This window comes from Thermobia domestica, chromosome 8, assembly GCF_964235325.1.
Source record: "Thermobia domestica chromosome 8, izTheDome1.hap1.1, whole genome shotgun sequence".
Lineage (NCBI taxonomy): Eukaryota > Metazoa > Arthropoda > Insecta > Zygentoma > Lepismatidae > Thermobia > Thermobia domestica.
Window position 1 is genome coordinate 237434229 of NC_137461.1, and position 72089 is coordinate 237506317.

Below are 72089 nucleotides of genomic sequence, written 5' to 3' on the forward strand. Positions count from 1 at the left end.
AATTTATCTTGACGAATAGGACAAATATGAAGTAATATTTTTGCACTAAGAACTCCGTCTGGGATTCATCTCATTTTGGGGAAATGATGCTGTAGACGGTAGTAGGAATTTCGTCCAAGTGTACGGGATTTTTCAGTGCCTGGCGATTATACCACCTGCCTTCTTTTATAGTTAATTCGGTTGCAATACTCCCGGCAAATGCTTCGGACTCAACTGGAGGATCACTTTAGCTGTAAATCTCCGTATAAATGTACGATCCAGAATTGTCCCTTACTGTACATACATCCCCTTCTTTTTTCTACTCTTTGTTCTTTTTTCATTTTACATTTTCCTCTAAAATTTTGCCCTGTTCAACTTGGCTTTCGGCCCTCTTTCACTGTCTGAACTTCTTTCCCGATGCCTTTTTCCTTACTTTGACCTTTTTCCCGATTTTGTCCTTTCTTCCCAATTGTGTCCTATATTTTTTTAATTTTGTTTCTGAATCATAAATCCTCCGTGTGAGGTACACATTTGACCATTTTTCACTCGTAGCATACAAGATTAGTTAGCTGGTGCACCTACCAATTTGACTGATAATAGTCATAAGACAAAGACAAAGACAAAGGATGGCAGCTGCTATGTGATCTGTGGTTGCATCTAAACAGGTCTAACCTCTAAACGGGGTTCCATGATCAAGCATAACACGGATGTCAGCGAAATGTGAGCTAATTGTGTGAAATGAAATGTATTTTATTTGGAAATAACAATCCTCCCTCACATGCACTCATTGTGCCCATAAAAATAGTATTTTTTACGATAGATTTACCAAAAGTGGATTTAGTATGGTTAGTGGTTTTACCTAAGAGGGTTAAGAATAGTCCCTTGCAAAAATTGTACCGTAATTTTTCGGTTATAATGAGAGAGTGCAGATGAAATGTATCGTGTAGAACAGTATATTTCTGTGGCGGCGAATGTTTTCACAATGTAGGAAAACAGTGTTCTAATTTCCAAAGTAGAAATAAAACTCTGAACTGCTGAACAAGACTGCACTCTTCATAAAAAATAAATACTTTACATGTTACGGCCGTGTCCAAAAGATACAAGTGTGCATTCTAAGTACACTTATTTCCGGACCTGACGTCACCTAGTGTGCATCAAAAAGTCCAAGTTCACAAGTCTGCGAGTGCATAGTGCATAGTTTGCGAGGATGTACACTACGTAACGTCAGCACACTTGCGTGGGAGATCTTAAGATGACAAAACCAGAGCACCACACAATACGACGTCACTAAATGCGATAGTAAGTTGAGCAGTGTTTGCAACTGATTTGGTGTCAACTTATTAATATTATACTAGAGTAACAGACCGGTAAAGAAAATATGTTTGAAAATGATTATCTGTTAATGTAGTAATATACTTAAAGATATATTTGTATATTTGTATGAAAACATAGCATTTCCACACGCGATATTTGATGATGTGCTCCGCGAAAGATTTGTTGCCACAAAAAATTTGGAGATCCAGAATATATAATTGACATAAAAATTAATGATAGGTCGACATCATATTAATATGTGACAGACCCTTATCCATGGGGTCTAGGGGGGCGGGCCCCTCTAAATTTTTAGGGTACTGGTCCTCTAAAATTTTCACAGTACGCTTGCAAATGAACTATAACATGGTGCAAAATTTCAAAGTCAGACGCACTCGCCAATCCAAAAATAATGGTCGCCAGTATCTCTCACGTACAAATTGAGATGTCCCCCCCCAAAAAAAAAAAAACAGTCTTTGTTTTGACAAAGAAAGACAACACATTCCATGTTTTCTCTCACTCAGTGACAATTATTTTCTTACGAAACAGAAAATGCGCTGCTCTGTGAGTTAGGCAGAAACCATTCCTACTGAAAACTGGTCGCCAGCTCTAAATTTCTAGTCGCCAATTTCTAGTCGAAAATTTGTACGCTGAGCTATAATATGATGATTAACTATAATACGTTTGGATGGGACTCCCTCCCAAACTTCTACCGGGCTTCCCCTAGATTTTTGGGCTGGCTACCAGCCTAGTATGTGATAAGTGACAGGGCCGTAACTTGAGGAGAGAGAGGGCAAATGCTTCCCCAAGAAAGCTCCCCGCCGTTCGAGGGGACCCATTTTAAGAGAACATTTTCTTACTCCGTATACGATACGAACATGAAATTATAAATGAAGCATCGAATATGTCCACTATATTACATAAACAAAACAACACATAAAAGATAGATAAAACAAAAATGAGTCGTGGGCCCATTTCAATAAAAAAGTTTCTATTAGGGGCCCTAGAAGTAATGTTTATTCGTATGGCTTTGAAATTTGTCAATTTTGCCCCCTTAATTCATTTGTCATGTATGGAACGGGATCAAAGGTGTAACTAACGACCCGGACCCATAAAGAGTAAGAGAAAGATGGAAAGAGGTAGTCCAAGATTAGAGAAACAACTTTTTTCTTGGAGCACCAAATACGCGTATTAATGCTTACCCCCATAAACATAAAAACAGTAATTTATGATTAAAATGAATGACTGCGTGTGAAAGAGAACTGTACTACTAATTTTTAAAAATTATATAACGTTTACTCTATGTAGAAAACGATGGCGCTGTCCTATTTTATGAGTTTGAATTTGCAAAATTTACGAAAGAAGTATGTAATATATTTCTCGAGTTCTGTAGGATTACGGGGGACCAAAACTACGTAAAAACACAATGTTTATAGGTGGAATGAGTTCAAGTTGCGGAAAGATAATTGATATTGATATGTGAATAATTTGTGAACTGAGTAGATTGGAAACGCCGTGTGCTGAATGGAAAATTTTGCAATTACTATTTGCTATTAATTAGAATGGACAAATATAACGTGCATTGCGGCGTTCTAACCCGACTTCGCTTGCTAGCGCTCGCTCGTCAATATTAATTTATTTATTTATTGATACAAGTCATGGTCATTACCGGCATCTATGGCCTTAAGCACGTCAGGTTGGAAGGATGACATCGTCGGCGAGCACTCAATCACGGTACGGGGGAGGGATATAAGGAACGGATAAGGAAAGAAGCGGCCTGAGGCCTGTAAATTAGATACCATTCCGGCATTTACCTGGTGTGAATGAGGAAATCCCAGGAAAAACCTCATTTAGGATAGCTAGCCTGAAAAAGCTGTTACACCTTTTCGACCGACTGACCCTGCCGAAAATCGAGCCCAGGACCAAAGACGAGAGCATTAGCGACTATGAAAAACTTCATATCAACGTTATATTCACACTAACACGTTACAGTTGGAGAAAACACGCTGCAAAACATGTCTTTTCAAAAATAGTGGCGCACTTGCGCACAGCCCAGTTGACGAAGTTCAACAATACATTAGAAAGAACACACAAAGTTACCTACGTTACCCGCACACGAAGAAAAGGTCTTTGTAAAAAGAAAAAGGTCTTTTTAGGCAGGTTTTGAGTTATATTTCCGAAGCTAATCAGTGTTGTAAGTCTTCCATCGATTGTCCAGGTTGGCACAATAATGGTAGTATTTTTACACAAAGCCGATACAGCAAGAGTCGGTATATTAAATAATAATAATAAAAAAATCATTCCACATTTTCTCTTTTCTCTTTGTAATGCTATAAGTGTAGAGGGAAGGAATCTTTTTAGATACTTAGAAACCGACATTTTTTTCTTGCAACTACCGCTTTCTTTCGGCATCGGCAAGTGAAAACGACATCTTTCCAGAGCTTGTAGTTTGCTAGATATCATTGTTAAAAGAATTTGCCACAAACATATAAACTTTTCTTGGCCATAAACATATAAACGTAGCATTTTAATATAGGGCCTATAGATATTTCAAAATTTTCTTTTTGCTGCAAATGAATGTGTGCATGCTTTATGGTAGTTTTCGACGTAGCTAATACAGTGTCGCTACTTTCTGAACTTCATTTATATACCCTGGTAATTGTTACAGAATTTTCTTCAATGAAACTGTAATTCCTTTCAATTCCAGGAATTATTAATTGACAATCGCCGTTCCCATTCCAGTATTTTATCATTTTTGCCGAGATATTTGGAGAAGAATTCCTGCTATACAATTTTCTGGGGGGACAATCCCCTCCTAGAAAATTTCTGGGGGGGACGCGTCCCCATCATCCCCCCAGCTGGCACGCCCGTGACGTAAGAGAAGAAAATCTGCGTGTCGTGAATGTAAATATGTATATATGGGCGAATACTGGGTCATTAGTGTGTGTGTTTGTGTAAGTTTACAAATTTTCTGGTGACTGAGCACTGAATTTATAAATTCTTAAGAATTCCGTATCTCTAAACTTTGTATTGTGCTTACGAACATTCCTCGTGTACAGCCAAAGACAATAGCAGCTAGAGTTTTCTTTGTAACTGTTCGTATTCGTTTCAGTAAATATGGGAGCGCTGTTCTTAAGTAAGTACATACCAAATATATACTTAATATTTTCTTTGTACCTTAGGGTACATTAATATTAAAATCTATTATGATATCTAGGATAAAAATTAAATTTACATAATATTTATTTTATATTTTTATGATTTATTTAGGTTGTCCGTCCTGACTGTGGTATTTATAGGGTTTTTCCTCAGTCACACCAGGCAAATGCAGAGATTGCACCTTTAAATAGGTTCTGGTCTACACCTTTCCATATCCTTTCCCCTCCTCTATCGCGACGCCTTAGATACCTAAACAATAAATCAAGTTCAAATTCTGCGTAAGCTCAAAGCAAGGCTGTCAGCTATCTGCTTGTATGTGGTTATAAGATTGCATGAGGGAGTGGAAGCGAAAACGATTAAAAATACGTTTACTAAATACAGTACTTGAACGGTTTGGATGAAGGGAAATTTTGTCCGGGAAAGGGAAAGTCTGAAGCTTGTGAAGGGAAAACGGCTCTGAAGGAATTGGCATCACTGTGCGTACTTAAGATGGGAGTTCTTCGTAGTGGGAACAACAATGTCAAAGTGACTTAATAAAATTTTAAAAGACATATTTTTAATATTTTTGTTGAGGTGAATATACTGTATTTGTCGGCTGATCGGCCTATGTTTAGCAGAAGGGGTCCAGCTCTTTTCTCTAAAAATGTTGCAACTTTGGTAATTTCTGTTCACATTCGGTTAGTTTAGAATAGATTATGTTAGTATAGGCTAGCTTAGGTTAGTTTATGTTAAATTAGTGAAGGGATCCCGCATAATTTTCCAAAAAATGATAGAATTACGCTTATTTCTATAATATTAGGTAAGTTTAGGTTACGTTACGTTACGTCTAAGTACTTGCATCATTCATTTCTCCTGTAAATTTTGTGTTTTTACGTGCTTCTGGACCCCTTGTACTAAACATACTCCGGCTGATCTAATAATAACTTATTGATAAATATACAAATTACTGATTTTACAAGTGGAATATAAAAATGTTACGCAAATAACAAACGTATTTACGTTGTGTTCTTTGAGAATGCAATGAAATTTAAATTAGTATAGGGAAAGCAACCAAACAGTTTCTGGTAATAGTATACAAGAGAACCCCCTGATCTGCGTTTCTTCTGTGTTCTATTACCACTTCTACATGAAATACCACAAATTTTCTACGTAGTGCAACAATAAGAAGTATGCATGTGCACAAGACATGCGATATGCGTTAAATCCCCCCCCCCCTACACACACAGAGAGAAAAAGTACAAGGGCACTACACTAGCAGATATAAAGTACAGGTACGTTCTTTTTTAATTTTGTATCAGTCGATAAGTAAATAAAAGTCGCTTTGTTACCCCCTTTGTAAGTTCGTACATACTCGAAGCTGCATCAGTTCCTGAAGGAGCAGTACGGTTATACTTTTAGGGATTATTCATTGAATATGTACGAACTTACAAACGGGGTAACAAAGCGACTTTTATTTACTTATCGACTGATACGAAATTAAAAAAGAACGTACCTGTACTTTATATCTGCATGTGTAGTGCCCTTGTACTTTTTCTCTGACTGTGTGTGTGTAGGGGGGGGGATTTAACGCATATCGCATGTCTTGTGCACATGCATACTTCTTACTATTGCACTACGTAGAAAATTTGTGTTATTTCATGTAGAAGTGGTAATAGAACACATAAGAAAAGCAGATCAGGGGGTTCTCATGTATACTATTACCATTACAGTAATAGTGTAATGGATATCTTCGTTTTATATTTTACCTGTCAGTTCATGAATTCATTATGTGTGTAGTTGTTTCATCAGGGAATGCACTTCTAGTACCTTACGAATTATTTGGAGTGGAAAAAAAATGTTATGTAGTTAGAATCACTTTAAAAGAGCTTTGCCATTATTGGTTTGGGTTAAGTTTAGAGTTGCCTCTACGTTTTTTTGTGAAGAAAATATTAGAATTTACACCAGAAAGGAGATAAAAATAATGATTTGAAGTTTGTATGTGATGTTTAGGTGTTGAGTTTGGCAGTAAATTTATGGGTATAATTTTGGAACTGGGGGCCCAAAATCAGGTAAAATCATCATGTAAATATTATTGCGGATGTTTCATGTATTTTTCCACTAGCCTCGTTTACGCGTATGCCCCCGTCGCTGACGCGTCTGCTTCCTACGGACGCACCTCCTCGCTCCGCTCGTGTCCCCGTGCTGCGCTCCTGACTTCTCGGTTAGAAGGCGTTCCTCCTTTTTAGTTGCCACCTAGCACAAGTTGGTTCGTGGTTTATGCAGTAGGTCCTCATTTAGTGCATGTTCTGAAAAACGTAATTGGAAAATGCAATAAATTAGTGAAAATTTAGTAGAACCGTCTGCTCGAGTGATGCCCCAAATATCCCAACTTAATCTGATATAAACTAACTTAACCTACCTAATCAATAAGAAAAAAAGAAATTATACCAAGAAAGTACAAAATTTGAGCAAAATATTCTGACCCCCCAATTCTAAAAATATGCCAATTTAAGTTTAATACAAGAAACGACATGAAAATGTGGGTACTATTTGCAAGACGCGGTAGGTTTCAGTCGTTCAGTAGCGTGGTAGTCGTATAGAATGGGGAATCGTTGCATTGAGTGTGATATTTTCGCATTCAGTTTTACAGAATTATTAAGAACAATAAAGGGGATGTATTAATTTTTTGTGAGAACCATGGTTTACTGAATTCAAGTGATAATTGAAGCTTCTATATGAACCGGTTCCAGTCACTGTCCTAGCCTAAGTAAAGTCTTTCGGCGCAAACCTAATCTAAACTAAACCAATAGAACCTATCCTAACAATGTTTGTTTTTGTAGGTTTGAAACTGATGGAGTAAGTTTAAACTTAAGCTATTGGTTTAAATGCGACGTCCAGACGTGCCACAAGTAGTGATGGGCAGTGGGAATATTCCCGGTGTGAAGGAATTTAAAAAATGAGAATATTCCCGGGTTTTTTCCCTGGCATATAAATTCCGGGGAAGGAATTTATTTCCATTTCTTCACTTTATCTTCCAGATTATAAGAACCATATGACTAATTACTTTATTTTAATATATTATGGTTTGCTTGTAGGTTTTAATGAATTTGGAAGTTAAAAAATTTAAAATTATTTGACGGTACTTTATATAACTAAAAATATAGTTTTTTTTAAGTTCAATTTCCATTTGCACTAAAAAGTAAGGTAATTGTTTAGTATTGGGGGCCAGAACTAGCAAAAAGTAGGATGATTTACGAAGAAATGAGTTGATAGTGATGTTCAAGTTAGTCAAGAAGGTATCGAACACATTTATTATTGCAGTAGGGGATTTATACAAAACGGAAAGGTAAGTGGAAGTTATTTATGTGAGAAAAGAAAATGAATTGTTGGTATGGAAGATAGAAAACAACGTGCCATGGGGGGCTCTAACCCGCCTTCATTCGCTAACGCTCGCTCTGCAATGCTGTCTGAATTTAATGTTGGTAACGTAATTTAACGTATGAAACCATAAAACAACCGCATCGGAATAGAATATCGCGAAAAAGTAGGTACTAAAGCTGGCTCCAATGCTAAGGAACAGCCAAAATTAGCAAAATACTAATTTACAAATGATGAAAAGGAACCATTTTGTAAAGTAAGTGAGAATTATGTACAAATAGAGATGAAGTCCTATTAATAAACCCTGAACCACCATTAGTAATAGACGTCGGTCTGTCTTCTCTCTCTTTGACTCGAATTTTTGAAGAGGTACTCGGACTTCTTTTGCATGTGAATTAACGTATAGAATTTCGAGAAATAGGTAGTATGAAAGGCCCTGGTAGGTAGGTCGTCAATACGATCGTCAGCGAGTGAAGGCGGGTTAGAGCCGCGCAGAGCACTTTGTTTTCTGCCTTTATTACACCTAAATGGGAAGAGAGACCTGTGTTCTAGAATCTTGCCATTGGCGTATGCCCGAATAATTGTGTACAGATTTAAATAAACCCGCATACCTACAATCATAGAATATTAAGTATTAACTAAAATGAACTGCGAGGTTTGTCGGGGGAAAAAATCCTGTCTGAGCAAGGAGCCACTCTGTCACTAAGGATTCTGTTGCCTCCAATGTTACTTTTCGAAAATATTTTTCACTATGAATTCCGCGAGTCTCATCGCCTTGGACATTATTTCACTAAGCACATTCCCAGCAGTGGGGTACGCAGAAGTTCATCAAGGGTGGTCAAACTCCCAAGTTCGTATAATATAATTTGTTTGTTATAATCATACAGTATATACATACCTCAGCTCAATGGCATTATTTACATCCCTTACTATATCATTTTATATCTAAATTTTGCAAATGGTGCTTATAATCTTCACCAGTCATATAACTGATTCCGTTTCTTCCAGTATTTCCTTAATCCATATCTCATACTCCTATAATTTTGTCGGCAAGTTTATGGCGAGAATTCACAATAAAACTGTGAACGGCATAACTACAGGTTTGCCGTGAATGCCAGTCATTGTTGAATATTTTAATACTTTATAAACTACATTATATTATACAGTAAAATTTCAAAACCTTACATCAGTCAGTATCTTCTAGCATTTTACACACAAATTATTACATTATATATCCACCAAGTTGTCAAATTATTTTCGTAATGCATATCTCAAAAAACACTAATTTAAGTACATTTTGTAAATGATATATATCGTGTAACTTGTCAAATTCACAATTTTGTATTCTCAAAACCTAGTATATAGCAAAATGTATACTATATGAAATCAATTATAATCTTATATTCTCAGAATCTAATGATCTTACGATTTTTCTTTCTTTTTTTTCTTTTTTTTTTTTTTTTTTTTTTTTTTTTTTGGATACAATCCCGCTTGGGTTCAATATTCTGAGTTACTGCAATAGTTTAATCTTTTCATTACAAATGGTTTTGCAGGAGAAATAATTGTAACCAAGAGGAGAACACGGGAACGACTCCATTCTTTCGTTATTTTAATAGTACACTGTTCTAATGGTAGCCCTGTCAATGCTGAACATTTGTTTGGAAAATGTTTAAACCTTCTAAATCTCTTTCCAAAAACGTTGTTTAAGGTAGATTGCACCTTATGCAATTTTCCATTTAATAAAAAGTCAAGTGTTACTTTCAGCACAATTTATCTTTAAATGAGAAAGGTCTCCTTCCGCCGTATTCAGTGGAAGAAAAGTCAGCACATTCAATATCCCACAAAATTGTTTAATATCTTAATTTATCATGTACACTTCTGTACGAAATTATTGTCGCATGTGCTTTCAGAAATATGGAGAAACAGCAAATATATTTTAAAAATATTTCAAGAAAACATTAAAATGTAGAGAAGTTATTACTTAAGATTGTAGTCTAATATGAATAAAATAGAAAGTTGTTTGTTTGTCTGTCTGTGTGCGGCCTGGGGACCAGACAAGCGGACCGAGAGTTACCAAACTTACGTCACGGGTACCTTCGTCTAGGCCCCAGTTTCAGATGAAGCGGTTTTTTAAAATTTCGAACCAAGGGTGTCTCAGGGGATATGCAAAAGTAGTAGAAGGTAACCGATATTAGTTTGAATTTCATAGTTTTCGCTGTCGCTGAGATCAATGGCGGAACTTCAAAATTGACCCCATTCGGCTGCCGATCGGGGTCACCGGAAAGGTGGATACCGAAAAATGTAAAAAAAAAAAAAAAAAAAAAAAAAAAAAACTGACCGATATTAGTGTCAAATTCATAGTTTTCTTGGTCGCTGAGATCAATTGTGACACTTCCATTAGCAATAACTTGCAAGTTCAGCTTCAAGTATGCAGGCCGGGGTTCCCCTATTGAGGGGGGGGGGGGTTCTGAGACATGAAAAAATAATCCAAAATGACCGATATTAGTGTCAAGTCGGTAGTTTTCACCATCGTCGAGGTGAATGGTGGTACTCCCACAGGCGTTGACTTATAAGTACAGACCCCGTGTGAAAAATCGGTGTTTAGAGTTAAAGATGGAACTTGTCGTTAACGTGCTAAATTCATTAGAAAGAACTTTTATATCACACTTTTTTGATTCAAAAAAATCAGAAACTATATTTCTTTTCTGACCAGAGATTGTAATTTAGAGTTACCATCTTGTAGAATTAGTCCTCAATGTAGCACATGCCAAAAAGTTCAGAATAAAATTCCTTTTGCAGATAATCAACGCTTCAAATAATGCGAAAATGAACAGCATACGGCAACCCAACAGAAACTATTATTTTCGCGTGACGTTATATCTCGTTATTTCTGTCTGAGTCCTATTGAAATGTTCAACAAATCCTTTTATATTCCAGTATTATATTTTTTTGTTTTGTTTTTTTACTCTAAAAGTAAGTATTTATAAGACATATTCTCCTAATGTAAAACACATTTAAGACCCTTTGTAATGTTATTTTGGATACATATGAGCATGATTACCTTATCCCATTCCAACAAAACCATTAATAGTTTAAGTGTTTAAGTATTATATCAGTTCAAATTAAATGACACGCAGATTTTGAACATCTAAGTCACTGTATTATAACTTTCCTATATTTTGATCATCTCTTGTGAATCTCCATGCTATTATGCTACAGTTACAAATAAGAACTTTATCGGTCGAAAAGCTCGTAATGTCTTAAAAAGATAATTTCTACTTTTTATTGTACATATTAGCAGTTCATCACCCCACACCATTACTGCTACTATTCTTATCTTAGTGCTAAAAGAATTGTGTTGTATAGGCTTTAACTTTTTACTATATTTCTACAAGAGTGATCTTTTAATGGCCAGCGTGGTGGTTTGGAGATAAAGAAAACTGTAACGAATAAAGGCAGACGGATGGTTAAGCTGCCGAAAGAGTATCATAAATAAGAGGAGTGCTCGGAGGCTTCTGATCCAAGCGCCGGCTCTCAAAACTGGAAACTTCAAGCATGGATGTTTGTAATTTTTTTTTTTTTTAATTATTTAGGTGCCAAATAGTATTTCCAGGGTCCATGACAATTGGGCGCAAAGCCCTTTATCCAAATGAATATGGAATTATTTTCTACAAATAAACGAGTGATCATCACAGACAACGGGTTTCGATATGTGTTCGACAGTCAGAACTCCGATGGGAAGAACAAGTTTTTGCGATGTGAGATTAAAATTAACAAATGCAAGGCTGATACCCACATGTTCAGAAACTGGGAAGGTAAGATTCATATTTCATTCTTGCAAATTTTCTTTGAATGTGTGGGTCAGATTGTTGATAAATAATATTGTTTGAATATATAAATTTTGAGTCACATCTAGGAAAGAGAGAGATGACAAGGAAAGTTAATTAAAAAAACAAAACTACCGTAATTCTGTATTGCTCTATCTGATGGACTTAATTTCAAGCCGTTTTACATGCAATATATCGAGTTTGTCTAAAGCCAGTTCACTACTGATTTTTAACCGTTAAATATTGTTTATGTGTACGCGATGTTGAATTCTTATTCTTTCCATTAGGTGGCCTACATTTTACTTGGATCTCCCATTGGACTGTCAGTTTTCTTTTCGAATTTTGTATAGTACATACCAATGTTACGTAATAACATATGACTCTTCTCGTTAGGTCTAACAAAACACGGAGACCAGCTTCTTAGTAATAATACTCTGTAACAAAGACGTTATATCCAGCATTCTAAGATACCGCTGGTTTTATCGATAACTCATGTGGTGTGCCGGCCAACGTTTAGCCAAACTTCAATCGCATAAACGTTCTGTAAGTGTCTTGCATCAATTTTTAGAAGCTGCATTTCATAGAGGGATTGGAATACAATGGACCTATCGTCGCATTTAATGACGTAATTTATAACATACAAGAAATAAAACAACCACTGAAGTGCCGCGATTTTAACACCCAGATGTAAGTAAAATGTAGGCCAATGGATTTTATTGGGATGGATTAGAATATGTCATTCAGGAAAAATTCCTATCATCAAATCGGAGATAAGTTCTTTTTAACCACAGCTTCTACTACAAATGTTTAAACCAAGCTCTCCGGTTGCCGTTTTGAGACTAGAACATAAAGACAGCTTTAAATATTCTCTGAGTTGTGTGCATTTTAATAAAACCTCTCAAAATCTATTTTCAACTTTGCTTGTATATGTCGTTCAATGTACCAAATATGTGAGAAATGAAATCTAGTCGAGCGATCACCACTTATCAAAATTCTGTGGTATGACCGTTTTGCATTGCTAAAACATTTTGAAAGGTACTCTTATGCTGTTCTTTTATCTGTGATGTTACAGTGACTTTTACACGTAATCTTTTTTTCTTTTCTTCTTTTGACATCAATCTTTATTTTACCCTTATTTTCGCAGATTCTGAGGAGATTAAGCGAACATTACCAGGACAGTAATGCTGTATATATCTATGTGTTAAGAATAAAAAATTCAAACGCCGAGCCGAATACATTACGGAGATTCCGTCTCAACTTTTAACATCTGAGATTCAGGAGTTACCAAATTCTGTACTGGGCCAAAGACCAAATGTAAATGCAGTAAAGAAACTTGTCAGAGAAAGAGACAAGCAAACCACGCTCTTCTTTCTCAGCCTCAGAACTTACAAGATTGTATTTTTCTGATAGAGTTCATTGTATATCAGTAGACCTCCGATACAGCACAGAATTTTTTGCCTGCCAACAGTTTCAATCCAGATAAAATTCTCGTATTTGGGAGGGAAACATTAACGTCGTAGATAGGCCATTGCAAGTATTTGTACGTCGATAGTACGTTACAGCAACATTACCACCACTTTAGCGAATATTTGTTCTCATGGGAGAACGTAATGAATGTGTTTTTCTTTTCGATTTTATGTTTTCTGCTCCCAAATAAACAAAGACGTATATAGTAAAGATTATTATCCAGTTATCTTTGTTGCAAATACACAGTAATAAACAGTAATACGATGTTATAAATAGCTATAAGTTATAAATATTAAAAGTACCTATTATTTTAGGTTGGAGGTATAAGTAATTTCCCAGAAGTTTATTTTGGGATGTCATAAAATGCCTGCAGCAAATTTTATTGTAGCTCAATACAGATTCACGCTGGAAACAGTTTCTACAGGTCATGGTCTCCGATTTTTCTGAAACTAGGCTATACCATTGTAGAAACAAAATAATTCAACCCGTATTTTATTCTGCGTTATATTGTTTTATTGTTTATTGTTTACTGTTTATTGTTTTATTGTTTTATTGTTTATTGACTTTCATTTATTGTTTACCATAGGACGTACTATAACGCAACGAAAATTTAGTTTTTTGAAGATGATTTTTTAAATAAAATTGAGGTCAAATTTCACCTTTTTGATGCTTTTAAGTGGTGCAGTTATTTTCTTCTGGCAGTTTTTGTGATATTATTGTCTATTTTCAAGTGTTTTGGTGCATATACATCCGAGTTCTACTTATGAAACCCATTATAATCCATTCAAGTATATCCTATTTACATATACGCCTTTGCGCCCAAATGTCTCGCGCCTAAATATCCTGCTCCGTGTTTACAATCGCCATGACTACCTGGCGCCTGGGACTTTTCGTGTCTGAACAAGAGGAAAATTGAGAAAAATTCATTACCTCTGTTGTTACTTTGAAACTGTAACTTTTTCTTTTCAATATCATCCCACGAGATAGTGGTCTAAGCATACGTACATAAGTGTATTTATATTCTTTCTTTCGTTAGCTCTGAACTGATTAATGTTTGGTATATGGTGGTCCGCTTATTATATCCTGACAGCATTCTGTTTCGTATGTTTTCGGAGGTCCATAAGAAAATCATAAAAGGAAACGTTGGGTGCTTCACTCACTGGAGCAGAATATTATGTTTATTACTCCTCTCTCGTATGGATACAGAACGAACATCTTAACAACTCCTCCTCTTTAACGATTTTTTGAAGTTGAAAGGCGTATGTTTTATCTAATAACAAGTTTTCTGTTTTTGCCAAAATGGTATTTTGTTCTAGTAGTATCACCAAATTAAATAAAAGAGAAGCTTTATATTTAAAACAGCGAACTATAAGGTGTGTTCGAAGGTCTAGTTATGTACATTTTTCTTATGACTTCTCCTCCTATTACTTCAAATGCTTTGTTATCAACCCGACATATTTCATGAGCATAGAAAAATAGGTACGTGTAATTATGTTTCGGAGAAACATAGAGAAATTGCTATAAATTGTTATTAGTACTCTGAAAATGTTACAATGTTCACAAAATTTGTGACGAAACTAAGATATTTCCTGCATTCCTGAAATCTCTTAAGAAGGTTCATGTTAGAGATTCCGTTTATTTACTAGCATTTACTTTAGGACAACTAACTTGCTCATGTTTTTATACACTATCAGAGTGATATTCTAATAAAACTAGTGCTCCAAGTTACTAGCCCTTCAATACTGAGATTTGCCTATTGCGTTAGAGATGAGCATCATATATAGTTGTTTCGCAGTTGAATTCCTGTTGTTCCCTTTTATTCTAAAAGAGAAGCGTGGTATAAGTGAACTGATAACACTAGAAAGTAAGCTGTTCAGCTTCGAGTATATGTATGAACACTATTTGTCTACAAAGTGTGTAACATACATCAGTATTTTCAAAATTGAAAGTAATGTTTAAGTAATTTCTGATTTTATAATTAGTATACCTCTTTCAAGAAGAAACAATGTATTAAAAGTGTCATACGAACCTTGTCGACATTGTCATATGTTCACATTTTCTGTTAATGTGGCATCCCTAAGACAGTTGAATATTAATAACATATTCTTCCATTTGTTGCTTAATTGTAATCTAATATTTGCCTCCGTAAGTAAACTCAAGCGTTCTTCTGTTTTCAGGTATGGAGTGAAAAAAAAAAAAAAAAAAAACGTAAAACTTAGTCGTGTCTTTTCATCTTCATCCTTATAGAATCTCCTTGCGTGCTTGAAGTATGGAAGGAATCGCGTAAGATGGAAGAGAATCTGAAGAATTTCAAATGTCAATTAAAGAAAGATTTGGTTCCGTCACGAACTATTCCAAAAGAAGAGCACACTTATACAAAAAGTAAATTTCTGAGAGTTACATTAGAACGCCTTAAAATAGAAGGAGAAAGTAAACTTGAACATCTACCACCTAATGCAAGTGTATATAATGAATTATTTCCCGCGACTAAAAGAAAAATTCAAGGAAAGCCGCGAAATTTAAATCTTGAATTTATTTTATTGGATACAGATAACAGTGTGCCTTTATGTGTTAAAGATGCTGACAAAGTAATTGATAAAAATCCAGATAATTTCAAATATTCTGCGCTTAGCATACAGCATCAAACTGAAAGGTAAGATTTATTAAGATTTCTTCAAATTGTAAAAGAGCTCTCGCGTCCCTATTATATATCGATTTAGTTAACTACACTGAGGAAGTGTAAAACTGGAAACCTTCGAAAAGAGGTTGATTGAAAGTCATCAGATCCCCTTAATTCACTGTGTATATATATATTTTTAAATGTTAGAGTAAACGAAATTACTACGACTGGTTTAAATTGTGGATATTTTATTACATGTTACTGACATGCAAATATCAGTTGTCGATTGTATTGTTGTCAAGTTATGCGCAGAGACCAAGGAATACAGAAATAATGAAATGGATCTGTTGAATTTTTAATGATAGTCAAATTAAATTAGTTTTCACTCCTGGTGTGAAGGTATCATATTAAACATTATTTCCATTATAAATATTTTTAATTATCGAAGACGGAAACTACCCTCAACAATTTAACGAGAGATTTCAATGAATTTTCTATATTGAGACAATGCAATGAAAGAAAGAATGCAACAATTAAGTAGGATGTTAAGAAATGCCACTCAGAATTGTCCGCTTCACAACAGTCGATTTCCAGATTGCCGAGTATTCATGAAAGTGTAATTTATTTGCTTGCCGAATGCTCACGGAAGTGTAATTTAGTTGAATGCTCAATGTTCATGGAAGTGCAACTTAATTGATACTGATGAACACATCACAATAGATGCTATACATACGGAATTTCAATACCAAAAACAAAGGCGCTTTCGTGATGGCAAAATCGACTGTTGGTCGAATTATATAATGATAAATACTATCTCTGGATATAGAACTTTTTTTTTTTTTTTTTTTGTAATGGTAGTAGTAGTAGCATGTGTAGGTTCTCTTTTGCTGTGACCAAGTTTTAACAAACTGAAAGTAGTGAAAATCCTCAGATAGATTCTCCTCCGTTTGAGATGTATTGTTAACTAACGGTAAAACAAAAATCCATTGTGCTTTGTGTTTTCACTGTTGCATTACGAGTGCCATAACGTAAGTAATATGTAGCAACTTCTCTTCGTATGGATCTTTCATTTTAGCAGAATATTTTCTGCTGTTTGAAAGGATTTTCACTTAGAAATTTTAAAACCTCAGATTGTGTCTCTAATTTCGTCAATTTGGTCTTTGATTAATATTGATTCCATTTTGTAGGTAATGCCGACAAATATGTAACTTCTTCCTTCACCTTCATCTGCTGTATTAATGCTCTTTACTACACTCACAACTTCTTGAATTGCAGTGAGTCTTCATGAAAGAAAAGAAAAAAAAAATAGAAAGTCAGCTAAATTAAATTAATAACACATTCTTATGTAACCTTTTCTTATAGAACATATATTTCCGTGATAGTTTATGTCATTAGAATTGTTGGACAGTCAAATTTGTATACTATACATAACAATGTGGTAACTATTATTACTTCATATAACAGCGTTTTTAGATACTACCTAGGTTACTTTCAAAATTTTTAGTGTTCTTCATTATTTTTAAGCCTTGAAATACAGAGCACGTTTATGCTACATGAAATACCAAAAGAGGGTGTTGATTAAATTTCCCTGCGTTCTTTTCATGCAATTGTTGCACTATATGTATTGGATTCAACATAAAAATAATCTAAGAAGAGAAACGTTTAAAGTAGTTCTATTCTATATTTTTAAAGTAGTTCTACTGTGTTCTACATACATGACATCCCTCAGATTACTAAAGCAGTTTTATGTTAGTCTTTTCTTTGGTTTTGTTTTAGCGTTGTAAGTATGTTTTCACGTAGAATTGTAGGATAAAATTTATCACACTCTTTGTAAGTTTCAGTGTTTTAATAAGAGATAGATGTAACTTAAAAATGAGAAAACTGTTGGTTTTGGAATGGGTAAGAATTTTGGTGAAAACAAGGATAGGTTACACCTAATATTTGCGAAAGTCAAATTTGCCCGAGCATATGCATTATATTGTTTTCTAAAAAAAAATAAATTAGTGATATTATAATACAGAGCTTACAGAATTGAACATTATGTTCAAACCAGAAACATAAAAACAACAAAAGATCTTAAGAAATACTTTGTTATGCAATAAACTGTAAATTAGAACCTGCGCACAAAATTGACCCGCAATGGTACTTCTAGAGTTGAGTTATTCAATAACATTCAAACAAGTGCAATGTGTTTGTTAACTTTAAAGTGGGGTGTAAATAATCTGAAACCAGGTATAGAAACCTCTCCAAAGGTATAACATATTTCAATGTTGTTAGTTTAATGGGCTTAAGAAAATTTCGCACTTTAAAGATTTGAGTATCTAGAACCCAGACAATGGTAAAATTTTAAGATAAATTCACAAGGCTTTAAATAAACATAAGCAATCTTTAAGAAATTTCGGTGACATTATACATTGTATATGAACTATTCAGAAACATTAAGATCAATGCTCTAAGCCGACTGTCGGCAACTCGGTATTAATTGTTTTTTTCTTTTCAAAACGTACTGCATTAAGTTATTACCGATATAAGATGACTGGGTAACGATGAATAAATATATCTGTCTCATATGTAACAGTAGTCAAAACTCGAAGAGTAATTTGACAAGATTGATTGCTACAGACTGACACATCAATTGAAAATATACAACAAAGAAGTAGTTTCAAGGGAACTACCTTAGGATCAACTATGCAAAAATATATACACTGACTCAGGGGTGCGCAAATTGTATGACATTAACTGAGATTATTTTTTGGTAATTTTGTAAAGAATATTCCGCACCAAACAGTTTCTTAACTAAGACATTTCTCATATCAGATAATTTCAGGCACAGATGCTAAATGATACCACAGTGAATTAAACAAAATGGTCAGAATTAGATCAGGGAGAGAAAGAGAGAGTAAAGCGAATTCTAATATGAAATCTATTTACGTGTGTTCGGCGTGCCTATTAGTTACACGGTCGTGTACAATTCGAGCCTTGCAAACCCTAAATACATTTACGTCTGATTTTGTCATTCATGAAAAACTACGTTATAGAATAGATTAAAACGTAGTGCACTTGCGAGATATTGTGTCAGTATTTGAGGTATGCAAGTTAATAATGATAAAATAATAACGTTACTCTTTTGTTCTAATGTAAAGGTATAACAAAGTTAGAACAAGGTACAAAATAAAATACGTGTTCTAGAGGCCGGTTAAAGAGTCATATTTCAGTTGTAGGTAAGGGTTCTTTTAACGTACTATCCGAATACGATGAAAAGATACTTCGCCATCGAATGTGGCAATATTTCCAGCAGGTTTCGCCTTTGATCTCAGATAAGTAATGGTGTATCACGACTGTGATTTATCTTTCCGTGACATTGTTGCTCGTAATGGACCGATTGCGGGCACAGCGAAGTGCATGGTGTGAATAGTTCCACGAAGGCACTATGGAGCAACATAACGGCTTCCAAGGACCAATTCATATAAAGCGGAACAGAAGCCGGAAGTATGTGTGGCTATGTTCCGCAGATCGGACAGCCACTTCCTGCATGCTGGTGCTACAACTAGAAGTTCTTACACAGCAGTGGATGTCCCCACGAACAACTCTACGTCATGTGTCATATTTGCACAGCGTCCATTGCTACGGATTCCCCATACTACAATCGCCGTGGGCGACTACAATTGTATCACGTATATAGTGAAAAATTGCAGGGCATGATATTTTTACGCGAATCCTGCTTCCGTATTTGGCGCTAGTGAGCAATGTAGCTATTCGAAGCTTGTGTTTTGAATCGTCTTCTCTCTGGTACACCAGGTGTTCTTGTGGGGTGTCAGTTACTTTCTCAGACGCACTAGATGCCATTCACGATACGTTGCGCCCGATCGTAGTCACTTTACTACATACTCTGCCGGTACTACATTTTATGAGCCCACCTTCCTGTTGCAAATACTGTCTCACACTTTCTTCCTGGAAACAGTGTTTCTCCTCTTTCCTTGCTGAATCGTTTCCTCGATCTCTCACATACTGAACGCATCTTCTGAGGTGGACGTACGTCTCTCACATTCGTAAATTCTTCGCCTACTGTGGAGCTACTCCATCCTTTCGAAGCTCTATGGGTTGCCTACGCCAGGAGTACGTCCAATGGCCCGTTTTCTCGATTTATCGCCGTCTCATAACCGTTCAGACAGCTTGTCCTATCGAGTTTTCCTAGCTCTGCTTCGCTGTCGCCACGTTGTAACCCATCGTCCAGTACATACGGTTAATCATGTTGCTACTTGTACGATCACGTCTTTGCCTGCCAACTATGGCACTGCTATCTTGTTTCCTCGGTCTTGTATTTTTAGTGGCGGGCAGGGTATTATATTTTTGTGTCCTACAACATTGAATCGTAGGTCATGATAGTGTATGAAATTAGAATCACTGTTTCTAAGAGAAATATACCAATGAAGTATTCATAAAAAAACAAAAATAGTTTAAGAAAGATTTTAATTAAATGAATTCACATTTCTATTTCTCCTTCCTGTGCTTATACCCTTTAGATTAAAAGATTAATAAAGGTGAATTATAATAACTTGTGGATCGAGAACGTGGAAGGAAACTAGAAATTCCGGAGGAAAGGAAAAAGGAGAAAACCTACCCACACTTCTTGACCTGGGATCGGACCTGAGACTTTTCAAACCAAGGGCTGTCGAGCACACTTCGCCTGCTTCTACTAATAAGTGACGTTTGTTGTTGTCTAAATAAGGTAAAGAGTGTAGCAGATCAATCAAATTTAAGCATAAGCATTGATTATATATAAGTAATATTAACATGTTGTTTCCTTCGTATTAACAACGTTTAAATATTTAGTTTCCTTCAAGAAGTGTAATCTTTCCTTTGCAAGTAATTTCACATACATGGTTTTGAAGTATACAGTACTCTATATTGAATTTCTTGTAAAGAAGCTTAAAACGTTGAGTAAAAGCACATAAGAGAAGACAACTGTGACGTTTTTGTGAAATGCATTTTTGTAGCAGAAGCGGAAAATATCAGCAAAACTGATGTAAATAACATTGTGAATTTTCTGCAAACTATCTTGTTTCTCAATATTGATTTTTCCCATTTAAATTACTTGCTGAGCAAATCAACAACGTGTAACAGTTTCGCCAACTATCTACTTGGCGAACTCATCCGTGGCTAAGCGGTTAGCATACGCGGCTTTTGGCGTTGGGGCCCGGGTTCGATTCCCGACTGGGGCTCATGTGGTTCGGATTCTACGTTATCAGTAGGTCCACGTTTCATATAGGGACGTAAAACTAAAAAAAATAAATCGATCAAAAATCAATATCTACTTGGCTTCATCAGACCCTATCACTATTGTACTCGGTAGATTATTTTGTTGACTATGTTTGCGTTTTCGTATAAAGAAAAATGTACATATTCCGAAGGCTGTATCCATTTAAGTAATATTCATCGGAGTTTGGAAACACATCCTAAATCTAAATAGCACATCAGTAACTTCATTGTTTGAAACATATAAGCTGCAACTTCCTACGTATACTAGAACAAATAAATGAGAATAAAAAGAAAAAAAAATACTTTGGACAAAGGTGTCTAAAGAAAAAGAAACAAAGTAATAGGGGAAACCTGGCCTTCTGGACCCTCCTGAAGTAACTGATTTGTTATTATACTCATTAGGTTATTGAAAGCTTCAAAGTGGTATTGAGAAAGGGAGCCAACTAAGTTTATCACTACTGGATGCTAGAACCCAGTTTTCTGTGCCTCATCCCTATTTAGCTACAAGCCGCCTCTTGTTTGGTCTATGTTGTAGAATCTAAAAATACACTTCTGAAAGTAAATTTTTAATCTCTCACCAGTTTACTCTTTTCAAGCTTTCTGTATAAATTCCTCAAATGGAAAAATGTCTTCTGGAAACGCGAGAAATTTTATCGTAATTGAAGAATCATCTCGTTTCTGACGAAAGTTTTGGATCAAAAGTGTATAATTATATGCTCTTACATTTGCTTAAATCATTTCTCTTTTCTTTTCACCGAACGTCTGCAATGACATATTGTGGAATCTGTTAAAATCCTAACCGTTCATCAAGAGAGTAGTAATGCTGAGAAAACAACTAATAATTATTTTCAGATAGAATATAAAATTCTGACTGAATTAGAAAAATAATAAAAAGTAGTTTGTTGTTGAACATAGATATATACCAAAACTTATTTGTGAATGATGAGAAGGAACAAAAGCAGTACTTAGATATTTTCTGTGTCACACAAGAGAGCAGACCTGAATATTTTCCGCCTTACGCAGAGTCATTTTGATATATGATTAGCGTCATACTGAAAGCCGGACTACTGCAGGAAACAAATGTTAGTCGAACTCTTTAGTATGGCACTAATCACACGTCAGAACGACTCTGCATAAGGCCCATAATGTTCAGGAATACCAAGAAAATTAGCACGTAAGTAAGCATAAAACCATAACAGTCATAAATGTAAGCATCTATCCCCGAAATATTATAACTATTTAAAACTAATGAAGAAGCGAAATATATTCTGTACTTAAGGAAATAAGAAATTAAAAGAGTATTTATATATTAACTATTTTTATGATTGTAACAATGGGAGAGTCCCACGAAATACTCTATTTTTCGTATACAGAGTGAATCAAAAGTCTGGACACGGTGGAATAAATCGAGAACTTAACTTCGAATCGAAAAACCTAAAAACACGTGTTTAGTAATATTAAAAAATCTATCTGATGAAATCAAACTCGACCCTCTAGACCCACCCCCTGGGGGCTGGAATGGGGTCAACTTTGAAATTTCAAATGGAAACCCCAATTTTTGATTGCAGATTTGGATTCTACGGCCCAAACTATGTAAGGTTTCATCAACACTTTTCCGTCGATGGATTATATGGCTCCATAATCGGCGAAAGTAAATTAACTGTTTGGGGTGAAAAAGAAAGACATTTTGCTGTTAGACCGAGAATCGTTACCAACAGATCCGTCACCGTTAACGACCTGCCACTTATAAACGAATCGCTCAGGTGAACGTCGCTTTAACATGTGAATGAACGAACGAGCAATGCCATCCCAATGTTGCAATCCCATGTCACGTGCCACTAAACGTGTTATAATTCACACATCCATACGTTGCATGTGAGAAGAGAAAACAATAATGAAACGAATAACACACACACACACTCACACACAGGTATCACTTCTTGTACAAATGCTCCACTATAATGCCTAAATTACAGGTTACGCCTATAACCTTCGTCATGTCTATCCCGAACGAAAGTTCGATCAACGTACTTAAGAGGACTCCATGCCACGAAAATGAAATGAAATTTTTGACTTTTAGGTCCCACGATTTTGCCGGTTAGGCTAAAGGAGACGGTGATTATGAGAGAGATGAATGAAATGGTGGAATTAAGAAAGTGGGAGGAAACGGGAGATCCCCGAAAAAACCCACGCACACGGTGTTTGTCCACCACAAAGTTCATTTAGCGGGAGCAGGTTTTGAACCCAGGACCCCAAGCACCAGAGGTGAACGCTCTACCACTGAGCCACCGTGGCCCCATCCATGCCACGAAATTAAGGTGGTACCGTACATATGTATTGAAATGTGCACTCTGTTCACACAATGCTCTTTAGTGGTAACTCCTTTAGTTTTGAAATTATATTGGATCGACAGAATCTAATCTTGTCTAGGGTCCGATGTGATCAATTTATTGATGACACATTAATAATGTCGTATTTACGATTTTGTTTCGGGAGGGGCTTTGCTAACTTTCAGGGGGACTTTGCCTGGAAATGTGAAAATTCTGCAAGATATTTCATTTACTTTACTATACTAAGTAAGATTTCGGGGGGGGCTTAAGCCCGGAAGCCTCCCCCCTAAATACGCCACTGCACATTATAGACATTTAAAAATTAAAAGATGAAAGGATTAAAAATAAAAATAAAACATACTACTACAGACTACTACTACTACTACTACTACTACAACTACTAGCAGATAATAATATAATATACTATAATAATAATAATAATAATAATAATAATAATAATAATAATAATAAGGAGAAGAAGAAGTAAAGAAAGAATTCAATAATAATTTCACCCATCTAAAACTATGCGAGACTGCGAGCAGTCTCGTGAGTCGCAGTCCGACTATTCGCTCAAATCAGCCGAAATGATGGCGAAAATCATGATGCCGTCGCTTCGGAGGACGACGTCGTGCCACTGCTGGGCCAAGACAACCGTCTGTCTCATAGCTGCCGTTCCTGAACAGCGGCGGGGCCGTCACGGTGTCCGCTGCCAAGCCGACAAATAGGCAGCCGCCTTTGAACCAGCACTAGCACACCCTTTTCGCTGCTGTCACCCAATAATCGACGACGGTCGGACGAACTTCGTCGGCAATTGTTCATGGGGAACGTCTCGGTTCCAAAACCTAATAGAGGTTTGGATCTCACTTTCAACTGTAGGTCCCGTCTCTCTCGTCCCACTGCGGAAAAGGAACGATAAACACCCTAACAAACCCAAGAGTCACACATTTTCTTTTGTTTTTTGATCACATGTATACTTCTTTCATCACGTCTACAGCATTGAAGCTAATTAAAGTTCATATAGGAAGTTCTCCTGATTTCGCCATTACAGCGCCACGTCACACAGCGACAACGATGTTTCGACTAAATCTTATACAGGTTTGTGCGCAGAATCCGACTCTGCAATAAGAAATAAAAGCTTCCATTTCATATCTTTCAGCTAACCCCACCTAGCGGTAGGGTGCGGTATCGTGTTTGGTACCATTGAATAACTTTGTTGATTCGACACGTATTTCTCAAAATACTGCACCTTGTACAGCGGGGGACACTTCTAAATGGTACAGCCATATGGAGATTTACGGCTAAGGTGTACCATGTAGAAGTGTCCCCCGCTGTACAGACGGTCGGAGCTAATATCAAGCTCATAAACGAAGAGGGGAGCATCTAATTTCGCCGATTACAGCATGATATCACACATCGACGAAAAAGTTTTGATTATACCTTACATTATTTGGGATGCAGTCTCCGAATCTTCAATAAAACATTGGAGTTCCCATTTGAAAAATCAATGCCCCCCACTCCTTTTCAGAAGGTGGGGGCGGAGTGTTGCGTTTGATATCATCGGATAGCTTCTTGAAACATATTAAATACGTTTTTTTTTTTTGCGCTTTTATGATCAGAAGTGTATTTCTCCAGTTACTCTACCGTGGCCAAACTTTTGGTTCACCCGTTATTTCAAACATAAATTAGCTTGACAGTTACAGGCTATTTTTGATAATTTCACACCATTCGAACATTTGCACGTTATAGGGCCAATTCTACACTATCCTGATATCTTTTAATCGTCAGATAAGATAACACTGGTCGCAGTGGTCATGTGTTATTTTGTGTAAGATGAGATCTACTACCGCGACAAGGTTGGATCATTCAGATAATTTATCTTTATCAGAGAATGGTACAATCGACCCTAACGAATGTCATATTTTAGCGATTAGAAAACAGTTATATCAATACATTTTCATCTTAGACACAGAAGTCAAAAAACACCATAGTGCAATAAGCAGATACTTCAATAGCTATACTTTTCTTCAATTTTCCTTTTACTTTTAATTATTTTATTTTTAGTCCTCTACTCGCCGCTTTTGAATTTTCTGGTTTGCAACACTGATACTGCCCGAAGCCCGAATGAAGAAGATCTGCCTTTCTCTGTGTCTTCTGTCTGTGTGTAGTGTGCTTCTATCCAGTGACGAGAAGGAACAGAGAAGTGAACCAGTGACACTGAACGAGAACAGAGGTCGGAAATACTACCAAGCCCATGAACGAAATAGGAGTACTTAGGGGCCATTTATTTTCCCCGTTTACTGCGCCATGTTATGTATCGACGGAAAAGTGTTGATGAAACTTTACATAGTTTGGGCCATAGAATCCAAATCTGCAATCAAAAATTGGGGTTTCCATTAGAAATTTCAAAATGACCCCACTCCAACCCTCAGGGGGTGGATCTAGAGGGTCAAGTTTGGTTTCATCAGATAGATTTTTTAATATTACTAAACACGTGTTTTTTAATTTTTCGATCCGAAGTTAAGTTCTCGATTTATTCCACCGTGTCCAGACTTTTGATTCACTATGTATATTTAAATATGTTCTCTTCCCTGTAGGATATATATTTCTTTTAAAGTGACATGATAAAAACCAGGCTCGAAGACTGTGCTAACCATGTAAAAAAAAAAATCATTTTTAAATGGATCAAGTAATTTCCCATAATGAAATAATGCCGATTTGAATGTAGATGAAGACATAAGGAACTTGACCCCATCTCCTCATCAGAATACGAATTTTCCAAAGTCATGAACATGGACGTATATTTTTAATAAAGAATTTATATGCAGAGCTTAATTTTCCTAATTTGAGAGATATTGTTTTTTCGTTATTGTGAAAACTTCCCCATGTTGAAATAAGCATTTTTATGCAAGTAACATTAAAACCCGCCCTAAGCCAAGTGTTCAATAAAGCATTTAAGACGAAATATTGCGTGGATTTAATAGCGTACATAATTTTTGCTCCTTAGCTTTTGCATTGAAGTGAAAGTAGTATGGTAGATACCCGCTACTTGAAAGTGTTTACTGCATTCGGAAGTTCATTTGAATGGCTTCAGGCGATTTTTCAAGGAGAAAATTTAGTGTTGTGGACCATAAGCTCTTATTTTTTCCTAAAAAAAAGTGTCGATTGAACTAGTACACATAACAAACACTACAGTAATTGTTTGGATCAAAGAAGCACGGCATGAGTGCGCTTCAAGATAGAATGTTACCATTCATACCACATTCTTTGGTAATTTGCGCATTTGATTTATTGCCCTGTACATGAATGTGCAATTTACCCCAAACCAAACAAGAAAGATTAATGTGGTAACAAAGATGTAATGGTACGACCAGTGCCTTGTGAAGAAAAGTACACTACTTACCCATGTCGGTAATCCTTTCGATTACGCAAAAAAGAAAAAGGAAAAAAAAGAAAAGCTAGTTATGATTTGTGCAATATCTTGAGGTTATATCAACCTACTCAGTCATAAATGCTATATCTTTTTTGTCATCCTGATATATCCTGATTGTCATCAATTTTTTTTTCGTGTTTGCAACCGCTATATACTAATCACTTTCTTATGCGACACTCACCATACTGAAGAATGTTGCTAATTACGCATTAAACATTGTACCTCATTTCCCCGGTAACTACTGTTTGTTATAATTTCGATTTTTTCATGGACATCTTCCACTTTATCTTATGATTTTTTAGTGTAATATCATATATTCGAACCTTTTATAAACTATTCCTCTTTATAATGTGCGCTTTTATTTATCTGCTTTGTAAAAAAATGAGTGGCAATTTCAGGTTACGTAAATTGATATAATATACAAGTATCTACTAAAACACTATTAATATTTATTGCTCTTTCAAAATAATCATCATTGCAATCAGATTTTCAGATAAGTTCACACCATCAAATGCTTAAATTCTAAACAATGGTTTTGATATTTCAATTCTGAGATACTTGATTTCTTTTTCAGGACAGTGAAGTCACTAAGCCCATCATCTATTATAGAAGTAGATAATTTTCGAAAGAAATTACAAAAGGGGACAACTGGCAACGATTATATGGATAATGAACTAGGTTGTGTAAAACTAACTGTAGAGAATACTTCAGGAAGACCCAAAGAATTTGAATCCTCTTTTCCTGCTCACGTTCGTAAATGCTCCGAGTCCAGAAATTCTGTCAAAAATCAATTCGAATCTCAGAATCGGAAGTACTTACCTGCAAACGGAGTTACAAATTCTAGAGTTTTATCTAATCGAAGAAATAGAGGCCTCCACTTTTCCTCCAAACGTTACACATGTGAAGATTGTCATAAAGATTTTTCGTCGAAATATGTTCTTCAAGTTCATTTTCGCGTCCATACAGGGGAGAAGCCATACACATGTAGTCAATGTTTAAAGACGTTTTCTCAGAGGGGAAATCTCAACAAACACGTTAAAGAGTCTCATAGTGAAAAATCAATTAATTGTGACATTTGTAATAAACAATTCCGCTCAGTAACTGGTCGTGACTATCATTTACTTACGCATAGTGGAAACAAAAGTTTCGTTTGCGGCCACTGCAACAAAAGTTTTCTAACGAGATCTACTCTTCTTTCTCACACAAACATACACGTAAAGCGAAAGGTGTACAATTGCAGTTATTGTAAGATAACGCTTTGTAACAAATCAAATTATCAAATACACTTAAAGACTCATTTACAAGAGAGAAATCATACTTGTACTATTTGTTACAAAACATTTTCCCGTAAGGATCATTTGAAACTACATATACGAACTCATAATGGTGAAAAGCCTTATTGTTGTAATGAGTGTGGAAAAAAGTTTTCCATCAAATGTAACCTAACTGCCCATGTACGTGTTCATCAGGGAATCAAGCCACATTTATGTCATTTTTGTGATAAAGCTTTCACAGGTAGTAATGATCTCAGAAAACATATTAAAATACATACAGGTGAAAAAGACTATATCTGTGGTTATTGTGACAAAAAGTTTACCCAATTAGGTAATCTTAAAAGACATGTGAACCTACATAATCGAGGAAGTCCTTTTATGTGCAACATTTGTAAACAATCACTTAAATGTAAGATAGCTTTACAAAGCCATATATTGCTCCATCTTGATAACAAACGCTTTGTGTGCGAACATTGCAAGCGATCATATGGGGGACGAAGTACACTGCACGATCATATGAAAAGTCATTATCGAGTAGCATCCCGTTGAAGTGTGTAAAATATTTTTGATATACTCAATACCAATTTTGGACTTAAGATATTGAGACTTTATATTATTTACTTTCAACCTGAATATTTTAATGTATCTCTCAAAATGAAAACATGTTTCAAAATATATAAATTCGTGTGAATTCATATATTCTAAAGTATATTATGCATTTTTAAAAGTGCTGTCATGTTTTTTCCCATCAAAAAATATAAAGAAATAATTTTATTGAAAAGCTTATTTTTTTAGAACAAGACCTATGCTTATTATTTCTCAAAGATATTTTTGATCACAGTACAGTTTTGTGAACAACCAAACTCAGTAGGTCTTAGGCAAAATTCAGGTTTATGTGAAAAAAAAACATTAGTCACATTTGTACTTAAATTGCCCTTCAATCATTCATGTTCTGTTTACACATGAAAATTTGGAATTCCCTTGAGGGGCAGAGGCGGCTCACGTCTGGCGCGGATTCCTTCTTTGATCTTAGCTTCAGCCAAGTAAGGTTTGTAATGGGCAAAAGCGATGTGCGTTGATTTTCCTGGGATTCTTCCACTTTCGTTATCATGACCAGTCTTTCGTTTAGCCTGAGTCGCCACCGTGAAACAGTGAAATTAAAAATAACAGAAAAGGAAAGATAATCATACGACAAAATCCGTCAAATCCATCCGCGCACTTTGCACTATTCCTGCCTATATTTCATTTTATAGAAAGAATGTAGATATTTCTCGAAAATAAAAAAGAGGTAGGTAATTCTTATAATGTAGAATAGAAATTACATGCCCTATTATACAAACTGTTCGAATCCCTCACCAAACTGTCCTTGATGAAGTTTCGTTTAGTTTTCCTTAAAGTACGCCAGGCAAGAGCGGAGTATCTCAAGTTCAAGAGTCAAAAATAAGCGGCTTTATTAAATGGGTGTTTTTGTAATTTAGTTGTCTGCTTTTTTGGAGAATTAGAATGATCGAAATTGATATATTAATTAAATTCTTATTTGCAGTTATCAATTTGCTATCTTACAATAATTTTTAGACTTCGCTATTAAGTACTCTTTGTTCAATAAGATAATTGTACTGTAAACGCACTTACTCATTCAGATACACAAGAATTCGGGACTTTGAGTATGTGATACCCGTTATCATCGAGAAATTTGGCTCTTTTTATAAATTTCCTTTTATGAGTGGATCATTTTGAATTTGTAATTAACTAAACGTGGAGTAAACATTTTTTTAATAATATGCAAATGCATGCTATTAAAAAAAAAAAAAGAGTACTCGTGTTGCTTTTTGTAGCAGACTAGTCATATGCTCGTTATTTGAATGGAGAGAGATTCATGAAAAATTGAAAACAAAAAATGAAATTGAATTCTTACAGGAAAATGATTTCTCACACAAAGAATAATATTTCGTATGAAATCCGTTATTCTTTATTAAGTCTTTTATCCTTTGTGGCATGCTATATACAAATTTAGCACATTTTGACTTCAATTCAGCATCTTTATACCACAAATTGTTGATGTTCTCGATCAATTGATGTTTGGTTGTAATATGCTTTTTCTTTAGCTTTTCCATCATGAAGTTACAAGAGTGTTCAATCGGGTTCGTATCAGGACTATTGCCCGGCCACGGAATAACACTAATTTTGTTGTTCGGAAGAATTTTTTCAAAGTTTCGCCCCGGTGGCAGGGCTCCATCAGGCATAAAGATGAAGTGTGCGTCATCAAACCAGACTGCAAGCTAGGGAGGCGCGGTGGCTCAGTGGTAGAGCGTTCACCTCTGGTGCTTGGGGTCCCTGGTTCGATCCCAGCTCGCGCCGTGTGAACTTTGTGGTGGACAAACACCGTGCTCGTTGGTTTTCTCGGGGTTCTCCCGTTTCCTCCCACTTTCTTCATTCCACCATTTCACTCATCTCTCATCATCATCGTCTCTTTTAGCGTAACCGGCATAATCGTGGGACGTAAAACTTCATTTTTCATTTCATTTCAGACTGCAGGCTGGGGAAGCAGTTCTTTTTTTAGGAACTTGTTGATATTAGTCATGCTTCATTGTTTCATATTTCATATACAATTTCCTAGGCACGAAGTTAGACATCATACGCCAGACCATAACTGAAGTAGAATGTTTCACAGTTTGTTGGCGTCATTCCAACTTGAATTCCTCCCCAGGTCGACGTCGCACATATTGTGAACATTAATCAGACTCGAAGACACATGATTCATCACTGAAACACCTATTCTCTAATTATCAGTAGTCCAATGTTCTAGGCCTTGTGCCCATTCGAGGCGCTTCTTTGCCATGATTGTAGTAATTTTTGCTTTCTTTTTTGGCCTGAGTGACTTTATTCCTTTGGCACAAAGAATCCTTCGAACATTTTCAGGCGAAACGTCTACACGATACTCAGCCATTTTTATGTTTGATTCTCTAGAAATTGCGTTTCTGTTTCCCAGAGGCAATCTTTTTAGTTTACTGATACCTCTTAGCGATAGCTTTGGTTTTCGCCAACACTTCGCAATCCTATTTTCCTGATACATTTACTTCTTTCTCATCGCAACGGAGATTTTACTCACAGATTTTTGCCCTACCCCAACTCTAGAAGTAATTTGCCATTGTGTATATCTTCCTTCCGCCAGAAGTGTTTTCATAACTTCCACTTTACGCGGAGAAAGGCCTCTGGCTTCTCTCACTATGCCACGACTACAGGACTTCACAGAATAAAATATTAATACACTAATACACACAATATATGACGATCACTTTAAACTGGCCTATTCGAACTGTTGAACGCTTTCAATGTCGTAACTGTTTACGACTGCAACCACAATACTTTGGATTGTAACTTATTAATAGAAACCACAACAGCTGTCTACAACTGAAATGCCACTTTCAGAACTCCCTCCCCTGTACTAATGCCATCTGCTGTTCAATGGTGGTATCAGCACTTCAACTGTATAATAAACAAATGAAGGATCCTATGTTGGTGGCTTAACCTTTAAATTACATGTTTTAGAACTCCGAAACTAGGACTGAAACATCAACTTTGCAGTTTTCAAGCGTGAGTCTAATAATTAGAACACGTCCGTAATATAAAAACCAAGGTAAAAATAAACATTAAATATATTCTGAAATTAATTTCAAATAGTTCGGCCGTTCCCCGTGATGTGATCACAAACACCAAGCCGCATTGCTTTCGATGTAAAGAAATTATTGATAATGCTACAGTTAAAACCTAAATACTCAAAAGCCTTGGGGCACGGGCCAACTAAATTTTAATGAAAAAAATTGTATATATTTTATCTTGTTGGCTTGACAGTTTCGTTAGATAATCAATTTTTTACATAGATTTTGACACTCTGCTCCCCTACTTAGAATATGCAATTTAATCAAAATGAGGAAGTTTTATGTACGTGATAACTGCATCCAAAAATTCATTTGAAGCTGTTAAGCCTGTTTAATGTGATGCGAACGCGTATAAACTCGTTCTTATTTTTATATAATAAATTACAATTGAATTTTGTTATAGCGAGTTTTGCTTAAACACAAACAATTTGCTGAGCAAAACAATATATTCACATAAAAAAAAACTACATAGTGTTACAGTTTCGCCAACTAACACTATGTAGTTCTTTTTATGTGAATATATTGTTTTGCTGAGCAAATAGTTTGTTTGTGTTTAAGTATATACAAAGCAAAGCTTCTACTTATGGAAAATATAACAGCGAGTTTTGGTCGAACGCAAACAAAATTATTTTAAATTAATTCTGAAAGTAGACGTGTATTAACAGATATGATTAAAGAAAGTTATTATTTGAAACCAAGGTTTGAAGTATATTTTTGGAAGTAAGATGTTTTTAGCTTCATTCTGGGGATTTTCGTGTGAGCTTAAGGAAAAGAAAAACTTATTAAATATTTTCGGGGTGGGGAAAATCCCAACTACCTGGTTACTACATTTTTTAAAATTATTCTTTGATCTCAACTAAGAAATTACAGTGTCAATTCTGACCGCTCAAGCTATTCTGATTAGCAGCTTCTTATGCAAGAATCCTGGAATCTATCTACTGGAACATGACACAAGTTCATCTCGTTTACTACAGTGTTCTTTACGTATCGGCACTCTGGACTCGTGTCCGAAAAAGGAATCCTACCCTCATGAAAACTTAAGTGTGTGTGGGAAGGGACACTAACTTTCAACCTTTTTTCTTCAGACGTCTTTCAGAAATGAATTGTCCGTTTTGTGATGTCTTCTTTATTGAATGTGCTTCTTGCGAAATATCTATAAGTACAATCAACGAATTTTAGTTTTTTAACCTCCAAATTATTTAAAACATAGAAGTAAATGATAATAAATATAAAGTAATTAGTCATATGGTTCTTTTAATTTGGAAGATAAAGAAATGGAAATAAGTTCCTTAGCGGGAATTTATATCCCAGGGAAAACTGGGAATATTCCCATTTTTTATTTTCCTTCCCAGCGGGAATATTCCCACTGCCCATCACTAGTCTCGATACCAGCTCCATCAATCATCTCATTTTCTCTTGTCCTTACTACCAACAATATCGCAAGCCATTTCTCGCCATTCTTCATAAATTTCACGGTTCTGATCCATTGAATGTAGATTCCATAATTTTCAACTTATCTCCACCTGTTCTTAATGCCTGTTATCTGTATTTACAACGATCTACGTTACTTCGCATCTCTAAAGATTCATCTCATTTCATCATTCGCTAAGGCAAGAAGCAACCGCAGAAGAAGAAGAAGGACACTATTTTATCTGGGAACCAGAATTCTCTTTCACGTACACTTACTCATTTTACGCATAAAACTACATTTTATGAAGGATTCTTTCCAACGAGTGTAAGTTCTGTTGGTAATAAGACGTTAAATTTACAATGCCTGTTCCAACTGGTATACTCACTTAAAAACGAGAAATTACACCCTATTAATTTTATGAGAATGAGTCAAAACTACCTATTCTTAAGCTAACCTAAGGTTAACTTTACAATGCCCGCTGCAACTGGTATACTTCCTGCGAAACATGAAATTACGCACTATTAATTTAATGAAAATGGGTCAAAACTTACCTAACCTCAGGTTAACACCTACACAACTTATTCTTATTTTACTCTACTATACCCCTTTTAAAGCGGAGCTACTTATCGATGCGCAGCTAGAGCTTCTACTGTAAAGTTTAACCGTAACAGGTTTAGATGTGTTTGGCATATTTAACCAGGTTCTGTTACATTAATACATTTTCTCGAGGCGCCTGTTGGTAGCCCTGGTTTGTCAGATTATAGATCTTTCAGGATGTTCCATGACTGAACTTAAAGTAATGTATACTTCTTGGAAGATAGTGGATATCGAGATATTCTGTTTTACAAGCGAATTCATGAATTCATTATGTATGTAGTTGTTTCATCAGGAAATGCGCTTCTAGTACCCTAGGAATTATTTGAAGTTGAAAATTTTTTATTCGTTGGTTCAGAATCACTTTCGGAGAGCTTTACCATTATTGATTCATATGCAGCGGTCGAAGATATGCCATAAAATCTCCAGTACAAAAAACACAAACGAACCTGAGCTAGGTGACTACTACAAGCAACAAGAGACCGTACCCGAGTTGAGAGAAAGTTGAATCTGTTGAGTTTACTCGGCAGCATGAGAGTGCATATGTTAGCTTGTGAGCGATAGTGGGTATGCATACAAGTAGAAAAGTTTCAACACACTGGAACGTATTCAGAGTTGTCTTTATCTATGTATTAAGAGTTTGAGTAACGTGTAACGCTACGGTTTAGAAGCACGTTAGCGAAGTTAGCGACGATTCATATCGATAAAAGAGAACTACGACCCCTTTTTTTCGTAGGGTTCCGTGGAGAATATAGAATCGCGGGCATAAGCCCACCGGCAAAGAGCCCACCAGAGCTTTCGTATAAGCGGACAAAACATACAACTGTTTGCAATATTCATCCATATTTGTCGATCATATATGCGAATTACTAAATTAATGTGAATCACATTGTGGAAATAATACAGTAATCACATTCAAGTTAATCTTTCAGTTGCTATTTTCTTCTCTAAGTAGTATCTCATTGGATTCTAAACTCTTGTTTTATAGGCAAATGCTCGAATAATAGCGTACAGATTGATTTAAACCCCCATATCTACAATCATGAAACATTAATTAACTAAAATGAACTGTAAGGTCTGTCGGAAGAGAACGTGATATGAACAAGGGGACCCTGGATCCATCCAATATTACTTTTCGTAGATATTGTTTTACTATGAAATCTGTAGGTGATCATCACCTTGGAGACTATTCCTCTTGGTACAATCCGCAGTAAAGGACCTGCAACATGAGCATGTAAGTTTATTGTGAAACTACGCCGAACAGCGCAAGGAATCAACATAACGCTAAGTGGCACAAATCACGCCAGGAGAAACGTCGGCGCCCTCAAGTGGACACTTATTTTGTAGCAAAAGACTTCGTCGTTTCACAATAAACTTTCGAGCTCATGTTGCATGTTTTTTTGCTGCGGACTGTACATACCCAGGAGTGGGATATGCAGAAGTTCGTGAAAAGTGATCAAGGTCCCAAGCTCATATAATATCATGTATATGTTATAAGCATTCGCCATACAGTATATACATAGATGAGCTCAATAGCATTATTTACTTCTCTTAATACACCATTTTACTTCTAAATTTTGCAAATAGTAATTATAGTCTTCAATCATATAACTGGTTAATACTACTACCGCGTTTACCAGTACTTATATTATCCATATTTCATACTTTGGAATTTCTGTCGGTAAATCCGGTAGACAAGAATTCACAATAAACTTGTCAACGGAACAACGAAAAATATACCATGAATGCTAGTCATCATTGAATATTGCAATACGTTATAAACTAAATTATATTATACACTAAATTTTTAATAACTTACATTGACCACTTTTTTATAACATTATACACAAATTATTACATTATATATGCACCTACTTGTCAAATTGTTTAAATAAAACGTATCTGAAAAGATACTAATTTAAGTACATTTCGTAAACGATATACATCGTGTAACTTGTCAAATTATTAACAATTTTATATTCTCAAAACAACCTTTGGCGGGGGAGCACGGGTTTCGATTCCCGGCGGGAGCTCATGTGGTTCAGATTCCACGTTAAACTGTAGGTCCACGTCTCATATAGCCTCGTTGCTGGAAAGGGACACTGAACTAGAAATAAAAAAATCTCAAAACATAGTATATAGCAAAAGGTATATTTTACCAAAACAGTTATAATCTTTCATTTTCAGAATCTAAAGATGTGTGTGAAATCCTTTAAGAAGCTTGCAATATTACATTTATTAACTTTTAATTCAGTACATAAATCAAATAAACTCTTATTCATTTTTATAATTTTCGTTTCCATTTTCCTTGTATAATACAATCCTCATTCGGGTTGAATAACCTGAGTTACTGTAATACTTTGATTTTTCCTTATATTACAAATGGTTATTCAGAAGAACAAGTGATTGTAACCAATTGGAGAGCACAGAGAACGATTCCATTCTTCCGTCAAATTATTAGTACACTCCTTTCTTTCAATGGTAACATCGTGAATGTTGCACATTTGTTTTGCAAGGGTGGTTGGAATCCTTTTAAATATCTTTACAAAAATGTTGTTCGAGGTACAGTTTAACTTACACAATTTTCCATTTATTATCTGACCAGGATAGCAGTGCGGTTTTGGGATTATGGCGCTGCTGTTGTGTATACATCAGTTTCTTGGCAAGCGCGGGTAGACAGGGGAGCGGAGAGTTTCACTCTGCAGTGTATCCAATGGTTCTTAAAAGTTGCAGTTTAGATGTTATACATAGCCTAATCTCTTTCCGCTTAATAAAGAACGCCATAAGTTATGTCATTGTAGTGAACCATTCCTGCAATAATGCAGATGTATTGTGAATAGTGATATATGAACGGAAATTACCAATTTAAGAACAACACAGTACAATTGATAATTCAGTGAGCTTCTACCGTGTATTAAAAAGATCATATAAAAATTGATTACGTTTTATTCGATGTCATTATAAAACAGGAGCAACCTGTAAAACGCTGCTCTCGTTAGTTTGTTCGCAAGTTAATATGGAGTTATATTTTTTGTTGTTGATGTTCTTTTGCTTGTTACTTAAGATGTTCTGCAAATAACTTCAGTAACTTTTGAAACTGTTTGTCTTAACTTGAGCCAAGGGCGGATCCAGGCTGAATGTTTGGGGGGTGGTCGTCGAAGTCAAATCAAGTTGAGAGTTTATTGCAAAAAAAAAAAAAAAAGTAAAACAACTTTAGAAAAGGAGAAGTAGCTATTGTCTGCAATTTCTAGAACAGAAATAGCCACCTGCGATTTTGAAGGTAGACATTTTTTTGAGCAAGAACGACAATGTAAGTAATTTCTTGCAACTTATTATTTGACTTCTGCAACGTAAAACAAAAAAAAGTAAGGCCTACCTATTTTAGGTTTTATTTTACATTTATAATACAAAGGTGAAAATTCTTAAGTTTTATTTTTAAAATAAAAAAGATATCCTATTCTGGGGGGCAATCACCCTGATCGCCCCCCTGAATCTGCCGTTGACTTAAGTATATGCGTGAAGTGGTTTATTACGAACAGGACAAAAAGAACTGTGTTAGATTGATTACAAGTAATCCGGTTAGAAACACTGCTGCTTGCATTTTAGTTCCAAAACCGGCCGCCCGCACTTGTTCACTGGTTAGGTAATACAAACATCGATTGAAAATAAACATAAATCATGCAATACCTTCTCCACATTTTTCTTCAAATAAGAAAGGCCGTTTTGCACCGTATTCATTAGAAGAAAAGCCAATTCACGCAATATCCCATAAAATTGTTCAATACCTTCTCATCCGTGTAGATTTGCGTCACAAGTTTTTGTCACATGTCTTCTTGGAAATATGGAGAAAAAGCAAATACATATTTCTCCCCCCCCCCAAAATACATTTTTTGAACATTTGTGGTGAATCTCCATGCTATTATACTACAGACACAAATAAAATTTGCTGCATCAAAAAGCTCCTAATGCTTAAAAAAAACCGTTGTTTCAACTATTTACTTTATATATTAGCAATTGGTCACTCCAGACTGTTACTAAAACTATTTTATCTTAATGCTAAAAGAATCGTATTGTAGACTTTACTTTTTTACTATATTACTACAACAAAAATCCTTTCGTGGTCACCGCGGTTGTTTGGAAATGCTTCATAAACAAGAAAAGTGCTCTACACTTTTCTGACCCAGGCGCCGGTTTTCAAAACTAGACACAATAATACAACTTCATGCATAAGTTTACGTAAATTTACGTTGGATTTAAATTATTTAGGCGGCAACTTGTATTTTCAAACACAATGACTACCTGGCGACCAGGACTTTTGGATATTTTTGGGGTTTGAGTTTAACGTCCTACGTTATACCTGGGCGGCTAAGGGAGACGTGGAGTTAACTGATTAAGTGGAACCCAGGACCACACTCACCAAAGGCAAACATGCTAGCCACTAGGCTAAACGGGAGTTCTGAGGACTTTTAGACTCTAAACAAGACAAACATTAACAGAAATTCATTATGTATTATCTGTGTGCGTATTACTTTGAAACTTCAACTTTTTTCCTTTCAATACACTCACACGAAATAGTGTTCTATAAATACGAATATAAGTGTATTTATATTCCATTCGTCAGGTCTAAAGTAATTAATTTTCGGTGTATGGTGGTTCGCTTGCAAAACATTACATCGTCAAAGCATTGCGTTTCGTATGTTTTCAGAGGTCCATAAGGGAAAAAGTCATAAAATTGAAAGTTTGAAGAGTTCAGCCCTTTTTTAAGTTTCCTCCGTGCAGAGTGATTACCCTTATGTTGCTTCATTCACTGGAACAGAATATTGTGTTTATTACTCGTCATCACATATGACAAACATTCATAATCAGAGAACATGGTGGATCAATAATGGAGAACTCATCTCTAGTGCGAAGGGTCCGTAGTCGTGCAAAGGCAATATGAGTTTGTGGTGGATAACATGATTTCCTTGGTCTTTCTCGCGTTTCTGACCATTCCATCCATTGTTTTCTAATAATTCACTCCCATTAAATATTAGTTTCCGTTTACCTACATAGCATATTCGTAGAATATAAAAGTAGAAATTTCATTTTACATTTTTCAGTAATCAGACAATTGTAACTAGTTTATTATTAGTTTGTTACTATATCTGTTTATTTGTTGGTTTAAATGTTAACTCGTAAGTTGGAAACACTTCAGTCGATCTGTGAATGTTCACATGGACTAATATAAACAATTTACAGGTATGTTCCATGGGCTAAAAAAACAAGAGTAAACGCGAAGATATAGTGAAATAATATTATTAATTTGTAAAGTATTTCGATGATAGCACTGGTGTATTCTCAGAAAGCTCATGGACATTATTATCATTTTAAGTTCGTGCGTCGTTGTGTTGAATTCCGTAAGGAATTTGGTTATTTTTACTTGGGGAATATTTTTCCCATGTGTTTGTTTCCTCGGGCTTCCCTATGAAAACATAACTATCGAATCCACAACGAAATTCCTTACCAGAAATTAGTACTCAACTATAAAATTATTGTGCTTTTATATTGTTGATATTTTTAATTAATAAAATTCGATTTGTAAGGTTACTCGACGACCCAAACATGACAACATTAATTAGTTTATTAACTTAGTCTGCGAACAGTGTCAATAATATTACGGGCCTGGTTACGGACCTTGAAGCACAAATGTCACTAATTTTTGATTAGGTTGGGAAAATAGTGGTTAGCTAGGCCGCACTGACCATTATTTCTCTGTACCTCAATTAAAATTACATTAGTTTTAGTAGAATAGATTAGCAAAAGAACCTAAACACTTTGTTAATATAAATACATTATATTTTTTCATATTACAAGAATAAATCTCAGCTGTACTTCCGATTATCAGAATTTGATTAGGTGGGTTACCTTTGTGTCGGTTAACGGTGCATAGTTTGTGAATTGCCGATTACGATGTAAAGCACACGTATAGTACGGTAAGAATTCTATATGTTTCTTATGTACGAGGGGCAATCACTAAATCACATTTATCGCATCATATACAGGGTGTTTCAAAACAACACCGACAAAGTTTGGGAGGTGATTCCTGACACCAAATTAAGAAGTGTAGACCAACGTAGGTGCTCAAATGCTTCCTTTCGGAGATATATAGGCTGCTGAAAACATGAAACCTAAACTTTAAAGGTACCGGTACATAGCTACAAAACTATGGGATCTACCGTAGTAGGAGCAAGACTTCACTTAGGAACTAGTACGTGCTCTACCCAAAATTCCAACTTTGATAGTCCTGCGGCACTTCCACAACGATTTTTATAGAGGTAGTAGGTGAGTACTTCAAAGTAAATGCCCATAGTAAACTCCCTTCATGAAAATTGTTTCATGAGTATCGCTGGATTCTGAAGCATGTAATTTTGGATAGCACACGTATTAATTCCTAAGTGAAGTCTTGACCTGACTGTGGTAGGTCCTACAATTTTGGTGCAATGGACCTATAAATTTGATTTTTTCATGTTTTCGGCAGCCTATAACTCCGAAAGGAAGCATTTGTGCACCCAGGTTACTCTATACTTTGTCTCATCTTGATGTCAGGAATCGCCTCCCAAACGTTGTCGGTGTTGTTTTGAAACACCCTGTATAAGTACATTTTATCATTCTCAAGCAAAGTAACTTTATCTAAACTGACATCAACAATATGTAAGTAAGGTAGACTTACTTTTCTTTACCCTTCCTTAAACTTTCATCTGAAAACTTTTCGTTACGCACAAAATATGCGCTTACCTTTCTCCTTCAGCCAAGCTATCCATAAAAGAACGAATACCATGCTGACTTGACTTCGCACGTTTAGCTTTCTACTAAGGTGTGATTTGATATTTTGATATTTTGAGATTTTAAATGTTCTTGCGAGTTGTTTCTTTGTTTTGAGTCTATTCAGCTAACTGTGGTGATGGAGTTGCACTCGAACTACAATGTGACAGTGTACTAGAATACCTAGGTATATATATATATATATATATATATATATATATATATGTATGTTGGAGACCTAGTATTTGTAACTGTCCCTTGGTTTTCAATAGGTTTACTGAATAAGTACGCTTCCGGCTTGTTTGGAGGAGCTTTTTCTTTACATGTTGTGAACACATGTAGCATTCTAATATGTGAGCAGACATTTTCTCAACATTTGAAAATCTGTAGGTCGTTTGACAGATTTTCATTTCACGGCTTCATTACGTTTCTCTGTGTACATTTTCCAGATATCGCTTTTTCGCCGTCCACTTCTATGAGCTAAATGTTTATCAAATACTAGTAAAAGAAATGAAAGTATTTTGATAGGAAAATACGATTTAGGAGAAAATAGGATTTAAATCCGAAATAACTTTTCCATCCCATTGCGTTTTTTTCATTGTCCACCTCTATTGCCACCTAAATAAGGGCACGCAGTGTAGCACATCAATCTTATTTAACGTAAGATTTCATAATGTGCAAATAATATTAAACATGTTTCCTTCGCGTTGAGAATGTCTACTTTTTTTTTTTTTTTTTGCGTTTTGTTGAGGAAATATGATGTTTTCTTTGCTGGAAATTTCACATATCTGTTTTCAAAATATACAATACTACGGTATGTATCGAATTACTAGGAAACACGCTTAAAATGTTGAGTAAAATAAGTTAAAAAAAAAACAAGCTATGAAATGCATTTTTATAACAGGAGCGGCAAATTATTAAGTGATCTGATGTAAATAACACCGCGATTTTCAGCTGACTTTATCTTATTTTTCAAGAGGTGTTTTGTGTTCATGTAATATTCACGTGTAAGGCTATAGTGAGCTTCATGAGTTTGATACCATTCCATATGTAACATTTAATTTTCCGTTTAATTAATATATAAGTGATGAAAGACATTGGATCAGGTGATGTAATTTTTTCAGTGTTAAATAAAATATTATTTTTAGACGTAACACCATTTATCGTTGATCCATGTGAACAAAGATGTCTAAAACTTTTAAGAAACCTTGATGTGATATTTTCAAGTGAATATGTAATAGTTTTTGTACTTGGTAGATTGTTTTGTTGGCCATGTTTACTTTACTTCTACGTATGAACGAAAATCTATAGTGTTCCCAAAGTTCATTACTTGTTAAGTAACACAGATCGGAGTTTCAAAGCATGTTCTAAATTTAAGTAGTACATCATTAATTTTATTGGTTTGAAACTACGGATGCGCACGAGACAAAATTTGAGGCGGTCTCGTCTCGAAAATGTGCTGTAAAAGTGATATCTCGACTCGAAAAATGTATATTTATCTATTGAAAGACCTGTGTCTCGACTCGAATTTTTTTCAGGAAAACTCCGTCTCGACTCGTCTCGTGCACATCCCTATTTGAAACATATAAGCTGTAAATTCTTAGGTATATTAGAACAAGCAAACGAGAATGAGAATAAAACTAAACAGAATTAACAAGAATATCAAAAATCAGAGAAAAATGTAATACAGGAAACCTGGCTTTCAGAACCCTCTTTATATGACTGATTTCTTATTATATTCATTAGAATACTGGATGCCTGAAAGTCGAACGGAAATTCTGTTGGGAATGGGAGCAAACCGAGCTCACCACTATTGAGTGCTATGACCGGATTTTGTGTGTACTCTTTGTTAATTCACAAGCCTTCTTTCGTCTGATCTGTGTTATAAAGTCTAATAATACACTTCTGAAACCAGATTTTCAATATTCACCGGCCTACCCTTCTCAGGGAATTTTATACAAATGCCTCAAGCGGTATTTCTAAGAACACAGCAAATTTCATCGTATCTTATGGCTTCCTTCGAGAACATATGCGTAATTTTAATTTGATTGGAACATTTCTTTCATCTAACGACCGCAATGGTATATTGCGAAATCTGTTGAAATCCTAATCGTTTATCACGACGGTAGTATTGCTGAATAAATCATACAGGGTGACCCAAAAGTAGGTAGACATACCCGTACTGATCAGCACACTATATTTTGTATAATTTCTTATTGTTATATTACAGGTAGACCTAGTTCCTTTATTATTTGTTCTTAACGTCTTTTTCCTTATAACTAAAGCCCAGAACAGTCGTCACAAGTAAATTCATAAACTAGAATGTTATACTTGATCAATGCAGGGGTGTATATCTACTTTTGAGCCACCCTTTATCATTCTCAAACCATGAACTTGGCATATTTTATCGGATAGGATATACAGCTTATAACTGTAATAATAAATAAATAAATAAATATATATATATATATATATATATATATATATATATATAAAATAGTTTTAATTCTTGAACAGAGTCGCGTATCAGAAAACATGTGCAAATGAAGAGAAGGAACAAAAGCCAGTAGTTAGATATTTTCTGTGTCATATAAGGGATCAAAACGTTTCGAATATATACTGTTCCGGAATACTAATAAATCTAGCACGTAAATACAAATAAAACGTAAGCAATCAGAGATGGTGACATCTACCTCTAAAACATTATAGCTATATAAAACTAATGAAGGAGCGAAATACAGTCGTTATTTCAGGAAATAAACTTAAAGAGTATTCATATGTTGTTTATCTTAATGTTTGTAACAATACCAGAGTCTCGCGAGCTATTCTGTTTTTGTTATAGATTTAAATCCTCTTCTGTCCTCTTAGAATACGTATTTCTATGAAAGTGATATGATCAAAAGTAGGCTCAACAACAGTGCTAAGCATGTTCAAAAATTCATTTGAAATGGTTCAGCCTTCTTCCCATAATGATAAAACGCCGATTTTAATGTGGATGAAGAAACTAAGGAACTGGTTGTCTTCTTCTTATTGGAATAAGAATTTTTCCAACGCTTGAACTTACCTGAAATTCTGATTGGAATGACATATAGTGTGAAAGAGCAATATATATTTTACAATACATTATTTGAATATATATTTGTGACATTCTGTCAACTTGTACAACCTGAAATTGCCATACATTTCATATTAAATAATAAGGCATAAAATCTTAGAGGTACAGATCACAAGGGGTTCGAATACATGCTATCACAATAAATTAATCAATAGACAAACCAGAATAGTTTTATTTAAAAACTCAGAAAGTATAACAGTAATTACGAGCAAACTTTGCAAAACATGTTTAATATCTAATTGACAATATTCGTTAATATAGTGAGTGTGGTATGCGAAAACGCTTAGCAAATACTTGCTGCAAGGAGGAAATCAAAGTGTGATGAAAACCAGGACAAATTATCGTTCTTATGTTCCAGTACGGTTTGATATAACCTCAAGTTATTGAACAAATGATGGACAGAAAAAACTTTGCGTAATTAATCAGACCGAGAGATCTGCTTATCACCAAGCCCGATGTTAAGTGCATTACTTTTCACATCGCGTTGATTGTATCAATCTGTCAGTTTTATCAAATTGAACATTCTTGTTTGGTTTTAGTTCAAATACACATTCATGCATAAAGGATAAAATCACTGACACAAATTACCAACAAATATGAAATGATTGGTAATATGCCATCTTAAAGCCCACTCAAGCCGTGATTGAATGAGTTGAATTAAGTTTAACGCTCCTTTCAGCAGCGAGGCTACATGAGACAGGAACTACTAATTAACGTGGAATCAGAACCACATGAGCTCCCGCCGGGAATCTAACTCGGGTCTTCCACGCCAAAGGTGCGTGCGCTAGCCGTTTAACCACAAAGCAGCTCTGAGGACTGATTCATCCAAACAATTATTGTGGTGTTTGCCATTTCTATTAGTTCAATCTAAATTTTGTCATTGCGATACCCCCTGGTCTCATTCAATTAAATTTTTGAACTTAGTAAATACTTCCGACGGGGCATATATCCACCATACTACTTTCATTAAAATGCGAATCCTAAGGGACTCAAAATTACATTCACTATCAAATCCACACCATATTTCGGTTTAAATGAGTTCTTGAACATTTAATTTAGGGCGGATTTTCATATTAATTCTATAAAAATGTTATTCTGTGAGGGAGATATTTTTTGGTTGGTCTAGGACATCAGTTTTTTTTTTTTTTTTTTTTTTGTGCAGAGCAGCCACACTTTATTAACGAAAATAGAGTATGAGAATTTTTGATAAATATACAACAATAATTCTAGCATTACAGAATGTGTTAACCGTAGACCTAGAAAATTTCAAAATTGTACAAAAATGTTTGTGAAATTTCTCCTGTAGAGTGGAAGTAAGTTGCAATGATTGATCCTAGTGTGTTTCATTGTTTACCCCTGCTTTTGGCTTTTAAGCTATGTCTTATAGATGCGTATTTCTGTCTGGCTTTTATTGTCTTTCCTGCTTTCATATTCACATCATCACACTCCGCTCGCCGTCAGGTCTTTTCATATGAAGATGTAAAATTTCTCACTCTTAAGAAACAAGGAGTTCGATATAATTTTTACAACGAACTCTTACGATGAATTCTTTAAATAATATACAGGCATACTGGTACTTCTACTAAAAAAAATAAAAAAAAAAAGACCCGTCAATGCTTTTCTTATTCCGTAAAATTTTCGTTTCTTCGTCTGATTGGAAGTATCGAATATATTTACACATAATACCAATTTCAAAATAATACATAATGGTTTTATATATTTCATCTGTAGTATTAACATTTTCAAACATATTGCAATTATGAATTATTTTGAATTATCTTGAAGAATCATCTCCACAGAAAAAACAGCTTTTGATTTTGACTTTTATTTTACATAAAAATAACCAATTTTTGAATGATTGAATCTCCTCTGTTGTGATAAATATCTATCGGTAAATCAAAGGTCTTTTCTCCAAGATTTCTCAATTAATGTTTCACATAAGCATATTCTTCCCATTCAAGTAGCCTGGCAATATTACATCTCAGCCCAAAAACTGTATTATATTTAGTGTGATGTAAAATAATTAGGAGTTAACCTATTATAAATAACAGTTTTGGGAGAGGTTTGTTAAATACAAATTACAAAATGATTAACATAGGTACGATTGGGAAGAAGATTTAATTTAAGGCTACCTCGTCTAGAAAACATATATCTCACTGATTTGTTCCAAAATTTCAAGTCTAGAGAAAATTAATTCAGGTTAAAATACATAAAATATTTAAAGGATGAAATATTAGCGACATTCTGTTCAACATACAATAAATCACACGATATCACGAAAGCAAGATGTTTCTGTGACTGTAGTGCTGGTTGTGAACATGAGAAGATAAGTTATTTCAGAATAGCGCGTAGTTTACAACACTTAAGAGGCAGAAGGTACTAATTTAGAAAAGTAATACAATACATGTAAATACATATGCAACGAAGAGCAATCAAACATGAAAATAAGAATTACTTGTGACTAACAATTACGGATCAACGACGGAAATGGAAGAAGAGTAATTCTAGGTAAGTTAGAATAAAATAGCAACAAATAAATAGCGATACAACATTGAAAACGGATTCATGTGGATCTAATCCAAGGCTGCCATCTGCGGAAAATTATTCCAGTTGCGAATGTTAACTTAAAAAGTAAACCTTATTCAGAGTCGAGTAGACAGCAGTGGTTCTCAAAGTGGAGTCTGCGAGTCCTAAAAATTGAAATGTGTTGTAATAAAATGGAACTCACAGCTGCTATGCAAGAAGTATTTTTAAGATTAAGAAACTGCAGCTGTGGGTAGTACGAGCTAAAAACAATAACTATTCATCATTTCCAATGCTCAAGGATTTCATTATTCCTTGAGGTGAAAAACCCTCTGCTGAAATACATAAAACAATTGCAGAACATTTGAAAGCATTAGCTGCAAGTTTTCGAGAGTATTTCCCTGTCCCACAGCCTGATAGTGGTTGGATTGAAAATCTTTTCACTAATGTAGAAATCCATGACATACAAGGTATGGATCTCTCTAACACAGAACAAGAAAAACTATTGGAACTATCCTGCAATACTTCATGTAAAAACGTTTTTCAAAGAAAATGAACTTCGTAGCTTTTGGTTGAGTGTGCGCTGTGAGTAAGAGTTGTCTAAGAAGGCATTGCAACATTTGATGCATTTCCCTGTCACTTACGTATGTAAGCAGACCTTTTTTGCTCTTTGCAGTATTAAAAACTTAAAGCGAATTTGTCTTAATGTGGAATCGAAACAAAGATTGATGGTGACAAAACCTATTCCAGATTGCAATGCTATTATTGAAAAACACAAAGAATTTCATACCTCACATTTGAGATCATTGTTTATAAAGTGGATTTCCTTTTTTTTTTAAATGATTTTTAGTCTTGAATATTACTGCATTTTCAATTGAAATTTCGTTTACTATTAACCAATCACGTATCTTTAGAATAAATTACTTATTGTATTATTTTGCTTGATCTTTTTCTTGTCAGTGGTAATTCTAATTAGTATATTTTAAAATACCAAGAGAAATTTCAGATAGCACTGAAAAGGGTCCTTAGTTCACTTTCCGAATGAACAGGGCCTCTGCGTTATCGGAAAGTTTGAGTACAAAGTGGCTTCTCGAAATCTATGATGGAGGAACTGGCATAGAAGCACTACATTACAAAGCCACAAATATCACACTCAAAAAATTAAAAAGTGATAAAATGTTTGAGCAGATTGTTAGCAATCTATACGCTAGATTGCGAGCAAGCAAATAAGCTTCCTTGTGACAAATATGTAATGACATATAGGTGTCAAAATTCTATTTGTGTTGTGTACTATGTGGCTCTGAATGTTGCATGCTATATAAGTTACGTCAACGTATCAAAAACCTCATCATAAGTAAGCACAGATTGGTAAAAACAACAACTGCCTTGCTAACGAGACAGATCCGAAATTTGGAGCAATAAATTTGAGTGTAATGAAAATCCGTTTACTCAAGGAATAAACCGCAATAATTCGGATTTGACACTTCAAGAGACTCGAGTTTATACTTTCAACGCCAAGCTCTTCACTGAAATGTTTTGTTCTGGGTCAGTAGCACAAATTGCCATTCTGAAGAAGAACAACATGTGCATGATTTAATGCTTATGGTTTCCAATATGGACCCACGTGTGCGTAAAACAGGGTGTGAATTAGCGGGGAGAGTTTCCCCCCTCAATCACATTTTGTTACCCCGAAACAAACCAACTGAAGTATCTCCACTGGGGATGCTAGCTTTCCTCCTCAAACCATTCTTAGTATAACGCCAAATTTCACTGATTTTTGTCATTTCTTGTAAATTTAATCTGCTAGCCGTATTTCGAAATGAATGATGTAAACTATTCAGTTTTGGTCATTTATGATTTCTCCACTATTTTCACACTTTGTGGTGGACAAACACCGTGTGCGTGGGTTTTCTCGGGGTTCTCCCGTTTCCTCCCACTTTCTTCATTCCACCATTTCATTCATTACTCATCATCACCGTCTCCTTTAGCCTAACCGGCATAAGCGTGGGGCGTAAAACTCAAAGATTTCATTTTTTCACTATTTTCACCGTTGCTTAGTTGAACTATATTATTATAACTACAGTTGTCACTTGCAATCGAATCCTCATACCGTTCGTGAATTTGAATGTATTAATTGCGCATGACAAAGTCACATATGGATTTATAAATGCTCTTAGTGGTTGGCCAAGAAGAAGTAAACAAATAGCTTCTTCCACCATACTTGGCGAAGGCGGGACTTGTCGTATTCATAATCTACATTTGTATCAATTATCATCTTGTTTTAATTTTTGTGATATTTCATTTTAGTTTGCATAATATTCATTATATACAATAGATAGAACAAGTGGACTTAATAGAACTTAAGCGGTTTATTATTGCCTGGACATCACATGACATTGCTTTTATAGTTTACGGAAATTAACTTTTGAACCTGTACTCAAAATTTGAGTTATGTATTTTCTCGTGGCTATATGTTAGCGTACATGCTGAGGATGCGTCTAGTAGGCGTATAAGATTTGTTTTAGCATTTGCTAATACAAGTGATTCTGCGTGTCATTCATTGTCCTTGTCTATATAAGCACTTCAACTGGAGCGGGCTGTTTAAAGGTAACCTTTCATTTTCCTTCTTTCTTTTCGCTGTATAGTTTGCTGTCCACGCTAATAATACTGTTTGGAAAACTTCAATGTAGCGTTTATACTCCATTTGATAACGTAGCATATAGTGAATCAACTAAGCTGTAACCTGACAGTAAAGTAATTGTAAGTGTTGATTTCCTGAGTTCTGTCACGGAATCAATATTTAAGAAGAAAAAATCCCTTCAGATCTTACGTCCCGTTGGCCTAATTTTATCCCCCCAAATATAAATTATCTAATTCGCACACTGGCGTAAAATATATGCACATGGCGCTATTTGAATAGTGTGATTCTTGGTAAACAAAACAAAAACAAAAACAAAACAAAACAAAAAAAAAAAACATACTGCAATGATGATGATTTGCCAAGTATAAATCCAATGACGTATCAACTTCGCTACAGCCTCTCAGCGCAAAAAAGACTGTTCTCAATTGGTGAACAAATAAGCTTCCAGGAATATTACAAATTCAAGTTGGTCTCTGAAATGATTGTCACTTAAAATAATTTAGAAAGAATAATAAATATTTGTAACGTATCACGAATAGTAAAAATGTATTGATAATATTTAGAAAAATTATTTTCTTAACCTTGTACATATCATACGTAGAGAATAGACGGCCCACAATTGTTTGCATCTTAAATGAAAAAGCAGACCTTGAAGAAGAATACAAAATTACAATTTTGTTGAGTTGATTTTAAGTTTAACGTTCCTATCATCAGCGAGGCTATATGAGACGGGACTTACTGATTAACGTGGAATCCAATTTACATGAGCTTCCGCCGGGAATCGAACACCGGTCTCCCTTTGTTAAGCTGGAATTGGCACCAGATTGATATATAGTTTTATATGAAGGCAAACATATTGATATTTTAAATAATACTGTTTTGGGATCATACATATCTTATTTAGAGAATAATCAAGCGCTTTAATACACATTATAAATGAAAAAAGTGACTTTTTGGCGCCCCCTAGTCCTAGTCTATATTATACATTTTATTATATATAGTGATTTTAATATTTTAAACCCATTTTTGAAAAATAAAAATTAATACTCAAATACATTATATAGGTTAGTACTTAAAAATATGCATATGGTATCAATTCCTTTGTGCTATATTTTTATTTATGTACCGATATGTATAAACAAAAACAATATCTAACAACATTTATTGACTACTACTAACGGTGACATGATTACTACTATATTGTAAATTGTTTTGTTTTGCTCAAGGGATTAGGGGACAATGCAATGAAAGTACTGACTTCACGTATTAACAAGATCTATCTGAATTGATAATGACCAAATTATTTTCTTGTTTTCACAATGATTCCATTGCTCCCCTCCCCTCCCCCCGCGGCAAGAAAGCAAGCAATGAAGTGCAATGATCACAGAACCATTAGCCTTGTTTCCCACACTGGAAAGATTAATGCGCGCATACTGAACAAGCGGCTGGATAGAAAAGATGTTAGAGGAAGATCAGTTTGGTTCGGCAAGGAAAAGGAACCAGAAATGCTATTGGGTTGATGAGAATTATAATAAACAACTTCTTGATGTAAAGGAAGAGTTGTATTTATGCTTTATCTACTGGCAAAAAGACTTTCGATCAGGTCAATTGGACGAAACTTTGGAAAATACTTAAAGACATCGGAGCCAACTGGAGAGACCGACGTCTCATTCGAAACTTGTATATGCATGGGACAACGAGTGAAGTTAGGAGAAATCATTAGTGTGGATATTGGAAGACGAGTAAGACAAGGATGTAATATGTCGAAACAATTATTCAACGTTTACAGTGAATGTTTAATGAAGAAGCATTAATGGGAATTTTGGATTTCAAGATTGGATTGCGGATCATTAACAAGATCACTTATGCAGACGATATGATTATTATAGCTACAACTGAAGAGGAGCTACAAGAGATGATTGACAAAACAGTTGACACTTGGAAACCATATGGAATGGAAATGAACATTGAAAGGTGGAAAGTCATGAGAATATCCCGAGGAAATGCTCCCTTACGGGTCAGGATAGAACAAAGAAAACTCGATAACTTCAAGTATCTGGGAAATATTTTGACAAGAGACGCTTACTGCATGAAAGAGACCAGATCAAGAATTGCCATAGCCAAAGAAGCACTCAACAAGAGAAGATCACTCTTAAGTAACAGGCTCAATATTGAACTTAGGATGAAGTTAGTCAAGTGCTATATCTGGACTGTATGGTTCAGAGACTTCGACTTTACGGAAGTTAGAGAAAAAAATATTTACAGAGCTTCGAAATGTGGTGTTGGAGGAAGATGGAGAAGATAAAATGGAAAGAGAGAGTAACAAACGAAGATGTTTTGAAACGGATAGGAGAGAAGAGGACACTTCTAGCCAACATTCTTCGTAGGAAGGCCAATTGGATTGGACATACTTTGCAAAGAAATTGTATTCTTCATACTTTCAAAGAACGAAAGATGGAAGGAAAGCTAGGGATAGAAAGAAGAGCATAACTGATGGACGATTTGAGAAACAAAAGAAAATATTGGGAGTTAAAAGGGGAAGCTGAAGATCGAAAAACGTGGAAGATGCATTTTTAGGAGGCCTAAGTCTAAAATTGAAAAAGAAAAACCTCGTTAGTCCCAGGACCTGCCAAAAGGCAGAATACTTAATAATAATAATAATAATAATAATAATAATAATAATAATAATAATAATAACAATGATAATAATAATAATAATAATAATAATAACATCAGGAGTTATTCTACCATATATATCCATCCGACTTTTTCACATACACACTGATAAATTTAAATTTTAGTTTATCGTTCATTGTTATTAGTAATAACGAAAACATGCGCTGACGGGAGGAAGGCTGATTTTTTTTTTTTTTTGTTTTTTTGTTTACGTAGTTCCGCTTCTTACCCCCAGTGCTATATTCGATTTCACAAACACTGTCGAAATGAATTATTTCGTAAGAGCTGTACATAACGAAACAATAACATCTCCTAAACACTGCATTTAACAAAGATCGATAGTTTGGCGCGACAATGTCGTTTCTAACAAATCAAAACTAAGTCTTCTATATAGACCTACTGTTCCCCCACCACTACTACTTTAAAAAAGAGTAACATATATACAATCCAATAACATTCATTGCCTCAGAAAAGTTCACAAAGAACATGGCCCGCTATAGATAATAGCAACTCCCCCTCCACTCTTTATTCTACATGCCATGTCTCCATTTGTACTAGCCCCTCTAGTACTATGAAATTTTCCATGGTGGAATGGAAAAAGATGATGTAATTGACGCTACTTTAAAAGAATATAAATAAACAAAAATCAGCAGAAAACATGTTGTAAAATTTACTTATTGAGGCTCGTTGTGCCCCCCCCCCTCCTGACTGGCGTCTCTGGCAGTCTCCTTATCCTTGTCCAGCCCTTGTCCGCTCCTGGATGTAGCTTAATCCGAAAAAAAAAAATGAACAAAGTATTTCTTTTAAAGCACTATCTTACTCTCGTATGTATCTATATCTATCTATCTATCTATCTATATTCATATATATATATATATATATATATATATATATATATATATATATATATATATATATATATATATATATATATAATATGTAGTATCGTGCTTTGCCAATAAAAGCTCAGTTTTATGTATATCTTAAATTAAAGATGGAATACTGTAGATTAGTATAAAGTAAAAATTATCTTAAATTTCAACTTGGCACCAGAGGCACATACTGTATCTTTATATAGAGAAAAATGTGTTGATAAGTTTCCGGAAAATTACTGTCTTATTCTCGTACATATCATGCCTAGAAAATAGGCATCCTACTTTTATATGCATCTTGAAGGAAAAAAAAAAGTGAGTCCGGTAAAAAATTATAAAATTATAGTTTTGTAGGATTTCAATTTGACATCAGAGATATGTAGCTTTATATATAGGGAAATGTGTTAATAATCTTCCTAAAATTTACTGTCCCATCCTCGTATATATCATACCCCATACTTCGAGATTAAGTAATCCACTTTTATACACATTTTAAAGGAAAGAGGTAGTCCGTTAGAAACTTTTGAAATGTTCGAGACTCCCGAAGTGATCGAGACTCTGGAAATGTTCAAGACTCCCGAAATGTTCGAGAGACTCGAAATGTTCAAGACTCCCGAAATGTTTGGGACTCTCGAAGTGTTCGAAAGTCTCGAATTGTTTGAAAGCAGCAAATACAGAAATATATCAATATGATCGCATTTGTCGAGTCGCTTGAATATTTTGAAAAGTTCGGGATTATCGGAGTGTTCGGAAGAAACAATGTATTCGAGGTTATCATAGTTGTATATAATATGTATTACATATATACAGGGTGTTCATTTTAAAACTTCTCTCCTTAGCAATGAAGTGAAGGAAAAGTTTTTTCCTCACAGATCTGTACAAGGCTTAAGCAGTCTGTCAAAAGAGACAAAGAGGAAGAGAAAACATGCATCACACGAATGGAAATGGAATCCAAGACACCATTAGTCTACCAATAGTCACTTTGTCGATTGCGCCAATAACGGGGCAGGCAGAAAAATAATTTTACATATGATTTCGAGGGTTTAATTTAAAGTTCTGTATAGAGACAGCTGCTGATATTGTTAGAGGTAAGCAAATTTGAAAAGCCTGAAGACTTGTCAAACTACCGTTTCGAAAATTTTCTATCCGTCACTGGAATGCCTTGGAGTATTTGAGATTGTCGTGAAACAAACCTTGAGAATTTTGGGTGCGAAGCTCCCTATTACAAGCTGTTCTGTCTGTCTGTTTATATGTGGCATTCGAAGATAACTTTCGAACGGATTGTCCGATTTCGATGGAACTCATTTTAAAATGTTCTCGTTTGCTTTCATCAGACACCTATGTTTTGGTTGCCATACGACAAGGGGAATTTTCCCGAATTCAAGTATTTGTATGAGCGTAGGCGTGTGAAAGCTACGATAACTTTCGAATGAATTGCCCGATTTTAAAGGGGATTGGTTTAAATGCATATGTCAGGTATTTATTGCTATTGGTTACTTTACGACATTTGATTTTGTACATAAGATGCTGTGCGACTCCGGGGCATTACCAACCTCAGATTCAATGCGTACCTGGGAGGAGGGGGGATGCGGCCGAAGGGTGGTGCCGACAACACCACATTCATCTACGACTGAGATTAAGAAAGTTTGGAGAATTAACTCTACACTCCCTATATGCCCTCATGGCATGGTGCTATGCACACTGAGAAAAATCCATTATCCGGACAGCGGTATATTGTACAAATACAAGGATTCGTTATGTTTACTAAGGAAATCTGTACGGAGCGTACTTTATCCATATACTACACAGGTACTGCCTTTTACCCGCTTAGATATTACATCATTTCGCTGCAGAATGTCTGACATCTAACAATCTTCTGTATTTTACATACATATACGTATGTTAAGTACTTCAGTTATACGTTATATACGTCCATCTGTACGTGAGATCCAGACCGCCTATAGACACTCTTTCTTTCGCCATGGCTGACGTCATTGAACTACCGTCTTTTGCTTGCGAAACGAGGTTGTTACAATCGGAAAAGAACAGAGGAAGGAAACAAAAACCTGGGTAAGTGCACTAGTTAACTATTACTTTAGTTAAATATTCCATTAATTATATATTCTTTTAGTGTAACTTGCTTTAGTATAGTACTAAGTAAGTAATATAGTTTATGACTACAACTCGTTAATGATTGAGGAGAATGGAATGGGTGAATCTGAATTTTGAGAAATCTTTGAATATTAATGTTTTGAAACATTTTACGTTACAAGGTAGCAAAATGAATGTTATGTGTTTATTCATTCCGTTTTATATGTGACGATTTATTACGTGGTGCAGAGTTACTACAGGACTGCTTAACATAATTGCTAAGAAACCGTTTTCAGCGCGAAAATTCCCTTGTGTAGTGAAGATTTAGGCTTTAGGTCTCTGGGCTTTCGGCATCAATGGCCTTGTTAGCCCGTCACATATGAGGGATGACGTCCCTTGATGAGCACACTATCCGGGTAAAGGAAGGGAAGAAAGGATTGGGGAAGGAAGAAAACGGCCTGGGACCTATATGTTAGGTACCACTCCGGCATTTTCCTGCTGTGAATGAGGAAAACCCAAGGAAATCTCATTCAGGATGGCTGGACTTAAAATCTTTTGATACTTTTTCGACTGAGGAAATCGATCCCCAACGGGATCGAACCCGGGACCGTTCGCACCGAAGGCGAGAGCGTTAGCAACTACGCTACGCGGGGCCACTTGTGTAGTCTAGAAAACTCATTTTTATTAGGATATTTGCATTTTTTTTTTTTTTTTACTTTTAGTTTAACGCCCCATGATTGTACATAAACGTAAGTGAGAAGGTGACGATGAGATACATGATAATGGTGGAATCAAGAAAATGTAAGGAAACTGGAAAGTCTTAAGAATAACCACACCTACAGTGTTCACCAAAAGGCTATTTGTCGGGAGCAGGAATCGAACCAGGGACCTAACAGGTCAGAGGTAAGCGCTCTACTACAGAGCTTTCTTTTGTTTAAAGAACTTGTTTACATTGAAATATATATATTTGACGAAGATATTGATATATTTTACAGCCTCACTGAAATTTTAAAAAAAAGTAGTCAGGGAGAGCTTACTTGTCAGGTTTTTATTTTTTAAATTAAATTTGATTTGATTTCTATTTATTTATTTTTGCTTGATATGTTCCCTAGTTAATTAATGTTTGGGTTACTGAGAATTAAAACCTTTTTAGTATTATTGTTATGGCATCACTTTGGAACCAAAAAGTTTGATTTTTTTTTCTTGTGTTTTCATATAGGAAGTTGGTAAGTTTGTGCCTTAGCATTGGTTTGGTTTCTACTGTAGAACGTAATTGAAGGTCATGTTGAGTTGAGTCTTGGCGGGTTTGAGTTCGTGAAGTGTCAGGCACTGATTGTGCCCCTGTCTTCTGTCTGTGATGTTTCCTGGTTTTGGGCAGTGACGTATTTATGTTGAGGAGTACCAACGCAGGCCGCGTAACTACAACACAGCTTCAACACCTACGAGTGCCAGGCGTTTGAATTTCACCCTTCGTTCCGGCGTGACTAATGCAGTATAGTACTAGGTTCAAATTCTATGGCTGGTAAAAACGGTATGGTAAGAAACACAACGTAATAGTTATTAGTTTAATTAGTGTTTCTTCATAGTATTGTTTCACTATTTCTAGAAGGAATTAACTATTAACGAAGTAATGAATAAGCAAAAACACACTTTGATTGACGTTTACGATTTCTCATACTCCATTGAGGATGTTTTGATCCTCAGTTGCGCAAACATCCAGTGTGCGTTTTTTTTTTTTTTTTAATTTTTTGTTGCTTACACTGCCTTACAGATGAGGGTTATAGTTAAGGAGCCGTACTTCCCATTTAGGGAAGGACGAGAAACGCCATACTTTCAGGAATTATTCATTGACTATCTAGGACAGCGTTTCCCAACCGGTGCGCCGCGGCACACTGGTGTGCCGTGAATGGGCCGCTAGTGTGCCGCGAGGAAGTCGAAGCAAATTATTAATTCTATAGCAATCAAATTGCAAGACGAAGGAAAAATGTATATTTTTATTTCACATTACTATGAACCTCTACTATGAATCTACAACTTTAAGTTTCATACCGTGTTACTTTTCTGTACATTTTTAATGTTGAAAATATATATTGGTTATCATTGTTGTAACTATTATTGCTTCTTTATTGTTGCAGACTATTTTGTAACTTGAAAATTTAAAATAACATTCAATCCTTTCGACAAATTAAATACATTTGTATTTTAAAAGTAAAAAAGATTTGTTTGTTCGTTCGTTATTTAGTGATCTTACTTCTTAGTGAAAGGTTGGATACAGTTTTCGAACAAGAAAGCTTAGTTTTAAAAACCTGAGTCCAATATTTCATTGCAATTGTTTTATATTTTTAAATTAGAATGAAAAATAAGCATAATAATTTACCACGGGGAAAAAAACAGTGATTGAGCTTTCTTCTCTGTGAGAAGGAGATCAATAATCACAGAAAAAATACTAGTTTTATATTTACAAATAATAATATCTATGAGTGCGCCGCGAGAATTCAAGTTACATCCGTAGTGTGCCGCAAGTTGAAAAAGGTTAGGAAACGCTGATCTAGGATGTTAAAAAGCAGGTAATAGACTGAGTTCTTGCCCTTGTACTTAGGGTGTTTAGGTAGTGCAACAATAAGATGTATCCTCGTGCACGAGAGATGAGAAGTACCTGTTCTTAACTATTACCCAGATGGGTTCCCTCGTGGCTAAGTGGTTAGTGTACACGCCTTTGGCGTGGGACACCCGGGTTCGATTCCCGGCCGGAGCTTATGTGGTTCGGATTTCACGTTAATCTGTAAGTCCATGTCTCATACAGCCTTGCTGCTGAAAGGAACGTTAAAATCAACTCAGCACTGCTTTACAGATGCAATTGTTCGATTCCGAGTTTGAATGGAGCTTTTTACGGGCAGGGGGTGACTTTTATATATACAATCCAAGCATTTTAGTTATCAGTCAGTGATGTAATATATGTATACAGTAATATATACTGTAATATATATATACAGTATATATATATATATATTACAAAATTGAAAGTGACTAAGTTTATGACTCTCAATCTCTTAGGGCCGCGGTGGCTCAATGGTAGAGCGTTCACCTCTGGTGCTTGGGGTCCCGGGTTCGATCCCAGCTCCCGCCAAATGAACTTTGTGGTGAACAAACACTGCGTGCGTGGGTTTCCTCGGGATTTTCCCGTTTCCTCCCACTTTCTTCATTCCACCATTTCATTCATTGCTCATCATCACCGTCTCCTTTAGCCTAACCGGCATAACCGTGAGACATAAAACTCAAAGATTTCATTTCATTTTCATTTCCATTGTAGCTCTCCCCGCAACCAGTGTTGCCAAAATGTTGACAATAAGTTTGCGAAACGAGAGGTGGCGACTCGAATTTTGGGTGAAAAGTCGCTATAAAAAATAATCGAGAAATTCATTGTCTATAAGCATTGTTTTAAAGTTGTAGATGTAAACTAAACAATATGTTCTACTCACTGCCGCAAATCCCGGGGGGGGGGATGACGGATACATGTCCCCTCCAATCTTGGAACTGAGGGGGAGTTTTCCCCAATAATCCGATTTGAAATGTGTTTTTTGGGAGAAATTTGATGATTTTTGTCCAATTGCTACAAAGGAACGTGAGATAAAATAGACGTCTCCCAGAATAAGCCTCAAATCTGCAGCTTCCCAATGCTGAAGACAACTCTGATACTCCACAACATTGTTTTTCAACTTCATAACTATTTTGGACATCGCAAAATAAAAAGTATGGTAACGGTCTTACCCTTCCCCCCCAATGTTGAAGACAGATTTGCGCCGCTGCTTCTACTCACATCTTTGTAAACAGGGCGCAACCAATCCTTGAATTCAGGGATCATTTCAGATTGTTTCGGGTACTTTTGTTCATATTGTGGAGTCAAAATAGTTCCGAAATAATTAACACTACAGTACTTACGTTAAGCAATTTTTTGTAAAAGAAAAACTGCAGAATAATTAAAAGACCCCAAAGAACAAATATAACAAACATCCACATCGCCTTTATTCACGCATCTATAGCTAATCTTTTTGCTATCGGTAAAGATGTATTACGTGTGTCTCTCAACGGAAACTGCGAACTAAAGGACATCAAGTTTGTAGTTCTTCTTCGTTAGAGGACAAGGGCAACATAACAATGCAGGATTGTGGGCCAGTGGGTACGCTGTATTTCCAAACTCTTCATCACTTGCGCTGATTAAAACAAACAAACAGAAAAAAGAACAAACAGAAGCATTATTAGTTCAAAAACTGTTTTGAACTAATAATGCTTCTCTACAGATGAAAATTTTGTTTGCAGCAAAAAGTCGCTAAATGTATAAGTAGCTGAATCGTCATTTAAAAATCACCCATAAAAGTCTCCAATCGGAAAAATTATTCGTAGGGCGACCATACGTCCCGTTTTGACCGGGACAGTCCCGTTTTAGGGGCGTTTCCCGGCCTTCCCGTCAGTAGATGGAAAAAAGTAGTATTCGTCCCATTTTATGTAAATGAAAGAAGTAAATAACAAACCCAGTACCTTTACTCCTTTTAAAAGTATTAATAACAACAAAGAGGCAAAAATTGAACTGAAATTCCCTATATTAAACATACTCTATAGTTCGTAGTACTGCTCGAAAGACAGCAGAGATTTAGCAGTTGGTTGTGTGTTGAACAAACTTCAACGTGTCTTTCCTTTTTCATAAGTACCCGCTCAGTAACAAAGAGAGAGAGAGGGGGAACTCTGATATCAAGGCACTGATAAATGAAATGAAATGAAATTTTTGAGTTTTACGTCCCACGGTTATGCCGATTAGGCTAAAGGAGACGGTGATGATGAGAGATGAATGAAATGGTGGAATGAAGAAAGTGGGAGGAAACGGGAGAACCCCGAGAAAACCCACGCACACGGTGTTTGTACACCACAAAGTTCACTTGGCGGGAGCAGGGTTTGAACCCGGAACCCCAGGCACCAGAGGTGAACGCTCTACCACTGAGCCACCGCGGCTTCAAGGCACTGGTAAGAACAAAGGTAGATCTAAAAGCCAGAACCTATCCCGTTATTAACTGAAAATTTTATGGTCACCCTACGCTATCGTTGAGGTCGAATTCCCCTGATTTAGTGACTTTTCCCAAAATTGGCAACATTGACCCCCACCGAACAACACCAAGTCATCTGTAGCCTAGCAAGCATAATAGTGGGACGTAAAACTTAAAGATTTTATTTCATTTCGAACAACACCCCCAGAAACCTACTGTTATACCATTCCCAAAACACCCTTTTGTACAATTCTCCCTATTCGAAAAAAATTGTAAATAGCAGGGTTCATACATAAATATGGAACTCAATTTCCCTGAATTTTCCAGGTTTTCCAGGTATTAATTTTGCAATTTCCAGGTCTAGTGGAAGAAACTAATAATACGAGAAGACATAAATTTTAAGAATACTATATTTATATATTTGAGAATGGCCACCCTTCTCCCCAATGAACGATTGCAATTAAATATTGAGTCACAAGAAAATAAATAATCAAAACAAATAAAATTTAAGTTGAAAAATATTAAGTTGAGAAACCTACTAAGGGAATTAATTAAACACTTTTGTTCCATACTTGAATACATTCAAAATATATAAAAATATTGGGTTGGGAAAGAAAAAAGGGCCCGCGAGATTTTAACTGATTCTTGTAGTACTCGACGACAGAAATCGATTACTGAAAGAATTTTCAAAATCGGCGCAGGCAAATATGGAGAAAATCATATTTTCATGTACCTGTTCAAAATGGGGAAGGAAAAAGGGCCCGCGAGATTTTAACTGATTCTTGTAGTACTCAACGAGAGAAATCGACTAGTGAGGGAATTTTCAAAATCGGCGCAGGCAAGCATGAAGAAAAACCCATTTTCATGTACCGGATCAAAATGGGGAAGAAAAAGGGCCGCGAAATTTTAACTGATTCTTGTAGTACTCAACGAGAGAAATCGACTAGTGAAGAAATTTTCAAAATCGGCGCAGGCAAGCATGAAGAAAAACGCATTTTCATGTACCGGTTCAAAATGGGGAAGAAAAAAGGGCCCGTGCGATTTTAACTGATTCTTGTAGTACTCGTCGAGAGAAATCGATTAGTGAAGGAATTTTCAAAATCGGCGCAGGCAAACATAGAGAAAATGGCATTTTCATGTACCGGTTCAAAATGGGGAAGGAAAAAGGGCCCGCGAGTTTGAACCGTTACGATGTATGTTCACGAATGTGCTCGTCTTCTCAAATTTAGTTAATTACTGTAGCACTGAAACATGTGACACAGAGTCACATTGTGGATGACTCTGCAATCGGCAACCACTGCACATATACTCCTCCAGTCCCACAGTTTTATTATTTCGATCCATTCCTCACGTGCTAACGGCATGGTTTAACATCTGCAAAAAAGAGGTAAATGTAACGTTCAATTGGCAATAGCTTTTCACCAAATTAAGCTGCATGAAATCTGATTGCATTTTTGACATACTGAGAAAATTCTAGCCCGTGGCCATATGTATCACATATCCCACCAGTTCATAATAAAAATTTTGAACACAAAATTACGGTCGTCCGTGTGATGTACTCCCAAAAGGCCTAATGTGTATCACCCACCTCACATTCAATGAAACCACATCCGTGTAGAATTTAGAAAGGAACTTCTTATGATGTATACAGTATGTCTCAAAAGTTCCCTGACATAGGGTAACTCTGTTATTATCAGAGTTACAGCAAAATGTAAGAGGAAAAATCATATCGAAATATGACGTTTTCAATCTAAAGTGAACACTTTTTTTTTTTTTTTTCAAAAAAAATCGGACGAGATATTTGTGCTGTATACTCTTTATGCACCCAAATTTAAATGAAAATGCAACGTTGTCATTTACCTGGACCCACAACATAAGTGAATGAAGTTCCTGTTTGAAACGGGGGCTGGCCATCGAAATGTTAGCGCAAAAGAAAGTAACTTCATTCACTTATGTTGTAGGTCCAGGTAAATGGCAACGTTGCATTTTCATTTCACATTAGGCGCATAAAGAGTGTACAGCGCAAACGAGTCATCCGATTTTAAAAATTCCTTCACTTTAGATTGAAAACATCATATTTGGAGATGCTTTCCTCTCCTACATTTTGTTGTAACTCTGATAATAACAGAGTTACCCTATGTCAGGGGACTTTTGAGACACCCTGTATACCTTATTTAATGTATGTTTTATGTCACTATAACTGTAGTATAATTTAGTTTGTTTAAATTTACAATTTAATATAAGTAGATTCGGATTTACATGCGTAGGATTTTGTATGCATCTAACTAATGAATTCTTTTATATTCATGCTTCACTTAGTGACTTGGCTTTGGACTGCAACTGATTATTGTAACCCATTATTGCTTGAGAAGAAACAAGATATCCGAATCTTCATTTGAAGAAATCAAAGGTCTATTGGAAAGCTGGGGATTACAATCATTAATTTCTACATTTCAAGGTGCGTAAATTATATATTCTGTGTTTCTTGTTAAATTACTATTACTATTATTGGGTTTAGAATCAATCAAGCACTTCATGATATTTTATGGGGATCAAGATGGGTGCCGGATAGATAAGTATTTAAGCGTCAGGTTCTTAATTCTTTTCAATTTAATATTTAATCAATGATTATTTTCTCCCTCGTTATTCGGCCAAATCGTATTCCAAGATCATCAATTTTCATTACTCAATTCTGACCGTCAACCTACATAGCATATTCGTAGGACGTAAAACAAAGATTTCCTGTTATTTTTTTTTTGTTTCTATCTCTTTCCTCCATAGCTGTGAAAAATAACGCCTTCAGCATCATAAATTTGTATGCTACTTGCGCCTTCAGTCGTCTACTCTTCGTTGGCTCAGTGGTAGAGCGTTCACCTCCGGTGCAGGGGGTCCCTGGTTCGATCCCAGCTCGCGCCGTGTGGACTTTGTGGTGGACAAACACCGTGCTCGTGGGTTTTCTCGGGGTTCTCCCATTTCCTGCCACTTTCTTTATTCCACCATTTCAGTCATTTCTCATTATCACCGTCTCCTTTAGCCTAACCAGCATAACCGTGGGACGTTAAAGATTTCATTTTTTATTAATCTCAGTATTTTATAGTGTATTCTTAAGCTTAAGGTGATGTATAATTAAATTTTGAATTCAGTTAACTTATTTTATTTCTCAGATTGTTTTTAAAATGAATGTACAAACGTTTATTTTCATTCTTGAGTGTTTAAAGTGATGTATAGTTATTAAACATAGTATTTAATATTGTACTCTTAACGTGAAAGTGATATACAGTTAACTTTTGAATTCAGTTAACATTTTTCTTTCTGAAATTGCTTTAAAAAGTATGTAAAAACGTTTCTATTTTCTTTCTTGAGTGCTAAAAGTGATGCAAAGTTATTAAGCTTACTACTTTATATTGTATTCTTAACCCTAAACTGATACACAGTGCGTTTTTGAATAAATTATATCAAGTTATTTGAGTGACGAATACTGGTAGAAAATCCTGACTACTACTGGAACATTTTGATTTTAAGGTGACGACTACTGGTGCAAGGATTTTAAAATATTGTTTTTCCTTCAACGGCTACTCCTTTTTGAATTCTGACTATATGGTCATTATAGGAAGGATCAGTGAGTCCTTCCAACTATGGTACAGCTCCGACAGATTCACGATGCTCAGAGAAGAGACAAAATAGTATGTTTTCAACCTTAAAGTGAGAACCATTGGCGTTTTTACCCTGCTATGCAAAAGTAAGTGAGTACTCCAATGGGGTTCCAATGCGGTACCTAATTTCTGCATTTTAGATATTTGGAAATACATGTCTCTAAAATGTAAACAACAGATTTTTTTTTTTAACTGAAAACTGCAACTCGTTAAGCCTTATGGATACCGAGATATGGGAAAATAAAGAGCGATACTATAGGTATGTGGGACTTGCATACTTGACGCTAGAATTCGGAAATTGAATTAAAATATGACTAACGGCTATCAAGATGTTGTCAAATAAAGGGAGGACCAACACAGTTAAGGGGTTTTAGCTAAAATTAAGGGGTTTAAGATGCTAAAATTTCCGAAATCGGTCATAGAAAGTTAATAAACACCAGTAGCAATTTCATCTTAAAGTAATTAGATATCTTCAGGGGGTGTTAGAACATCATGGAGTCTACCAAAATTAAATTTTAAAAGCTTTTGAAAATATAATCTGACATTTGTAAACAATATTTGAAATATGTGTTTACCCAAAACTTCCAGCTAGTACATCTAACATCTGGAGAAACACTGAAATAAAAGCGTATGAGATCTTGAAATTTCGGAAACAATTATTGGTCGCAACAAAATTAAATCAGATGGGTACTTCTATGGGTTAAATGAGTACCTTAGTACAATTTCGATCGAAAATTTAGTTCAGTCCTAGGTTTTCTTCAGGCAATTCCAAGGGTTCATCGAGCTGTGCAAAAGAATGAAAAGTCGCTGTCAATATCTAAGATAGTCGAGAAGATATAAGGAATTATATATTTTATGACGTAAAAATAGATCTTTATGGATTTGTACTTTTGGGTCTTTCCCATAAGAAAAAAATTCAGGAAACTACTGTTTATACCTTAATAGACAATTCAATGGACGGGGATACAGTAGCTTAGTGGTAGGGTTTTTAACTAGTCTTCTTTTGCAGAAACTATTGGAGTTTTCACTTATCCCATAGAGATACGATCATACTTAACTCCCTATTTCATTTTAAAATTAAATAAAAGGAAATATTTCAGTGTAGCGACCCACGATTATGCATTTTAGTCTCAGGGAGATTACGATTAAAGCAAGTGAATGTTGTTGACAGAATTGATGGAATGCAAAGGTGGGAGGAGAGGTAGTACCCCTAGAAAACCCACGAATACGATGTCCACTACAAACTGACGGCCGCGGATCGAACCACGAACCCAATACACCAGAGGTAAGCACTCTACCACTAAGCCACCGTGCTCCCGCCCATTTAATTTTCTATTAAGGTATATACGGTTGTTTTCTGAAATTTCTTCTTACAGCAAAGACTCAAAAGTACAAATCCATGTGGGTCTCTATTTTTACGACGTCATAAAATAATTTCTTATATCTCGCTTGCTATATTAGATATTGACAAAAAATGTTCACTTATTTCAGAGCCCGATGAACGCTTGGAATTGTCCAAATAAAATTTAGAGCTGAATTAATCTTTCGATCGAAATTGTACTGACAAGTCTGAGGTAGTCACTTAACCCATAGAAGTACCATCTTATTTAACTTTTGTTAGGATCAATAATTGTTTTCTGAAATTTCAAGATCTAATACGCTTTTATTGTATGGTGTCTCTCTAGCTGCTAGATGTACTAGCTGGAAATTTTAGGTAAATACATATTTCTAATACTCTTTACAAATGTCAAAATATATTTTCCAAAGCTTTTAAAATTTAACCTTGGTAGACCCCATGATGTTCTTAAACTCCATGGAAGTACCTAATTACTTTAAGATGAAATTGCTACTGATGCTTATTAACTTTCCATGACCGGTTTCGGAAACTTTACCACCTAACACGAAAATCCCATAACTGTATGGATCCTCCCTTTATTTGACAATATCTTGATAGTCATATTTTAATTAATTTTCTAAATTGTACTGTCTAATATGCAAGCTCCACGTACCTATGGTGTCGCTTTTTATTTCACCATATTTCGGTAACTGTTAGGCGTACCGACTTGCAGTTTCGGCAAACACACACCTCTAACGTTCTTTAAAACGTTATTAAGACATATTTTAGAATATTTAGAAATGAGAGTTCTGCGAATATCATGGTACCCGAAAAGCCCCATCAGGGCGTGTGTGTAGTGTATTTAATTGAAATTACTTTTGAGGTTGTTGTAAGCCCTCGTAATTACATTTCCGAAACTGCACCATCTAGTACTCAAACCCCACACTTCTATGGTGTCGCTCTTTATTTTCCCATATCTCAATATCCATAAGGCTTACCGAGTTGAGGTTTTCGGTAAACAGATGTCAGTTCCTTACATTTTAGAGACATACATTTCCATATATCTAAAAAAATACAGACATTAGATACCCCATGGTACCCCGAACACCATTGGGGTACCCACTTACTTTTGAATAGTAATACATTTTGAGTTGTTATTCAGCATCAATAAACACTTCGTAATTTTTCTATGTGCAACCTAAAAGTCCATACCTGACCGAACAGATTTTGTCCATTTAATCTCAAAAATGTTAAGATACTTTGTATTGTTAAGTACAACCAAGTTGAGCACACCGAATGTAACATTTTAAATGTTTTCTGATTTTTGTTTCAGGTATTTCGTGCATCAAACCAGGATTCTGCTTGAAAGACAGTGAAAAGAAGCAGTAGGTTGTGGCTAAAAGTACGTCCTTTCTGAAGACAGACCCAATTGTACTTACATTCTTTTGTACGAACATATAACCCTAATAAAGATACTGTACTACAAATTATTTCTTTCTTCCATAAATTAGAATAAAATATTGTCTCTGTTTAAAGAAAATGTTTGTTACTGTTAAGCCATTTCAACTCTTTTTCTCTGTAATAAGAACATTATCTTTCGCAATATTTTTTTATCTTCGTGCTATTACGTTTGAATGAAGTAAAATTCTATACGAAGCACTATTATTTCAGACATACATTAATAACTAATGTATTGTTCTGTATGTAAGACAATGTGTATACTGAACATGTCTAGCAAAGGTGTTGTTTTAATACAGAATCTGTAACTCAGCTTTTCAGTAGTCAACTTTATTGGGAATCCGAAGAAAGAAGTAAAAAAAAAAAAAAAAAAAGTTCGACTTACCAACGTATATGTGTTCGAATTCTGGACTAATCCAAATTATCCAGAGAAATCATATATTTTTTGTTGCAATTTCAGATGTATCCTTTATCCAAGTCGTATGAAACGGAGACTTCATACATCGCTATACTTTGTATGAACTATGTTCCGTATTTACTTAATCACTTTGTAACTTTCTCTAGTGTTGACAAGGCCGCAGGTGTCAATCGAATAGTTTAGTGTTTCACTCATGTCACCTTGTGACTAAGGTACGTCCTGTCGGTATATATATATGGTACTGGGTTCAAGTAGCGATAAAATACATTTTTAGCATTAAACAAATGCAAAAGTCTACACGAAATGAGATACCATGATCTCTGACTTACGGATAACACCATGAACTAATGGTACTGAGTGTGATTGAGTCTACTAGTTACTATCTGGCTAAAATCAGTGTTCCTTTAGCTATAGTTCTTTTCGTGCTCTGAATTGCAAAGTTTGAAATAACAGTTTTAAATTATTGTATATATATATATATAATATCTTCCGAGTAATTCTGAGAATCATTGCTCTTTCTTTAAGCAATGTATGAGACTGTTAATCCGCTCGTTGCTTAAAATGTTGCACTAAGAAGGATGCACCCACGAAAATCCAAATTTGCAGAATGTCTAGAGCAGGGAAGGATAAATATGTTTAGTCGATGGCTGCACAACGCCTCCGCTGTCACCACGTTGTCGCACAGCGAATACGGCGGACGTTTAAGAGTATTCTGCACTTACTATTAGGTATCGGCCTGGGAACTTTGGCGCAGCTACCCAGCCTCCTTCTTGGTGTTGCATTTTTATGGCGAGTACTGAGTAGAAATTATCTTGTGAGCGAACACGTTTTCAGCTGACACCATACTTTTAATTGTTGCGACATTAAAAAAAAAAAAAAAAAAAAAAAAAAAAAACATACCTGTTAATTAAAATGTACAGAGAAGTTGTTTGAGTTTGAATATAGGATTGTATATGGCTGTGCATTTTGCATTATTATTAAAGTGCTGGAACTAACTAACAACAAAGCATATGATAAATTCTTACAGTAATATATCACATATTGATTTACTCTGTATGAAAACGAAAATAGTTTAACATATGGTTAACCTCCTTTGTGCCCATAATTTTAAAATTAACGCTTGTGTCACTTTTCAACACTTGGCTTTGCAGTAGCTTCCCAACGAATTAGCAGGAAATCCAAACTTATAGGACACCCTGCAGGTAAATACATTTCTTTGGACACTTTCACTGCTCCAAACTAAGATTGTTAATTTTATTATTATTGGCACAAAGGAGATCAAACATATTTTAAGCTATTTAGTTTTCATACAGAGTAAAACAATATTTGACAACATTACAGTAAGAATGTATCATGCATTTTGCAGTATGTTGCAGCACTTTAATAATGGTGCACTATACGTACAATCTAGATCCTGCATATGTCCAATCCATATATTACAAGAAGGCAATACGTATGCGATACAGGTAAAATCCGTATATTTCATATGGACAACCTATTAGCTATATACATCCAATCCATACATTACATATGGCCAACCTGTACGCGACATACGTATAATCTATATGCTGCATGCATACAGTCTGTAAGCTACATATGTGCACTCTGTATGGTGCATATGGATATTCTGTATGCTGTATCTGGACAAGCTGTGTGCGACATAAGGAAAATCTGTATAATACATACGTACAATACGTATACTGTATCTAGTCGTACGTACGGGGCACAAGTACAATATAGATGCTGTCTTGGGGTTGAACGAAAGAAACATACGTAAAGAACGTATATTGCATACTTCTTGAAATTATGCTCCGTCCTGATAGTCAGTGTGTGTCGTCATTATTAACCCACATGCTACATACGATCCTGACGTCACAAAGCTAGATATCACCTCCGTATATATTTGTTACTACAGATGACGTCACACGAATGACGTCATTGCACTTATGCAGACAGTGCGTATAATACATACTTTTTCAGCTATACGTTTGCTGCAGGATGTTATATACGGTTGTACGTTAAGTCCAGAAACTACAGGAATTACGAATGTAACCTACGTTTTTAAGTATGCCACCTACATTTTTTTTTCTCAGTGCACAAGGGAGAACTTTACATAGGATATGACAGAACAGAGACTAAAGGAAAATGAAATGAAATGAAATCTTCCAGTTTAACGTCCCACTCTTTTGCTCTTTTTAGACTAAGGAAGAAGGATGATAAAGGCAAGTGAATGATGATGGAATAATTGGGGGAATAAGAATGTGGGAGTATGATGGCATCGAGTACCCACGGACACGATGTTGTCCACCACAAACTTACTTGGTCGGGGATCGAACCAGGGAGGGACAAAAGGGATGAAGGGGAAAGGGGAGAAAAACATACATACCCTGACTTACATTTCAGTAGCTCTTATTCAATTTCCATATCAAATTAAAATAACTTCAGATCACTTCTTAAGAAAAAAAAAAAGAAAAGAAAACCATTATTTCCTCAAGAGTTATCTCAGCTGCTTCGTATATTGTTGCAAACAGACTTTCAAAGAAAGAATGTCGTGCAGTTACTTGCTTTGCAGTTGTTGAAGGAAATATTATTTCTCCTGTCATGTCCTGCATACAATAGACAACTTATCACTGTTTCTTTCTTTTCCGAATCAAGAAGCCAATGTCTTTGAAACCACGGTTGCGATTACATTGGACTTCGGTTGTAATCACATTTTTCTATGGGAAACAAGGTTATACTGCCATTTCAAACTTAAACGGTGCTGGAAAGTGTGTTTAAGTTACTGTAGTGAAAATGTCAGCAAAAAGATCATATGGGATATTTGGATCATTCGGAAACTTGGATATTTGGATAGGACACATACTAGTTCCTAAACAAAATCTTGACCCGACTACGGTAGATCCTATAGCATTGGAGCTATGGACCTATAAAGTTCATTTATTCATGTTTTCGGCAGCCTATAACTCCAAAAGGAAGAATTTGTGCAGCCAGGTTGGTCTATATTTTTTGTTTCATCTTGGTCTCAGGCATGGGCGGCGATTAGGGGGAGCAAATGGGGGCAGTTGCCACCCACTTTATTGAAGTAATCCATTATATATTTTCATTTGGAAATGTAAAGTTTTTGTATGTATTATTTGCTGTTGCTTGAGAATGTATTGGCTGTCTTACCGTGCAGTTAAGAAAGCTACAGGAATTGTGTTTTAATTGACACGGAAAATAGCCCCAAAATTAATCTATTTGAGCAGAACAATTCCAGTATACTATCACTTCTTCTTAGAAGGGCTTGATATATTAGTCAGCCGCTTGGAAACTAATTGAGAGAACATTTCGCAAAAAAAGAAGTGTCTTTCACATTTTTTTTTTAATTGCACAAAAATCGACAGTTCTTCTTTTTAATAATAAGGAATATTGATTAACAAGAATTTTAGTAAGGTCCAAAAAAAATGGATCAAAAGATTGCGAACTTGGCCAATAATTAGGTTTTGGATCAGGGACCACGAAATTTTTGAACGACCCCTAAATCGAGTTTTCGTACTTTTTACGGAATAAACACATCATACTGAGTTAAGCGATAGTTTTATTTTGACTACACTATATGCAGTTCTCGAGATATGAGGCGCACAAGAAAATTTTTGATTGAGTGAAATATATTGGATTTTTGGATCAGAGGCCACAAAATTTTTGAACGGCCCCTAAATCGATTTTTCGTATCTTTTACGGAATAAGCACACAATACTGAGTAAATTGTTAGTTTTGGTTATGGGTACATTCTCGAGATATAAGGGCTAGAATATTTTTTTTGCTTATTGGATCTTTTGGTCCAAAAAGAGAGTAATAAGAAACAACTTCTACCTTTTCCATTGTTTTGTAGTATACGAGTGTATACACAATTAAATTTAATGAATTCAACATAATTCTGGGTTTTAGGATTATTTGTATAACTGGAGTGTGGAGTGATTCTAAGTATTGATTTTTTTTGTGTGTGTGTGTGTTCCAAGAAAGTGAAAACTGCGTCTAATGGCCTAGGAAGCTATAAAAGCGAATATTTCTTTAAATGTTGTAGTATATGCTCGTATATTTACTATCTTTCATTTTCTAAGAGTGATAACACACTTAACAACATGTGTGGAATTAAAAATGTAAGTTGTTCATTAATCCCCAGTTTCAATGTAACTTTTAAAAAAACAAACCTCATTATTCATCACTATGATTACTTTTATCCTTTCTATTTTCTTGTTTTGCAAATTTGGTATTAAATAATCTGATCACACAATTTTTCAGAGAGAATTTTAAGGTGTTTATGAGCAAGTAATCAAATCTCTTCTTACACTTTCGTTGTTTGAAAATACAAAGGGCTAGTACCTGCTTGCGTTGCTCTTGTCAATTTACTTAATAAAATATGAAATACAATATACGGTATTATAATCGAAAAAGATAGTATCCTATTAATTATGCAAGCTTTCGTCAAGTCTTGCCCCCCTACTTTTAACGTCCAATCGCCGCCACTGGTCTCAGGATAGGGTTGCCATATTTTGAAATCAGAAAAGCGGGGGATTCTAAACCGTAAGTACTGATGGGAACTTGTGTATTACAAATACTGACGGATCCTTCTGACCATTGTTTAGTGATTTCTTTGTTAAGTGACACTTCCAATGTACTTTTCTAACGAAACTAAGGTAAAGCAAATTTAGTTTTTGCCTTTAATGTCTCATTAAGTTCAAGAAATGTGAGTCTCAAATTGTAAAGTATATATTAAGTAAGTATTACAGTAAGATATCTCTAATAAGGATATCTGTAAGACAAGTCCCCCCCCCCAAAAAAGCAAGTGATATATGACAGATGTTCATACAATTTTCTCTCTAAGAAATACAAAATAATTTTTAAACTTTTATCGTAAGAAAGCTAAAACATATTTAGGAGTCTTGGTCCATCTCTTATAAAATTTCTAATCATTTTCAAAGATTGCTACTTGAAGTCATACTAACATACGTAATTACAACAGTTTCAGAATATATGAAATACAGTATAAACATTTTAAAAGAAAAAATACTAAGTTTTAATAATGAATATAATCTAAATAAAATGCTAAGGATACCGTAGTTCAATTTGCAATCATTTCTGAATATATAAAGACTAATTGAACATACAGATTACGTAACAACATAGACTTGTTCAGTCGAACTGGACAGAATGTTATCAAAGAAATGCGCACCCATGAGATTATACATTAGTATTCATGGGTTGAACCAAAATGTGTATGATTATGCCAATTGTTTTTTTTTTTTTTTTACATTTTTCATTCCCTTTAACTTTATTTTTAAAAAATCACGATTGCATAAAATCTTATCATAAAATTCTACGCATGATACGTCTTTCATATTGTACACTCCGCATCAAAAAAATTGCGACACCTAACGCCTTTGCAGTTAGGCCACCCAATATACATCTTTTATCCCATAATCGTGTCAGGTAAAGAGACCCCTCTCTCTCCTCCTTTCTTCTTACCTATACTAAAATTAGCTAACAACATGAGCGCAATTCTTATTTCAAACTACACATGTATTAGTTTCGATAAAATGAAATAACAAAACCGAGACGAAACAAGATTCATAGGTTGATGTAGGGAGAAACTGAAACACACACAATGAAAAATTGAAACCAATGGATGTCTATTACACAGAGATTCATAAATGAGGCAGGGAGAGAGAAGCGGAGAGAAGAAGAAAAAGAAAAGGGGGAACAGATAAAACTGTGGAATTCAAACGTAGTAAGAAAAGAACCTAACATCATAA

The 72089-nt window shown here is 35.3% G+C and overlaps 1 protein-coding gene across 5 annotated transcripts; it reads left to right on the top strand.

Moving 5' to 3' along the window:
- The first annotated feature begins 4830 nt into the window (after window positions 1-4830).
- Window positions 4831-28796, top strand: LOC145693500 (uncharacterized). 5 transcript variants are annotated; one of them, XM_081769568.1, is made up of 4 exons: window positions 4831-5022; window positions 11400-11621; window positions 15278-15753; window positions 16908-17037. In XM_081769568.1, the coding sequence occupies exons 3-4, from the start codon at window positions 15389-15391 to the stop codon at window positions 16909-16911; spliced, it is 369 nt and encodes a 122-aa protein (XP_081625694.1). In that variant the 5' UTR covers window positions 4831-5022; window positions 11400-11621; window positions 15278-15388; the 3' UTR covers window positions 16912-17037. The 5 variants fall into 5 exon arrangements, with proteins under 5 accessions (XP_081625694.1, XP_081625690.1, XP_081625693.1 ...); XM_081769564.1 differs by lacking the exon at window positions 16908-17037 and adding an exon at window positions 27314-28796 and having other exon boundaries at window positions 4835-5022; XM_081769565.1 differs by lacking the exons at window positions 4831-5022; window positions 16908-17037 and adding exons at window positions 5128-5248; window positions 27314-28796.
- The last annotated feature ends 43293 nt before the right edge of the window (window positions 28797-72089 follow it).

Excerpts from the sequence above, each read along its gene's own strand:
- LOC145693500 (XM_081769564.1), top strand. The coding sequence starts at position 15,389 with ATGGAAGAGAATCTGAAGAATTTCAAATGTCAATTAAAGAAAGATTTG. Across the intron at positions 15,754-27,313 it reads ATACAGCATCAAACTGAAAG|GACAGTGAAGTCACTAAGCC; the intron begins GTAAGATTTATT and ends TTTCTTTTTCAG.